The sequence below is a fragment of the Gossypium hirsutum genome, chromosome D01, assembly GCF_007990345.1.
Source record: "Gossypium hirsutum isolate 1008001.06 chromosome D01, Gossypium_hirsutum_v2.1, whole genome shotgun sequence".
Taxonomy (NCBI): domain Eukaryota; kingdom Viridiplantae; phylum Streptophyta; class Magnoliopsida; order Malvales; family Malvaceae; genus Gossypium; species Gossypium hirsutum.
In genome coordinates this window covers 29597030-29669118 of record NC_053437.1, presented here as the reverse complement: position 1 = coordinate 29669118, position 72089 = coordinate 29597030, and the positions used below count along the sequence as shown (strand labels likewise).

Sequence of the window (72089 nt, the reverse complement as noted above, 5' to 3'; positions counted from 1 at the left end):
ATCCAATGAGATGCCGTACGTAGAGACTAATGATGAGTCACTAGAATGCTCATTTTGATCTTTGGAGTTTGTAAACGCGGCATTTGTTCCTGAAGGAAACAAAATTTTGGTGCCTAAATTATCCAAAACTACAAAGATGGGTTTGTAGTTGTTGGTAGGAAAAGGAGTTTTACCTGGAAAAGGGCTGGGGAGATATCTTCAAGGGAGAATTGAGGTGCCAGTACTGAAAGGAAAGCAAGATCACTTTGGCTTAGGATACAAGCCAGATAGAGGATAAAGAAAGAAGGAGCTAGAGAAAAGGCAAGAAAGAAGAAGGGCGAGTTTAAGCGGGGAGGAAACCAAATGGGAGCCAATGATAATTCCACACGTATCTAAAACCTTTGTATTTGGAGGAGTTATTCATGCTGAGAGAAAGATGCCGGTTGAGGAAAGCATTGAAGAGACATTGGGAAATATTCACATCAATGCCATTCATGAGCATGAGAATGAAGAGATGAGCTGGTTAGATATTCGTCCTTATGAGCCTGGGAGTGTTCTAGACAATTGGACTGCGGAAGAAATACCTAAAGTCTTTAGAACTGTCTCAAAGTAATATTCAAAACAAACTTGTTGTTTTAGCCTAGAAATAACAAGAATTCTTTTGTGAAATAGGCTTATGTTTAAATATCATTATTTTAATAAAAACATCTTTGCAATCGTTTCGAGCAAATATTCTTTCATTCATTCCATACAAGTAAATATATTCTTTCATTTATAATCATTGCACAAGTAATTGTACATAAATTCATACATTCTTTTGTAACCATATTAGGTCTCTGTATATCAACGACGTGAATGACGCCGCTATAAACTCAGAGTGTCCTTTTGAACGAAACATGTGTTTAAAGGGATCGCACGACTTTGAAGGTGATGAAGATTGTGGTTTATCTCTGGACTTGTTAAGGATGGTAGAACAAGAGGAAAAACAAATCCTACCTCACAAAGAATCAGTAGAAGTTGTGAGCTTGGAAGAAGGAAAAGAGGTGAAAATTGGAACTGAGATTTCTGCAAAGACAAGACGAGACCTCATTGAATTACTCTGAGAGTTCAAAGACGTCTTCGCATGGTCATACCAGGACATGCCTGGACTGAGCACTGACATCGTGGTACATCACCTACCTATAAGGGAGGATTGTAAGCCAGTTCAACAGAAGCTCAGAAGAATGGGGCCTGATATTGTGCTTAAAATAAAAGAGGAGGTCAAGAAGCAGTTTGATGTTGGATTTTTACAGGAGGTCAAATATTCTGAATGGGTAGCTAACATTATTCCAGTTCCCCAAAAAGATGGAAAAGTACGAATGTGCGTGGATTATAGAGATCTGAACAAAGCAAGCCCAAAAGACAATTTCCCACTGCCGCATATCGATACTTTGGTTGACAATACAGCGGGATATTCATTATTTTCCTTCATGGATGGTTTCTTAGGATACAATCAAATAAAGATGCACCTTGAAGATATGGGAAAGACTACATTTATTACTTTGTGGGGAACATTTTGCTACAAAGTAATACCATTCGGATTAAAGAATGCGGGAGCAACATATCAAAGAGCCATGGTAGCCTTGTTCCAAGACATGATGCATAAAGAGATTGAGGTATATGTTGATGATATGATTGCCAAATCTAGAATAGAGGATAAGCATGTGCAGGTCCTGAAAAAATTATTCTTAAGACTAAGGAAGTTTCTGCTCAAGCTCAATCCAACAAAATGCACTTTTGGGACCAGGTCAGGAAAGTTATTGGGCTTCATAGTCAGTGAAAGAGGAATCGAGATTGACCTAGACAAAGTCAAGGTAATACGAGATTTACCACCACCACGTACTCAGAAAGAAGTTCGAGGTTTCTTAGGAAGACTAAATTATATTGCTCGGTTTATTTCACAGTTGACCGAGAAATGTGATCCCATATTTCGCCTTTTGAAGAAACATAATCTAGGGGTTTGGAACGAAGAATGCCAGGGAGCTTTTGAAAAGATAAAGTTGTACCTATCCAATACTCCAGTTCTGTCACCACATAGCCCAGATAGACCATTGATTTTGTATTTAACGGTGTTTAAAAACTCTATAAGATGTTTGCTGGGTCAACATGATGCGATTGGAAAGAAGGAAAATGTGATTTTCTATCTCAGCAAGAAATTCACTAATTGTGAGATGAGATATTCGCCTATCGAAAAAGTATGTTGCGCCCTGATTTGGACGACCAGGAGGTTGAGGCAATACTTACTCTATCATACGACTTGGCTAATTTCAAAATTAGACCCTTTGAAGTATATGATGGAGTCAACAACATTGAATGGAAGAATGGCTAGATGGCAAATCTTGCTCTCTGAGTTTGATATCGTATATGTAAGTCAGAAGGCCATCAAGGGGAGCGCGATAGCAAATTTCTTGGCTAGCAGAGCTTTAAAAGATTATGAGCCTCTAGACTTCGATTTCCCGAATGAAGATTTAATGTATGTGGCAAATGCTGAAGAGGATCCCCAAGAAAATCATCCTTGGAGATTAAACTTTGACGGAGCATCAAATGCACTAGGCAATGGGATTGGGGCAGTTCTGGTGTCTCTGAATGGAGATTATCATCCTTTCACTAGTAAATTAGACTTTGATTGCACTAATAACATGGTTGAGTATGAAGCTTGCATCATGGGTATACGGGCAGCCATAGAGCGGAAAATCAAGACATTAGAAGTGTACGGAGACTCAGCATTGGTAATATACCAAATAAGAGGGGACTGGGAGACAAGAGACCCTAAGTTGATCCGCTATCAGAGATTGGTTCTGGAATTGATCGAAGAGTTTGACAACATTACCTTTTGTTATCTCCTACGGAAAGAAAATCAGATGGCTGATGCTCTTGCTACTTTAGCTTCCATGATTAAAGTAAATCAGTTGGAGGACATGAAGCCCATTCAAATTAGTATTTATGAGATCCTGGCCCACTGTTACAACATTGAAGAAATAGAGAATGATAATCGTCCCTGGTACCAAGAAATATTACTATATATGAAGAATCGCGAATATCCTGATCAGGCAACGGAGAATGATAAGAGGACATTGAGGAGATTAGCTATTGACTATGTCCTAGATAGAGAAATCCTATACAAAAGGGAAATGATCGAGTATTGTTGAGATGCGTGGACGCTGTAGAGGCTAAGGAAATTTTAGAAGAAGTCCATGAGGGTGTTTGTGGTACTCATGCTAATGGATTTACAATGGCTAGACAGATCATGAGATTTGGATATTATTGGGCCACCATGGAAAAAGATTGCATCAATCATGCCAAGAAATGCGATAAATGTCAAATTTACGGGGATAAAATGCACGCGCCTCCTTCACCTCTTCAGGTTATGACTTCTCCATGGCCTTTCTCCATGTGGGGTATGGACGTCATTGGACCAATATCACCGAAGGCTTCTAATGGACATCGTTTCATTTTTGTGGTTATTGACTATTTCACTAAGTGGGTAGAAGCAGCCTCAAATGCTAATGTCACGAAGTCAGTAGTCAGTAAGTTTTTGAAGAAAAAGATCATATGTCGATATGGAATGCCTGAAAGAATCATATCTGACAATGTGCTGAATCTGAATAACAGTACAATAGCAGAGGTCTGCAGTCAGTTCAACATTAGACACCATAATTCGTCACCGTATCGTCCAAAAATGAATGGTGCAGTAGAGGCGGCAAACAAAAATATTAAGAAGATTGTGGCGAAGATGGCTGAAACTTACAAAGATTGGCATGAGAAGTTACCATTCGCTCTTTTGGCTTACCGAACATCTGTTAGGACTTCTACTAGGGCAACACATTTTTCTTTGGTTTATGGAATGGAGGCAGTTTTACCGATTAAGGTTAAAATTCCTTCTCTCTGGGTATTGGCTGAGCTAAAGTTGGATGAGGTCGAATGGATCCAATCTCGGTATGATCAGTTGAACCTGATTGAAGAGAAAAGACTAATAGCTATTCGTCATGGTCAAATGTATCAGAAGCGAATGATACGAGCTTATAATAAGAAGGTTTGTCCCAGAGAATTTCATGAGGGAGATTTGGTTTTGAAAAAGATCCTCCCTTTACGAAAAGATTTCAGAGGGAAATGGATGCCAAACTGGGAAGGACCTTATGTTGTGAAAAATGCTTTTTTTGGAGGCGCTTTGATTTTGAGTGAAATGGATGGCAAAAATCTTCAGAATCTTGTAAATTCAGATTCGGTCAAGAAATATTTCACTTGAAGGAAGGAAGGAGTCAAAGTGAAAACCCACGAAGGGCGCTCTGATTTCCTAAAAAAAATGGAGAGGCCAAGGTGAAAACCTGAAAAGGGCGCCTTGAGACCAAAGGGGGTTTGAGTTGAAAGCCCAAAAAGGGCGGCTCAAACACTGTCAGATTGGGGTATATGGTGATCCTGCTACACTTATGTCAACAAGGAAAGGAGAGACGACGTTTTGGGGGCATCGACAAAGTGCTGTAAATTCCCTAAACACATGTTAAATTCAGGATGGTTCTTGGTTTGTACAAAGAAGTTCAAGTGGTGATATCCAAGGCACCTAGTCTTCATATAACTTGTACCGAGTTTTTTTTCTTGTAAATACTTCATTCTTCGATGTTCTTGAATACTTTTTTCTTTTCAGGACACTTACTATCAATAAATTCCTGAATTAATTCATCTCTTACTCAGTATTTTTGATCTTTGCGCAAGCATGTCGCATTAGAATAATGATTAATGGACTAATAAACTTTCACAAAAGAAGTTTTGTATATTACTCTGGGAATTTCTAAATAATTTAGTAACTTGAAAAAGGACTATTGTTTAGAACACCCCAAGTTCAAAAGTTAAAGAGCCTAAGAAGGAAAAAGTCTAAATTAAGACTGTTTTTTTTCGATTTGGTTGTCTAAATAGCGAATGAGACAGCAATAAGTCTTGATGGGGTAGGAAGAAGTCCCCTATGGAAAGAAAGCTCCTTATTTGGGCATGAGCATTTGGTAGGACACCTTGAGAGTGGTGTAAACAAATTTCATAACCTGTATCCTTGAATTACGATAGAAGAAGATTGAGAAGAGTCAAAATTTTCCTACTCTTAAGTCACGGTGGAAGGAATATAGTGCAAATTCTGCGTCCTAGAGGGTTGAGCTTTGAAGTGCACAATGGGAGGCAATTTGATTAAGTGTTTCGTCGGATATATCAGCCAAGCAAAAAGGCGTCAGTCCAGTCAGCGAACAAAAGCCTTAAATATCCATGACATGTTTTTCAGGTCATCCTTCAAGAACAAATCCGTGGCCAATAATCTCATCTCCCTGAAGTTGCAGTGGAGCAGATTAAGTAAGCAAGTCTTATCCTCCTGAAGTTGCAGCGAGGCAGACTGAAGATGGCAAATCTTATCTCCCTGAAGTTGCAGTGGAGCAGGTTAAATCCAATAATCCTATTTCCCTGAAGTTGTAGTGGAGTGGATTAAAATCTTGGATCTTATCTCTCTGAAGTTGCAGAGGGCAGATCCCATCTAGTCTTAACTCCCTGAAGTTGCAGTGGAGCAGACTAAGTAAGCAGGTCTTATCCTCCTGAAGTTGCAGTGAGGCAGACTGAAGATGACAAACCTTATCTCCCCGAAGTTGCAGTGGAGCAGGTTAAAGCCAATAATCCTATTTCCCTGAAGTTTCAGGGGAGCGGATTAAAATCTTGGATCTTATCTCTCTGAAGTTGTAGAGAGCAGATCGCATCTAGTCTTATCTCCCTGAAGTTGCAGTGGAGCAGACTAAGTAAACAAGTCTTATCCTCCTGAAGTTGCAGTGAGGCTACTTGAAGAAGAAGAGTACCAAAAGCCAGCATGACCGGGAAAATTTGGCATTTTTTCTTTGCTCCGTTCCTATTACACGACAACATGCAAAGAGGGGCAGCTATAACACCCAATTATTGCCCGGTCCAGTAAACACCAAAAATAATAATAATAATAATAATAATAATAATAAAGTTCAACAGTCCATTTACATAGCCCAATATAAATTACAAACCCAGAATACAGGGCTCGAATTACAAAACCGGCCTATATGGCCCAAACTGAAATAAATAGAGGCCCAAAATTAACCCCCAGGCCCAAAGCAATTTCAAAAACCCTAGGGTTCTAGGGTAAACTTCGGCCGCCGCAACCGTGCCCTCGAATCTCCGCGCGATCTTCATACCTGCGCATCAAGAAGAGAAATAGCAGTATATGGAAAGAAAAAGATTGCGAATCAAAGAAAATGGATTAGATTTATTTATGATATTGTAATTTTGGCTATAAAAAAAAGCCATGGAACCACTGTAAGGAGGAGAAAAGAATCAATAAAAAAAACCATTGATTTCACAACAAAGAGATAGTTAAAGTTCAATACTGAAAGAGTAGAAATCAGTCCAAGGTTGTCATTTACCTTATTTTATTTTAGTTAATTTATAGTTATTATTCTTATATATTTTTATTTATATGCGGATGATATAAAAGTAAAAAGGAAAGAAATCACCTATTTTTTGGTTTCTGAAACGCCGCGGGAAGGCAGAGGTCCGTCTCCAGTGACAGACGGCTAGAATTCGAAAGGTTTCTAGGGCATTTTTAGGTTTTTTAGTCGATTTTAGACATTTTGAGCCCGGATATGGGTTTAGGGGTGTTGAAAGGACCAGATTTGGGGTTTTTTCTATTTTCGGCCACCGCAGACGGCGGTGCCGGCGCCAGAGATCGGCGGTCGGCGTGGTGGCCGATGACCGGCCGATGACTGAACTGGAGGCCGGATATCGGGGAAGGGGAGAGCTTTTCAGAGTTTTTTTGTTTTTTTTAGAAAACGGTTTTAAAATGAATTTTGAAGGATAATTTGGTTTAAATAGCCTCTTCAAAACGACGGCGTTTTAAACCTGGGTTGACCCGAATCCGACCCGACCCGGCTTAGGATCCACGTGTTTTTGAACGGAGGGGTAAATTGCGCTTTTAGCCCATCCGCCTTTTAATGTTTTTACAATTAAGTTTTTTTTTATTTTCTTAATTTACCCTTTAATTTATTACTATTTTCAATTTTGTCCAAATGTGAATGGCGTCGTTTTAGAGGAGAAGGGAAAATTACCCTTCCAACCCCTTTATGTAATTCGTGCGTTCAATTTATTCCTCTAGACTTTATTTATTTGCGGATTTACCCCAGTTTCTTTTACTTGCAATCCAATTTAGTCCCTTTTTTATATTTTTTTCTTAAAATCAATTAAATTTGATAATGTAATTGTTTTTTTATAATTTTCATATGTAATTATTATTATTTTATATATATGTATATTTATTATTATGTACGTATTTATGCCCTTTTTAAAAAAAACTAATATTTTTCGCATATTTATATATATAGATTTGTTTTATTTATTTAATTAATTTTGATATTATTTTAATTATTTCAAACCTATATATTGTTATGTGTACATGTATACATCTTTTTTGTTTATTTCATTCATTTGTTTATTAATTTATGTTTGCATATTTTTGTTATTATCTTGCCCATTTATTTGATATTTTGCATGTTATTATCTTATTTATTTCTTCATTTATTTATATTATTTCTCTGCCATTGTAATATTTATTATTGCATTGTATATTTAATGTAGCATCACATTTTTTTACTCGATTTCAAACTTTTCAAAATTGAGATAATGCTTGTATTTAGGATTTTCAAGGAAATTGAGCCCTAACGTATTGGGTTCCGGTTTTATTCGTTAAATCTAACAATCGAGCATTTCTCTTTAATCAAAAAATAAGAACTCATTATTGGGAATTCAACACGTTGTGTCCTAACGTATTGGATGTGACGCATTGATTTCTCGAAATGAAGATTTTTTTAAAAAATAATAAAAGAAATATTCTGAGTTTGAGATTTTGGAGGAATTGTGCCCTAACGTATTGGGCCGCAATTTCTTAAATCTTGAATAAATGGATATTCTTTTAGATTTTTATTACACGAGTATTCTGGCCTAATTCATTTTGAGGAAATTAGAATGTCGTGCCCTAACGCATTGGGTGTGGCATTTTCTTTCTTTGAAATGATAAGGGTCTTAATACGTAACGTTTTTAAGTTTTTGCTAAAGATTATATTTTTCAAATTTTCGACATTAAAACATTAATTAATTAACTAGGTACCAATTTTTTGGGCGCTATGAGGGTGCTAATCCTTCCTTATATGTAACCGACACCCGAACCCGTTTTTCTAAAATTCGTAGACCAAAGTCGTTTTTAGGTGACCCAATCACACCTTAATAAAAGATTGGTGGCGACTCCAAATTTTCATCGACAACAAATTTTTGTTTTTTTCCAAAAAATAAAAATGGTTTCGACAATGTTAATAAAAAATACTAATAGAATCATTAACTGAAAAAAAATTTTATTGATAAATGTTGGGTGTAGTGATAAAATATACTACACAATTAAGGAGATAATTTAGATTCAAACTCTGAAGATAATACTATTAGAAGAGAACCATAAATATTGAAAAATTTTCTATCCAAAATGAAAAAAAGATTTCATTTTTTTACTGGTCGTGTTTGGGAATTGGCTGATAGCTGATTGCAGTGGTTGGTTTGACCAATTGACAAATAAGAACATGACACATTTTATTGTTAAATATTTATTTGTTTATAATACTTTAGTATTTATCAGGTAAAATTATTGAAACAAAATACTATTACCAAGAAATTAAAACATTTATTATGGAAATTAATTAGTGAATATTTTTAAAATTTTAAATAAAAAAAATCTTGAGTTAAGATTTGCAAATATGAAGTTGTGGAAATTGATAAATATTATTAGTTATAATGAACTAATTATTTCGTTGAAATGGGACCAATAGGTTAATTTTACTTGTACTCCCGTGGACCATGACAAACAACAATGAAATTGAATTGGTGATAATCTTTATTTAATTCATAATAAATTTGTTCTTTTATTAAGATTCAATGTGATTCGATGGTACTTGTCAAAACTAGTTTTTTATGCTATATGCTTTTGTGTGTGTGTGTGAATATACGTTGTTAGTTGTGATATGAGGTATAGTTGGAATGTATAATACTTTTTTAATATTCAAAGGTAGACATTAACATGCTCTAAAATTGAAACAAAAATATTTTTTCAGTATTTTCAATAGTTTAATCTTTTGAATGTTTAAAAATATGTATTAGCAATTTTAAACAGTATATATATATATAATTAATAGTTTTTTTTCTTCAAAGTTTATTATTATTTAATCCCATGTAGTCTTGTTCTTTTTGTTTCTTTTTTCATCATATCATAAAATTATCAATGCCTTTCATAAGAATTTTGTATAGTTTTAATATCCGTTAATAATTTTTTTTTGTTTATAACATTTTTTGGGTATAACTGTGTTTATAATATTTATTGTCATAAATAATAGTTTTCATTTAAATTATGAGTTTATAATAGTTTAGAGTTTAATATGTAAAATTTTAATGTGTCAAGTAAAGACGTTATCTACTAAGTCATCATTTTAAATATGACATTTCTAAAACCCTTGTAATATATATATATATGTATATATACTAGTTTTCTATCCCGTGCAATGTATGGGATGCTCGTGTATTTTATAAAAAATTTTATTACTTAAATAACAATATTAATTAAAATTATTGATGAAATAATATTTGAGAGATATAAATAACTTAAAAATATATATTTAAATTTTTAAAAGATAATATATTTGTAATATTATGAATATGATTTATGCTTTAATTATGAAGAAGAAAATTTGAAATATAAAACCGGTATAATATGTATATATAATTAATGATTATATATGTAAGTTTAGAAATAAAGTTTAGAATAAATATTATTTTTTATTTTAATTTTAGGAATAAAGATTTAGATCATTTTAAATTTTTAAAAAATATGTATAATACTTTTAAAATTTAGAAATAAAGTTTTCAATATTTTTTATTTTTAAAATTTTAGAAATAATATGTATCTAATACTTTTTAATTTTAGTAATAAAGTTTCATTTTTTTCAAATATTTAAATTTTTTAATTTTAAGTAATTTTAAGAATTAAAATATATCTTTTTAATTTTAAAAATAATTTATTTTAGAAAGTAGCTTGTTATTATTGACGAAATTAATGCAAGTAACATATAACCAAAGAGGTGGAGAAGCCAGGCTTACCCGTATTAAAATCTCTACCCTCACGATCTATAATTGACTCAGAATCTGAATATTTGCATGAAACAAGGTCACAGTCGCGAACAAGCAAGTCAAATTCTGAATCAAAGTTACTGGGTTTATTCAATGCTTCATCCACCATAGAACAATTTGATTAACAACTGTATCTAAACGGAAAGCGCCTCCTGCATCGTCATAGCTTCAACCAACCAAGGGTCTAACAACTCATCTTTCTAATACTTTTTAAGTTTAGAAATAATTTAAAATACAAATTTGAATTATGAAAAAATAAAAAATAGTTCATCAAATTTTGTTTGTGGTATGGATAGTGTTGTAGTTAGAAGTGAAATATTGAAAGCTTCTTACATAAGATAAATTAAATTACATAACAGTTTTAAAAAAAAAAACACAATTTTAAAAGTAAAGTAATTTGACTATTATTAAATTTATTTTATATTAAACACAATTTAATGCAATATAGTATATAAGATATATAAACCTACATTTTAAATATAGAGAAATAATCATTTAATAACTATGATTATGAAATAAATTTAATAATAATCAAATTAATTATTTTTATGATAAATAATATTTATTAATCAAGTTTCGCTTGCATTTATTATAAGCGAAAATTGTAATTTTATTTTCACATCTATTCAATATAAATTAATATATAAATAATTCAAGCTTATAAGTTATTGTTAGAAATATACTACTGTAATATAAAACCGTTAGTGCCAACAAGAAACTAAACCAAGGCCTAAGGTAATGATCCATTTAACGCGCAACAGACATAGACTCGAACTTGGTTTCATCTCAATCGTTGGTGTAGTCTTGTCTATGCTCATTCCTCCACTGAACACTTGAACTCAATGCCACAACACATAATCATAAAGTTACAACCTTGAGGAACCCTTAATGGTATGATCCTTTGTCGAATGAATATTACCATGTCTTTGATACTAAAAAAATCCTTTGGATGTGACACCAGCCGCACTCTTACGACATTTCATTGGATGCATCCCTCTAGACATGGTTTATGCCAGCCATCCCATAAGTTTTCAACATAGGAAATTCAAACACATTGGCCATCCTCAACTTAAGCCCTCTCGACCCCTCCATGGCCACCCCATTGGATGTGGCCATCTTGGCCAATTGCAACACATATGGCACCACTGAATTAGGTCGATCTCAATCTCAATCTCGGACATTAATGCTCATTCACGTAAACTCATAGGTTGCTTGAACAAGACATCCCCCATTAGTTCTCTTGTTCAAGCTCTCCGACTCGATAATCCTTCAGTCTAATTTGGTTAAAAACCCGATGACGCTTAGACTAGCTCCATAAATCTCATGTATTAGTATCTTATCATGGAAAAGGGCATTGTAAACCCTATCCCAAACACAATGATCCAACAATCCGCTCGTGGTCCTCCGACCAACTCAAACTCAAGCCCCTTAGCTCAATTCTCAACTTGGAATGGCTAAGCCAAAGTTAAACCACCCGAGATCCGACTCATCAAAGCTAAACATGTGTTCCATCACCTTAAAGCCCCCCATAGGTTACAAGCTAGTGTTACCAGGCTTGGTTTAATCTCGCTAGGCCTTCCAAGCCCATCTTGATCGCAATGGCCCACTAGCCAACATAGATGGAGCTTGCAATCGCTCCAATGCTACTTAAGCACACTCTTGCACTACTCAAGTGCCTTCAAACTGATTGCCTCAAGTGTACTCTAACTCGTTGTTTGTAGGAGCCTTCATTCGTTCCAGTAGCGGAAATAAAATCAATTCTCATGTTTAAACAGTAGTATAATTTGCTTCTAAATTATTAGAAATATACTACTACAAAACAAAATCATTAGCGTTGACAAGAAACCAAACTGAGTGTAAATAAAAAAAAGCAATCACCGTGTCTTAGAAGAATCACTGCCTTAGAAGTAAATTCACCTTGCCCTGTGTAATTGTCTAATGGATGTTGCCCTCCAAGATTAACACATTACTTCAATATTCGTACACCCGAATAAAGAAGGTGGAATACAATTGGCATTGCCCTTCTCGAAATGAAAGGAAATCGAAAAGCAAAAATAGTTGGTCGAAAATTTGATCGAAAAATTAAGTAGAAGAAAACCGGTAAAACCATAGTAGGTTCAATTCTCAAGAAAGTTTGGAGGGGTCATAGACGATCCCACTTAAAACCCAATCTCCTAGATAGAATTTCTCTCTCATGTAATTTCTCAGAACACCAGAATTTAGATAACAAGATGATGCAAGAAGCTATTTTTCTTTTGTTGTGTTTTGCGAAAAATGAGGAGAATGACCTCCTATTTATACAGTTTTTTGAAGGACAAAATGGTAAAATAATAGTGTCAGTTTCTAAAAATAGTAGAGATTTTTCCTCATCTACCACAGTCAAAGGACTTTTCGTAACTGAAAATATTCTAAAAATATTCTTTTACAATACCAACAATTATTATAGAAAAAATTTATGTAAATCTAATAGATTGTGTAAGGTTTGAATATAAAATATGTAGCTTTTAAAAAAGTATTAAATATTAAATATTAATTTTAGAATTGGCATGTATAAAGCAATATTTATTATAATTAAAATCCTATAAATTAGAAATGAGAAATTTTTGAATTGTTAATCTTATCAATTTTTTGTACTCTAACTTTATAACATATATATATTTTAAATAATCACAAAATTTTAAAATTATTAATTAATTTAAATTTTCAATAACCCATGTGGCATTTAAATAGATTGTTGAACTCACCTTTGGGTCTTAGACCTTATAATATATAATATGATATGATATGATGAGAGTAGATAGTAGCACATTCAAGTTGTAAGTGATAAATGAGGTTAAGTAGAATTTAAACAAAAACTCATATTAATTTTAATAAAATATTCATATTTTATTCTATAAAATATTTATTACTAAATATTTATAAATTGCAGTACATATTTATTTTTAAAATGTTAATATAGTTTTTTTTATAAAATATTAAAATTACTATTTAAATTTTAAAATTGATGTTAATGTTAAAATTTATTATTGAAATGAAATTATAAAACTAAATAATTTTATTAAAATAATAAATTTTATTAATAATTTATTATATGACTAAATATAAATATGTATGTTTAATAAAATTAAAAATTATAATATTTGAAATCAATACTTGAACATTTCTAAAAATTAAAATTAAAATTCTACTATTTATATAATAATATTTGACTTTATTTAAGTTAATTTTTTATATAAAAATCAAATTACTTATAACTTTTTTTTTTTTAAATAACTTATGCTTTTCATAAAAGAAAATCAATTTCCCTAAAAGACTTATTTTTGGCTAACCAAATTACTTTCCATAAAAAAATATAAAAAAATTTATGTGAGTCATTTTGGTGAAACAAAAACACCCTTAATCCGAATAATAAACGAGTTAGTATTCTAAAACATATTTGAGAATTTGTAGATATTGATTTGTTGTTATTCTTATTTATATTTTACTTTCTTATTATTTGGTATGTTGACAATGAAGTTTTTTTAACTTGAGATATTGTCTTTTCATTATTAATACATGTTTTTTTCATGCTTTGGGGGGGGGGCGGGGCGGGGGGGGAAGGTTAATATATTTAAAGAATAGCCCTCAAACTACACCACATTTTACAAACTCTTATATTTATTTTATAGTTAAATAAATCCCTAACCTATATATTTTTTGTCCATTAAAGCCCTTAATTTTAAGTAAAGTAATTTTTTGTATTTTTTTTCTTTTATTTTTACTTATATAATAATTTTATTAGTTGCAAAAATTTAATCTAAATTTCTTACTAAGCATGGAATTAAAATTCTTTTATTCAACCAAAATTAAAAAGAAAATTGTGTAATCTGTATAATGAGATTCAAGTTTGGTGGGTGTCAATGGTGATTAATCCTAGTACTTACAATTATTCATCAATTAGACGAATGGTGTTGGTGCTGTTTTTATAAAGAGTTTTAACCTTCGGAAAAGAAAAAAGAGAGTTTCCCCATATATATGAAATATAAAAACTAATTAGCAAAATAAATGAGGTTATAGATTAATTAGTAAAACAGCTCAAGTCGGCACCTACAGCACCCAATTTCAGCTGCCGTTTTCTATATATATTTTTTGAGCTCAAATGAAAAATGGGCAAATATCATAAATAGTCCCCATATCTTATCCAACTTAGTTTCAATTGGTTTTTTTTTTTCAGTTTCAATACAATATTAATAGGTTTCAAGCCAAAAATTTGATGAAAACTACAAGTAAATATGGCATTTATTTATTAATTAATTTTTTAAAGAATCTATCTTGAAAATTTGATAAAATTATGAGAAATCATCTCTGATATAATTTCAGTTTTAGTCCAAAGCATAGGAACAAGTTGTTCTTACACTCAACTAAAAGAAAGGAATAATATCGCAAATGGACCCTTATAATTTTATTACAATTTCAAGATAATTTTTTAAAAAGAAGAAATTAATAAAATTAATGTCATATTTACTTGTAGTTCCCGGCAAATTCTTGGCTTGAAACCTATCAATCTTGGCTTGAAACTAACTAAAATTAGTTATTATGGAAGTTTGATAAAATATGGAGACTATTTATGATATTTGATCATTTTTCATTTCAGCCCAAAAAAAATATAGAAGTTGAAGTTGGGTTCTCACTTCTCAGGTGCCGACTCCAACTATTTCACTAATTAATCTACAATCCCATCTATTTTACTAATTAATCTTTTTATTTCATATATATTGAAAACAAAGCCCTTAAAATTTTCTAGTCAATTTTATTTCTTTTACTCAATGCTATGCATTTTTAGTCAATGTTATTTGAGTATTTTAATTTAGTCAATGCTAAGATTTCAAGATAGTACATATAGGCGTTTTAATCCCATGCTTAAATTTAGGGTTGATGTTATTTTTTCTCTTTATTTTTAGTAGATTAAAAGAGTTTTAGTTTCACCCTTCAATAAAAGAAATTTTAGTTTTACCGTTTTTAAGATGTATAACAAAACTATTTAGTAACATATTTAGATTAAAATCTTTATAGCTAATAATGTAATACCTCATGCTCGATCCAATCGCTGAGTCCGAGTAATGGAATGCCACATTTGTTACTAGAGTAACTACAAACAATTACAGTTCAATCTAACAATCCATACATGTCGTTAAAACTAATATGCATTCATGACAAGAATAGGGTAATCCCCTTACAATCTTATTGATAGACCTCAAGAGTATACATAATATTTATACAGTAGTAGTCACATAGGAATGGGAAAGATATATAATAATGTACAACATATTTAGATATTCATAAAAGATAATATCCCATAATAATATCCTAACTCCCCCTCAAGTTGGACCATGCAAATCATAAATGTCCAACTTGCTGAAAAGGTATTCAAATTGTGGTTTACTAAGCGCCTTTGTAAAAATGTCAGTAATTGAACGGAGGTCGAAACATAAGAAGGTGCAATCAACCCATCCTAGATTGCATCGTTAAGAAAGTGATAATTCAATTTAATATGTTTAGTACGCTCGCGAAATATATGATTTTGTGCAATATGCAACGCAGATTGGCTATCACAAAATAAAGGAATAGCTTTAGGATGATGAACACCTAAGCACAATAGCAAGACCTTCATCCACTTGAGCTCACAAGTGACGGAAGCCATAGACCTATACTAAGCCTCTGTGGAAGACCGAGGCACAGTATGCTGTTTTTTAGTTTTCCAGGAAATAGGAGATTGTCCCAGAAACACAAGTTAGCCAGTAAGCAAACGCCAACAGACAAGCAACACAATTTGAATCACACCACCCCTTTAAGGACAAATTACTATCAGATCTCAATAGAATCCCTTGGCTAGGAGAACCTTTCAAGTACCAGACAACACGCAGAGTCGCATCCTAATGCTCATGCCTCGGCTCATGCATAAATTGAGATAAGATATGAATCGAGTATGCTAAATCAGGTCTAGTCGCTGCCAAATAAATCAAACAACCTATTAACCGTATGTATGACTCAAGATCAGTCAAAACTACCCCTATAACATGCGTCAATCTAAGATTTTGCTCTATTGGCGATCCTACGGGTTTTACTCCTAAAAGACCCGTTTCCAAAATAATATCAAGTGAGCATTTCCTTTGACAAAGAAATATACCCAAAGAACTACAACTTACCTCTACCCCAAAAAGTATTTCAAAACACCAAGATCCTTTATATGGAAGCAATAACAGAGATACCCTTTAAAAGTTTTCAAAGTAACGGAATCATTCCCAAAAATAAGCAAATCATCAACATAAAATAGGACATTAATGCGTACAGATCCCTTAGTGTATGTAAAGAGAGAATAATTAGAATATGATTGAAGAAATTCATACCCTTTGAGTGCAGTAACGAGATTAGGAAACCAACATCGATGAGCCTGTTTTAACCCATACAAAGACTTACATAAACAACAAACCATTCTAGGCTTATCAGGGGAAAAACTTAGAGGAAGCTTCATGTAAACCTCCTCATTAATATCACCATGCATAAAGGTATTATGTACATCCATCTAATGTAACTCTCAATTTTTCGAAGCTGCAATTGCTAAGAAATCACAAATAGTCACCATTTTCGCCACAGGAGCAAAAGTTTCATTATAGTCAATACATTCTACCTAGTGATTACAAAAAATAACAAGACGAGCTCTAAGTCTCTCAATACTTTTATTGGAGCTATATTTAATCTTGTACACCTACTTACTACCCAGAGCTTTCTTTCTAGGAGGAAGTGTCTCCATAGACCAAGTGATATTATCCTCTATAGTACGAATCTCATTTTGCATAACATTACGCCATCCTACATCCTTCATAGCCTCTTTAAGAGCTTGTGACTCGACCCTTGCAGTAATAGCTATAAGAAAATTTTGGTGTTTCAAAGTAAATTTGTCACAATCAACATAATGCACTATAGGAAATGGAGTATTTGAGGAAGACTCTGAAGCAGGTGAGGCAGGAGATGGACTTTTCTTTGTGGCAGTATGAGTGACAAAATTATGAAGCCTCACTAAGGGAAAATTTTCTCTATGCCCTCGTTTCAATTCAGGCATATCATTACCCAAAGCTCTTTGTACCATCCTGCCATTGGAGGAAGAAGAAGACACCACAAGTATCAAATAATCTGCAAGTGATAGACTCACAGGCTATGAAGTGACAAGCAGAGGAACTGTCACAACGGCGCACTTTTGACTCACCAAAATATGTATAAAAATAGAGTTTGTACTCCCACATGGCAGATCAACATGGTCGGGCTAAATGGTTGAAGCATTTCCATCCAAATACGGAAAAATATCCTAAAATAGTTTCACATCACGGGACACAAAAAACTTCTTAGAATCCATATCATATAAATACCAACCCTTTTTGCCAAAAGGATGCCCAACAAAAACACACTTTCAACTCCGACTAGCAAACTTATCACCCTTAGAACGTTGATTATGAGCAAAACATAAGCAATCAAACACACGAAGATCATCAAACAAATGAGGTCTACCAAACAACATTCATAGAGGTTTTACCATCGAAGAGGTGAAGGAGTTCAATTGATAAGATGGGAAGCAGCCAAAACACACTCCCCCTAAAAAAATATAAGTAGATTTCTTTGGAAACGCGAAGCATGAGCCACGTTTAAAATATGTTGATGTTTCCTCTCCACTCTCTAATTTTTTTGAAGAGTACCAACACAAGATGTTTGAAAAATAATGCCATTTGTAAGAAAATAATCCTGGAGACAATTAAATTTCATCCCATTATCACTTCTAACAAACTTTATCTGTTGAGAGAAAATTGACGATCAATCATAGCAACAGATGATATAAAAATCTTGAAAACCTCTTTATTAGCCAATAGATATACTCAAACAGTACGGGAGAAATCATCAACCAATGTCAAAAAATAATGAGATCCACCAGATAGAGTGTCATAAAAACCTCATAAATCAAAATGAATTAACTCAAAAATACGAGTGGCTTTCTGTTCACTAATTGGAAAGCTAGTTCTAGTTTGTTTAGCACAATGACAATTTTTGCATGCCTTATTTAAATGATGTCTAGAGTTACTAACATAGGGAAGTAACTTCACTACATTCTCGAAAGTGTGACCCAATCTTCTATGCCAAAGTTCCAAAGAGGATGAAGCTTCAATCAAAATCGCTTTGACCATCAATACCTTCTAGAAGTAGTAAAGTCTATCCAATAAGCTCATTTGAATGAGGGTCCTAAATAGCACATATGTTAGTAGAAATTTGGACGAAATAGTTCATATCATCATTCAACTGTGAAACCGAAATTAAATTGCAGTTTAATTTAGGAATGTAAAGAACATGTTTTAAGTGAATTTTGCTTTTCAATTTAACCATTCCTTCTTAGATAGCCACCACTGTTTGGCCATCAGGGCATCCTATAGAATATGCTACAACTTCTTTAACATTCATCAAACACATAAGATCACCCGTAATATTATTTGAACACCCGTATCAATAATCAAATTATTCTTAGACTTACCATTCAACCGATTTGTAGTGGATTGTGTATTACCAAACACCGCGAGAAGAGACTGACATTGCTCAATAGTAAAACTAGGAAGTGTCACCCCCTGACGGTGGTGATGGTGGTGGTGGAGAAGTAAAATCACCACCAGCCGTTGAGAACAATGAAAAAGCTTTTTATGTTGAACACCAAGCTCAGATACCATGATAAGAATAGGGTAATCCCCTTTCAATCTTATTGATAAACCTCAAGAGTATACATAATATTTATACAGCAGTAGTCACATAGGAATAGAAAAGATATATAATATATTCCTAAATATACGCTTAAAAGATATACAATATATTTAGATATTCCTAAAAGATAAAATATCTCATAATAATATCCTAACAATTCATAACATGTTTTACAATCATATTCGGGTCTATACGAGCTTATAAAAGCTCATTTGAAAACCTGGTGTTGAATAAAGACTAAAATGTAAACTTTTCAAACTTTATCGGATTGGTGTCGCAACTTCTATGGTGCAGGGTCTTGACTTTGAAAACAGTAGGTTGATGTCATGGCGTTAAAGGCTAGTGTCACAACATCCAAAAGATGGAATTAAATGAAATGGAAGAGTTTTGAGCATAAGCATACGAGAATGCTAAGTTGTACAAGGAAAAGACCAAGCATTGGCACGATAAAAGAATCATGTCTTTGCAATTTGAACCAGGACAACATGTGTTGTTATTTAACTCTAGGCTCAAATTATTCTTTGGTAAATTAAAATCTTGCTGGTCAGGTCCTTTTGAAGTAGTCTAAGTGAATCCTCATGGAGCTGTTAATATCAAAGACTTGAAAACAGGGTCACATTTAAAGTTAATGGGCAACGCTTAAAGCACTACTGGGGTGCCCATGTGGATCGAGACAAGCACTGCATTAACCTCCTAGATGTTTGAGCTAACAATTTATTTTATTTTTTCTCTTTAATTGCTTTATTTTAATTTTATTTCTAGTACTTATTTAATATTGTTTCCATTTCTGTTCTTATTTTTTATTATGATTTTCAGAGACAGATTAAAGAATGTGAACTGAGCAGTGTGACAATAAGAGGAGTTTTCCGTAGTATTTCAACAAACTGGGTAAATGGATAATGTGGAGTTGACTGGGCAAATGAGTCCATAGAAAGGAAGTTAAACTTTTTGTTTTGGGATTAGGGAACTTCACATTTTCCCCTCTGAAATCCTCTTAATTTCCTTCTTCCTTCCTCCACATCATGCAACTTCCCTAGCACATTTCATTTTTGCTGAACTGTTATCACTATATCCCTTTATTTCCCACTCTCCAACTACTCACGTCTCTTAAGTTTCTCCTAAAGTTTTCATTTTTATTACTCTTTTCAATCTCCATTATCTTTTCTTCCATTATATTTTCCAAGATTTCTTTCATTCTTATTTAATGGCTCACGTTAAAACTGCCTCCAAAACTGCTGAACCATCAAGGGCTAGTGCTACTCAGCCAAAGACGTTCTTTAATAGTGTTGTAGCCACGAGATACAATAGCAACATTGCGAAGTGCCCTTTCTGTTTTGAAAAAGGTTCTTGTTTAAAGATGAATCATACATGGGATACGATGAATCAGTGTCCTCCATAGTAGAAAAGCATGGGTGGAATATTTTTTTCTTACACCCCAAGGATGTTTTAGGGAAAATTGTTCAGGAATTTTATGCCCATTTCAATTCTCCAGATTCACCTTTTATCGACGTAAGGGGTACTTCTGTTCCTTTTGATAAATACCATATAAATGTACAGTTTGGTCTTGTAGGTATACAAGACGAACACACGACGTTTGTTGAAAGTATCACTGCTGAGGGGTTAACACAAGTATTAGAGGATTTATGTATCGAAGGAACACGATGGACTATTTCCAATCAGGAGTGTTATATCGTCGAGAGGGCTTTATTAAAGCCTATTGGGAAAATATGGTATCATTTTTTGAGGAGCCGACTTATTCCGTCTACGTACAATACAAATGTTTCAAAAGAAAGAATACTTTTGTTGCACTCCATTATAAAAGGGAAAAGAATTAATGTCGGTAGGATCATTTTTCAGGAAGTTCATTGGTGTGCTGAGAAGAACGCTAGTAGCTTAAAGTTCCCTTCACTTATTACTTATCTATGTCGAACCGCCCAAGTCCCTCTCAATGATAATGAGGATATCACCACTAACAAAGTATATATTCGATATAAATAAACACAAATGTAAATGATTTATATAAGTATGCTTAGAGCAAGAGTGACTTGAATAGGTAAAAAATGAACAGAGTAAACTAAGAGATATTTTCTATGGCCAGAACATACATAGAACTTTGAAAATCTTATTTTTAGGAAGCAATTTTTTGCTCTACCTTTGTTAAATTAAGCCTTTGAAACTCGAACAGGTTTTTATCGAAAGAATATGGCTAAGAATTGATGTATATATTGGTCTTCAAATAGATTGACAGTACCAAATGGGTACATGCACTGACAATACTACTGCATACATGCATTTATGCATATTTTGCTTGAGGACAAGTAATAACTCAGGTTTAGGGGTGTGATAACCCTTGAAAGGAGTTATATTTCATGTCTTTAGACCTATCTAATTGTTTGTACTTTGGTACATTTAGTGGCCTTTTAGGACATTTTATTAGTATTTTATCATTGCATTAGGAGCTTGGATTGTGTTTACATGTTAGATACCTTTAGTTGTGTGTGGAAAGGTTGTCTTTGGTGGTTTGGTAAGTTCAGGATGTGCAGAAAGAAATAAAGGAGTGAAGGTTTGTCAGGAGAAAGGTTGGACAGTTTGCCAACACGAATGCAGTAACAATTTCAGGATGATGACCGAGTCAACACTCAACGCATATCAATCTTATCCCAACTCTACTTGTACCAAAAAATCTACCAAAAAAATAGGAGAAGATATCGTGAGCTATTGGAGTTACCCTAAGAAGAAGAGCTTATAAAAAAAGCCGAAGGAGGAAGCCCTAAGGGTGGATATCCCAAGGTAACAATAGAGGGTAGCGACTGAGTAGAGACGAAAAGAGGAAACTGAAGGCAGTCCCTCTCAGCCACCACGGGACAATGTGTTGCTAGATTGCGGATAGGTTTGGTAACAACCATCTTCCTAAGTTTTTCCATTATTTCTTAATTTGTTTTTTCCAGAATTAATCTGATTGAAACAATGTTGGGTATTATTTTGAACTTGAATTTTAATTGCCAACCCATAAGCTAAATCTCATAGGGTTGGGATTACATTAAATTTTATTTCCTTTAATGGTTGAAGTATATATTTAATTTAATCTATTATTTCATTCAATTATTTTTATTTCCCAATTGTATGCGTACATTCTCTAGACATAATTGAGTGTGCAGTATGCCCATAAACTAAACTTAATTCTGAAAAGGTTGGAATAGTTGGATCGTAGTTGAATGATACAAGTAGGTATTCAACCGCATACTTGCAACAGGCTTTAGACATAGAGTAGCGTTTGTATAGAATAAAGACAAAATAGTACAACGTACTGAGCTAAGGCCTATAGACATAGGGCAGGTAACTTGAGATATTAATCTCGAAAGAAGCATGTCACTTTAGGTCTCTTCTAAGTACTAGATTGAGTACAATATTGCCAAGGCATTATTGGAAGTAAGGGTAGATTCTTAGTAATCCCAACCTTCCAAATCAACACCGTAGACTTTCTAGCCTTTGCCATAGTGTCTTTGTCATAGCATTCATAGTTATTTATTTATTCACTTGCATTTTATTCAAGTAATTATTCTTGTAATTGTCATTGCATTTTTACTCTTGTCTTAGCATTTTCCAGTATTAGTCAGTATACATTTCGCACACATCATTACTACTTTAATTTACCCCTCCATACTTATCTTGGTTTTGCCATAGCATTAATCGTAATTCTTTATAATAACTTGACCACGTTTGTACCTAATCCAATCCCAGTGGAGACAATTTCACTTATTACTTTATTACTTGATCCGATGTGTATACTTGCACAATTCACATATCATATTTACTCGCGACAATGGTGTCATGATAATGGAAGTAGATTCCTTTAACGCTTACCTTAGATGATTCTACTTGCCACACTATACCACACCAATGGTCTAATGACCCCAATACGCAATACAATTCAACATATAAAGATATTCAATTACACACTTCCATTCTTTAAAAGTTTTAAACCACATATATACATGCTATAAACAATTCATATGTCACCCTACTTATAACATACACAATTTAAAACGCTAAGTTGACCATTTATAGCCTTAAAACGATTCAACCCTAGGTGCATGCCTTTATTTAAACATAAAGAACGATATAAACATTTATGAGTTAGGAGTTGTAGTTTGGATGATGGATCAATCTTTGAGACTTAGAGATCTTCTAATGCTTGTGCACAGAATAAACAAAATCGTACACTGAACGATAAAACTCAATAGTACTTCCATGATTCAAGTCAATAGCATTAACATTAATATGGACTAATTCAATTCAATATACGATCTTACCATAAATGCTTTCTAATACATTCCACAACCACTTTTTATACATTTCCATTCCTACCTACTTCATACTATTATCTATTTGCATATACAAATATATAGATATCTAACAATTTGATGCTAAATTTCATTTTACCATTTAAATCACTCTCGAGCCAATTAGCTTGTTCATAGTCAAATTACCCCCTAGGGTTCGTTCTTAACTGGTTTACATGGTCTTTCACATGTCATTTTTCTACATTTCATATATATACCAAATTCAATCACATCATAATCAATTCATGTTTTATAAACCCTATTAAATAGACACAAACTCAAGATAGATACACAAATCTATTACTTTGTAATCCCAGGTTGCTTGAAAATGACTACTAGAACATGTACATACTACCACTTCGGGTCTTGACAATGATGGCTTTCACTATTTTTTTATTAGGTCATCCCGGGTTACCTAACAATGATGGCTTCTAATCATTTTATTTGACCTTATGGCATGCGAACTATATTCAACTCTACTCGAAAATTAATAGGGTAACCAATGTTTAAATTACATATTATAAACCAATTCAATATCATATTTCCATATCAGCAATTTATATCACGTATTACATGTCATTTAACAATTCATATCATACTCATTTCTACTATGCTCAAACCAATTCACAATCTCAACATTTAATATCATCACATATTTCAATTCAAGGTAAGAAACAGTCTTACTATAACACCTCAATTTTGGCAGGTACAAGGTTTGGTGTATAGTCTTAAGGTAGTATGATTGGTGCAGTAGGCTTCGGCCAAGTGCATCTTTCGGTGTGTAGAGTGAGCATATACAATTATGTGATTAAATTAATAAAGGTTCCTTGTCAGATGGCTATATTAGTTGGAATAAGACCAGCTTTCAAGTAAAATGGTATTGAGAGTATGAGTTCACATTAGTGATGTAGTGCACCCAATAACTGTGGTACTGTGCAAGTTAAGTTGCAAGATAAGTTGGTTAGGAACCAATTGAATGTGAACCACGATAGTTAAAAGATAAAGGGATACTAAATTAGGTTTCTTGGAAGTTGTAAACTTTTTTAGAAGATAATTCAGTAAGGATGTGGCATTTGTCAAGTTCTAATAAGGACCAAGATTATAATAATAGATACTAAAGTTTGGGAAATAGGAGTTCTCTTCTTTTTCTTAAAAAATATTATTATCTGAGGCTTGAGGAACCGAAGGCATTTCTTTAAGCTAAAGTTGAGATCACAGATTTTATTAGTGATTACTCCATGTTAAGGAAAGTTCTATGACTCTGCATGTTATGCTATGAAAGAGTAGGATTGTAAGAGTGCATGAAGAGTAAGATGAAGAAGTAAGACATGTTCTGGGGTTCATCTGGGTATGAAATGACGGTAATGTAACATCCCAAACCTGGCCTAGACCTTATGGCCGAATCTGGGAGTGTTACGAGAAGGGTTTTGAAATTGTTTTTATTTCGACAAAAACCTTATAAAGTTACTTGTTATAAAGTCCCCAAACTTTACAAAGTATATTCATTTACTTTTTTATTACTGAAACTGTCATGAGTTTATTCATTCGCCAAAACATAGTTGGCAGCGAAAATCTTTAAAAGTCATTTATTTTAGAAACTCAGTTCGTGTTTCCAGAAAAACCTTTGTTATATAAAACCACTATTTTCGTAAATCGTCTCGAAGAACAACGCAGGATAGAAACAATCAAAACCAAAACCAACAGTTAAAAGCATATTGTCCAGAGAGTCCCAAAAATTATAAACTCTCAAATAAATCCAAAATTTTAAAAATACTGAAATCTCATAGGTAGTTTTAACTAGTGGTCACCGCTGAGCCTTCGTCGCACTGACCTGCCTACGACCGAGGGTTACCTGTACAGAACAGATAAACAGCTGTGAGTTTTCATAAACTCAGTGTGTAACACAACAGAGATAGACATGCAAATGTACACAGTATTCTTATATGCAGAATAGATACAAATACAGACCTAAGTCTTTATTAGATATAGATATCAGAATTAGATAATCCAGACAGATATACAGAATCCTACCCCCATCCTCTACGCACCATCTCCGTCCATCCCATCACACCATGTGGGGTTAAAAACACCTACCCATCCTTACGCACCATATAGTTTCGAAGCAGCACATAATAGATAATATGCAGTCAAGCTGCCAGAATATAGGCGAAAGGTCGCCGTACAAATCACTTCATCTGTATATATAAATCCTACCCCAAATACAAATACAACATGCAGATAACAGATAACAGATACAAAATCACATGATTAACATGCTCGTATACAGATATTATACTTACTTATGCCGAACGGTCAGACATACATATCGGTTTCCAACTCAGATCAGACTATCAGATTAACAGATCACATACAATGAGTTTAGTTAGCCCTTACCGACCCTACGATAGGCCCACAGTCGATCGAAATGACCCATGGGACCCTAAGAAAAATTTCAGAATTTTAGGCCCATACACTTAAATTGGCCTTGCCCGTGTGGCCCACACTACCTGGCCCAAATCCCACACACCCAATTCAGCTTAGCTCGTGTGGCCCATACGGCTACACAATCGCCGTCACATGGCCATGTCGTGTCTCCCACACGGCCACACCCTCGACAGTCACACGGCCGGCCACACGCCCATGTGACGTCGACAAACAAAATTTTTGGCTTTTGTCGAACCTCATTTTCTCGTGTTTTAGGTACACACCTAGTACGATTTTTATGCGAAAGCAATCACGAGCCCTTTAAAATATAAAAACCAATACATCAAACAATGATTTAACAACCAAAAATACAGATTCACGATAGAAATTCAACAATGCCCAAGAACTCACTGCCAACAATAAACCCCTCTAACGCGTACTAAGCAGTTGAAGTGTAATTTTCTGCCTCACAACCTTCACCTAAACATAGATTTCATCGATTAATCACCAATTAATGGCTACCATTTAACACCGCTAACATCTCAAAAACCAAATGGTAACGACAAACGAAATTCTACTTACCAAGCCGATTAAAGAACCTGACAATTCTAATAGCATGATTGGGCGACAAGTTCACTAACAGAATCGAAGAAGAACAAAGAAAAGATTTACAGAGAAAGGGAAAATGTCAAAAAGGGAAAAGAACGGAAAAGACAACGTCAGGAAATTGAAGAAACTAATGTTAGAGGAAACTTGGGAAGAGAGAGAAAAATAATTAAAAATTAAAAATTAAAATCAAATAGAATCCACAATCCCTCAATTTTAGGCATAATCTCTTACTAACCCATTCCCAACTATCCACTCTCCTATCCACTTACACAGACTTCCAAACTCATCCAAACTCTTTCAGATAACCGAGACAAAAAATTAACATTCACACTCGTACGAGGATTCGAACACAAAACCTCTAACAAGCTAACTCCTTACCACTCGAACCAGTAGGCTCATTCTGATGTAAGTTTACAAACAATATAAGATAAGCCTACTCATCAGGAATAAGGCTAGGATAAAAAATAACAGAAATTACCAAAAGTGAAACTTGAACCCAAGACCTCAAACACACAATCAAAACACTTAGCCACTGAAACAGATACATATTTATGTCAGGATTTGCAGAATCAGGAATAAATTATTCAAGACGTTACAGGTAAGGTTATTCGAATGAGCTGTAATGGTGTTCTTCTATTTTATAAGCAGTGGTTGCTATAATATCTTGATGAATGTTGGATTTGGAGTTCAAACTGCTATCCGTGGTTGTCAGGTGAGTCCTTAAGTTGACTGTTGTAGGTATACTATTCATATGAGATAATTTTGTGGAAATTGATTGAACTATGAAAACAAAACTAGAAAAGTATAGTAAGAATGTTTGTTGGGAATGACATGTATGGTTCGTATGGAGTCTGTCGAGCTTAAGTATGTAATAAGTATCCTGATGTTGTAGCATAGTTGTATGAGTACATTTGGTAAATGTGCAAAGATATGTGAATTAGTTTGGGTGTATGTTAATGCATAGAAGCATTGAGTCTCAAACAATGTCAGAACATGAAGAGTCTGTCAAGTGAGTCTGTATCATTCACAATAGTGGAGTTTAAAAGGGTCCGTCGAGACTAAAAATAAGATCTCTTATATGAATCTTGAAGGAAAAGCCCATGGTCATGGCACTTTTCGAAAGGAATTAAAGGACAGTGATTACCTAATGGGGTTCTCTGCATGTCCCAGGATAATGATGGGAAAACCTCACCTAACATAAGTTTAGGCAAATTCATATCATAAACACATAAGGAAATTAAACCCTTTGTGGTGAAATATGAAAGAAAATCCTTTGTGGTGAATTATGAAAGGAACTTTTTTGTGGCGCAATATGAATAGAACGTCTCTATGGCAAATTATGAAGGGATAGCATTTGTGGCGAACCCTACAATGATAGTATTTATGGCAATAATTCAAGAGATAAGCCCTTCTAACATACTCTGAAGGAACAATTTACATGGCAAACTTTAAAGCAGTGCCCTTGTGGTGTATCATAGCAGGGCTCTCAATGGCGCACCCTAAAGGAATGATTTCTTGTGGCAGATTCTGTATTAAATTGTTTTGGCACATTTACTATGGCTTGTATGTGATTAGAAAGATAAAAAAAGGCACAATGTCTTTATAAGCTACGATAAAATGTTATGCAAGACCATGATTTGACTGTGAATAATGAAGTGATGAGATGTAGAAGAGGTGATGAGTACACATAAAAGACGCGTATTATGAATTAGGATTTTTCTAATTGTATATCTGTAACACCCTATACCCAACCCGGTCGTCAAGCCCAAATATTAGGATGTCACACCACCATCACACATCACATGCATCACTATAGTCTCATTATTAAGCAAACATCTTCCATTTTATCTTTCATAATAATTATAAGTCACACATATTCCCGACATCATTAAAACATGCTCAGCATTCATCAAACAAACTTAAAATGAGATTTAAACATGCTTTTAAACCACTTAGCAAAAATTCTGAATAAATTACATAGGTATCGATACTGAATCAAAGGTATCGATAATTCTCGAAGATGGTATCGATACCACCTAGAAAATCGGTACCAAATTGGTATTCTGTTTCTCGCCTAAAATCAAAACACAAGAAATTATCGGTACATTTCAAAAAGCATCGATTTTATTAATCTGAGTATTAATACTCATGACATGGTATCGATACCAAATTAAGTTACTGACTTCCTGCACATTCAAAATATCAAGGAGGTATCATTTTTAAAACCCGAATATCGATACCTCTATTCCAAAAAACAAAAAACATAGCATATTAAGGCATTTAGTCCATTCAAACTTGTATCAAATCAATGTGCATCTATTACTTTATCAACATTCGTCAAAACAACTATAATGACAGTTCAAAACATCGTAAATATGTCCGAACAATCAATCAATATACCAAGCTTGATATCCATAAATCCTAAGAGCAATAAATTCATGTAAACATCTAAAACATCATGATAATATTTATGCAACAATTCTACCACATTGCCTTTTTCCCACAATTCCAAAATAATAACTACTAAGCACATACTCAAATGCTAAACTATTTGGATCAGTCCCTTGGAAAATATTCCACACCGCTCACACCGTAATGCTAAATATCTATAAAGGTTTAAAAAGGAGTGGGTGAGCTTAAACAAGATCAGTGAATGTCGGAGTAACCATAATGTATACACGATATCAAAGGTTAAACAAGAGCATGCTATAACACATTCACAACCATATTCTAACCTAGTCACAATAACATATTCACGCTTCATTAAATCATAAAACTAGTATATACTCTTACGTATAACTACACTCAACTTATATACAAATAATTCATTTTACAATAATTCGTCAAGTTTGACAACGTATACATGATTTAATAACTCATAAATCTAGCTTATATATTCACATGCATTCACAAGTTAAATGAAAATGACCCAGACTATAATTACATACACAATTTACCATGAGAACATACTAATATTTTCATGAAACTTAAATCAACTCCTTTAACATATTATTCACATGTTTATGCATCTGTCTCACACTGTATTATCACAATATATAAGATCACATTTAAACAATAATTTGGCACTTGCGGCTATGAAACATAAAAGTGGGCTCTATCACCACACATTAGATACACGGATCTCAAACATACCAATTGACTCATAAAGTCAAACATATCCCAAAAAAGTGAAGCATAAAGCTAACACTCTCCAACACACCAAACATGTCCCGTTGAATGGAGCTTAGCTCACATTCCTAGGGACTCAATGCCCAAAAACACAATACATATAGGTGAGTACTCACAATCTTATGACATGCCAACTATATCCAACAGTTTTAAGAGATCACAAGGCCAAAATATCCACAATTGCACATTTTTAATTACTAATTTAATGCACATCATCTTTGTTCATATTCATCAATTTACATCACAACTTGTACACAATTCATGCTTATCGGATTCACATTTAATTACACTTTAAGTGCCACAATAATGCTCATTGAGCCGTCACATATCCGACCACATATGTGTGCATTAAAATCAGTAGATCATATATCACATACAAGTATTCTCACATTTTACCTGTCATAATAATACCACATTCCATAATTCAACACATATATACTTACCGAAATTTCGTTCGCTTTCGCTACATATTTCCATTATTAGCATATCTTTATCGTTGTCATTTGGCATGTATACCATGCCCAAAACACAACACAATTCACAATAGTCATCATACATGTCTCATATCACAATATTGTATCATAATAATCAATCTACAATTATTCACATAATCCCATAATTTTCCAAAATAAGGCAAGCGAAATAGAAAGCTTACATTCAGAACTTAGGATAGGGGTTTAGGTTATTCCTAAGCTTCCAATTAACACTTTGAATCGTGTCTACAAGTAGCAATTCCAAACATTCATTGATCACGCTTTCGCTTAATTGTCGAAAGATTAAACTAGCTTTTCCTTTCCTTTATCTTTACTCGTTGAAGGTCTTAACGATTTCAAAGCTTCAACAACACAACATAATCAACAATCAGCCAAAGGCTCACTTCAAACAATTAAAACACAAGTCTAAGGTAAATTCTCATGTAATCAAAACCTTCGACATAGTAAACTTGAATTTCAATTATCTCAGTCTATAGTTAATCTTTTTGTCTAAATCTTATTCCGTTCATCTATTTATTCCCCTATGACAGACTCTCAACCTTTAAACTACACAAAACTACCCAATTCATGGTATCAAAATTTTTCGACATGTTATAGCAATTTTCACGAAAATTCATTAAATCTTTAACAAAACTTTAAATTAAATTTAGAAACATTCTAATCACATCAAAATTAATTGAAAAACACATTGAAACCACGTTTTAACCCAAAATCTCAAAACCCGCCATTAACGACCTAATTTTTTGCTTTTATTTAAAACATGCGATTTAACGACTAAAAACTCAATTTAAAGGATCAAATAATATCAAAATAATAATAAGTAATTGAATCATTACCTAATTTGACAAAAAATTGAACATTTGATTGAAAACTTAAAAAACCTAAAAATTCAACAATGGAGAAATCTATGGTGTTCTTGGATGTTTTTCTTCAAATATTATGAAAATTCATGGCTTGGGGAATGATAGAAATCTATGGAATTAAGTTTGGGATTCAAAATTGAATGAGAGGAGCTTTGGAATACAATGGACAACAAAACAAAAATATTGAGAAGAGACTAACGTGGGTTTTATAAAGATGAAAGGGAAATAGGGTGAAAATTAAAATATGATTTAATTGCCTTTTAAAAAACTCATAATTTAAACCCTTTTACAAATCAGACTTTATTTCAAAATTGAAAACCTTTTGAACATTACTTTCAAAAATTGATTGGATTTTCTAAATACCATAAATGAAAACATCTCTGATTACCATGCTTATGAAATTTCCGAGCTCGTTAGAGCTAAAATCCTTGAAATGCCCTTAAAACTCATAGACCCAATTTTGAGGTGTTACAATATCTAAAGAAAGTCACCTGCTATCTGTATATGTGATCAAACATGAATTATGGTGAAACAATGGCTTAAAGTTATGTATACAAAGAGTAACAGTGTTTCGGTCATATGGACCTTTATAAAGGAAATGGGTAAAAACTTATGAATGATTAGATTGAAAGAGGTAAGTGGCGTATCGAAGATGTTGATGGGTAAGTAATAAGTTTAGAGTAAGGCATGGTATCCATAGAGAATGAAAAATGAAATTCTGAGAAAAGTATCCGTCAAAATCAAGTTGAAAGACCAAAATGTTAAGAAAGTTATAATGATTCTTAAGTAACAATGTACAAGCATTATATTGGTAAAAGACGTTTTATCACTAAGTTCTTATGAGCTTATATGAGTTTATATTTTTTTTTGTTTCAGGCTGATTATGAGTATGCACCAAGAGGAATGATGCTAGGATTACACCAAAGGAAATGGCGTATCGCGGTATTATGCATACAGAACGAGCTCGGCGACGCATCCAAAGGCTGATTTGTTTGAGAATTTCACATTTTGGGGTGTTTGTAATAGATTAGTATTTCTAATTAAATAACGTTTTAATTTGATCACCTTGTGTCATAATTGTATTTACTTCTTGATAGAAGTTTTGTAATAAAGTTGCAGTTTATTGAAATTTGTATAAGTAGTTTAGGTTTTGTCTACTTAAGCATGGTAACACCCAAGATTCAGATCCGGTTAAACGGATCAAGTTTGTGGTGTTACACTTACCTTAATAGTTAATATGCAACAAATATGTATGTGTATGTTTATAAATAGAATAATCTTGAATCATAAAAGTACAAACCGAAGCTTTCATCACTTGTTTCAACTTTCATTTTCCCCTTCTCTCGCGATGACTCGGCATCGTCTTTAGCTACGTTTGATAATTCGATATAGAAACAACATCAATTTACATCCAATTAACATTCAAATGCATAGTTAGACATATTTTTCATTTTATTCAATTGAGTCCATATATCTAGGATACTTGTATTTTTCAATATCTAAAATTGGATAAAAATTTGATTTCACATTCTTTCATTATGGACCTTATACTTCCTATCTATGATAGAATTTCATAACAGGTTTTAATTTATTCAATTTATCCCCTAATGTTACAAAGTTATCTAGCAAGCTTAATTAACTTTACAATTTAGTCCTTATCATGATCTAAGCTTATTAACTTTCCAAATTCAAGCTTAATTTATCAATTTCTCTGTAATGACAACTTGCTAAAAACTTAGCAATTGAACATATTAATACACGGGCTAGTTAAATCAAACTCCCATTATCATAAATCTAAAAAAATTAAAAGAAAAATACGTAATTACCTTAATAAAATTGATGGTTGAATGTATGGTTGTAAAAATGGAGTTTCCTTCTTTTATTTTTAAGGTGGACGATGGAAGAAGATGGTCATTCCATCTTTCATCCACTTATTTAATATTTATACTAAGTTTAATACTTAATTATTCTTAATTAAATTAATTAATCTAATATTTACTTAATTTAATCATTATTAATATATTTAATGGAAATCATCATCACTACCCACTAACAATATGAAAACAATGGTTTGTTAACTATTTAGGCCATTGGATAATTGCAATCTAAGTTCTCAAACATTTTTTAAATCAAAACTCAATAGCGATTAGTCTTTTACAATTTAGTCTCTGAGCTTTAACTAACTATTTTCTCGGTTAAATTACTTAATTGACCTTTAATATATTTTTATACTAACTTCATTAATCTTTATATTTTATTCTTACAGATTTAGTTTACAAAAATGAGGTTTCAGAACTACATTTTTCGACACCACTGAAAATCGAAATGTTACAAATAAAATCATGATATATGTAAAAATAAAAGATAAAAAATTATTTTAATTAAAAATAGGGTAAACTATGCAAATGGCCACCCATCTTTCAAAAGTCTTCATTTTAGGCACTCGAAAAAAATGTTGCAATTTAAGCACCCACGTTATATAGTTTGATCATTTTGATCACTCTAGTTAAAATTGTAAATGTAAATCTGACATGGAATTATTTTTAAAATTTTGATTTTCCACATAATTTAAGTAAAAAAAATTATCATTTTAGTCCCAATATTTTAATATAAATAAGGTTTAATCATTTCCTTAAAAAAGGTTTAACCCTAAAAATTGAAGAAATGAAAAGGGATTATCCCCAATTTTTAAGGTTAAACCCTATTCAATATCATCTCTTAAGCTCTAATTTCATGAAAGAATCCATTAAAGAATATGAACAAGCATTCATGTACTAATAACACATATAAAAAGTTAAAAAAGAGAAATATTAAAGGCCATGATTTACCTGTTTCAAGCTCTTCTTTTTGTTTGCCTTAAAAACCTAGAAAAATCTAAAAAGACAAAAAACTAAAAATTTCTCTCTAGTTTTTTCTCATAAAACTCAAACAATAGAGAATTTCCTTATTTTCTGCAAAATAAAAATCATTTTAACAAACAAAAAATTCCACTTTGCAACAAAGAAAAACTGCAAATAAGCTATTAAACTACAAGAAAAAGCGAAAACCAAAAAAATAAAATAAATAAAATTTACCACTTAGAGAATTTTTCTAGAATTATGGGATTATAGCTTAAAATCCTCAAAACCTTCACCTTTTATAGCAAAAAAAATCAACAAAACCACGTAAATAAGGGCCCATCGATGCAATTATTTTGTTCAATAAATTGTTGAAGTACTAGGTGGATATCAAAGGCAAAAACTCAAGTGCCTAAGTAAACTTAGACTTAATAGATCAGAAGACATTGCAACATAAGGGATGAAATGAAAAACTTGAGAAGTTAACAACATCTCCATAAGAATCACCACGAAGCAAACATCTATTCGAACTGCTAATATTATTTACCTCAAAACTGAAGAAAAGAAGAAAGAGGAGGCAGTTGTTTTTTAAGATTAAACCTTTTTTAAGGAAAAGACTAAACCTTATTTACATTAAAAGATTAGGGACTAAAATGATAATTTTTTATTTATTTAAATGATGTGGAAAATCAAAATTTTAAAAATAATTCCATGTTGGGTGACCATTTGTTTAGTTTACCCTTAAAATTAAGGGCTTTAATGAGTAAAAGTAACAGATTAGAAACTTATTTAACTAAAAAAATAAGTTGAAGGACTCGTTTAAACATAGTGTAATAGCTTAAAAAGCTTCTTCTTTTTTTATATATTAACCAAAATGAAAAGAAAGGACTTTTATGCCAATTTCCAACTAGTAAGATACTATAATTTAGGCTCCGTTTGTTTCACAGAAAATGGCTTTCGGAAAATGACTTACTTTTCTGAAAAAGCTAATATTTTCTGGTATTTGGATGAATCTGTGTAAAATATTTTCTTTTGTTTGGCAGGTTCTTTAAAAATATTTCATAAAAGTTGTTCTCAATTAAACAAACATACATTTGATTTTTTTTCATTGTTTAATTGAGTTTATTTTATATCTATAATTTTATATTTTACATTGTTTTTACATATATTAAAAATATTTTGTTAAATTTAGGTTCATTGCAATGATCATTTTTTATTTACATGACTACCAACTGAGTATTTTTTTTATTTAAAAATGTGACATTAACAAAATTGACAAAAAAATTAACAATGTCAGCAGTTGGACTTGATTTTCAAATCTAGAAAATAGAGGGACTAAATTCTTAAAAATAAAAGTACAGAAACTAAATTGCAAATTTGTGAAAAGTATATAGACTTATGACATCTTTTAACATTTATACTACAAAACATTTATTATTAATATATTTATAGTTGTAATAAATATTAGTATTAAAATATTAATATTGATATTTTCAATAATATGTGAATAATATTATTTAAAAATATTATTTTTAAAATTTACTATTAAAATAAAATTTAAATATTAAATAATTTATTAAAAATAATAAATTATGTTAATTATATGAATAATTTATTATATGAATAAATATAAATAATAAAATATGTATGTTTAATAATATTAAAAAATATAATACTTTATATTAATATTTTAATATTTTTAAAAATAAAAATAAAATTTATTATCAATATAATAATATTAAACTTGATTTAAGTTAAATTTTATATAAAAGTAAAATTATCTATTGAGGAGCTCTTTCCCGGAAAATGACTTACGCTTTTCAAAAGGGTAAGTCATTTTACAAGGAAAAAGGCTTATTTTCCGTTGACCAAGCTATTTTCTGTGAAACAAACACAGAAAATATTTTCCGTAAAACCTTTTACATGTAAACAAACAGACCCTTAAACAATTTATGAATTAATTAACATGCACAAATTAACTATACTACTATAATTTTTGTTTCCTAAAAAAACAAATCAATTAAGACTAAAATTCTTTACTGAGTTTGATGCTACTCAATTAGGAATTTATATAAAAATCAAATTATAAAACAAAAGTAGTATATTCAAAAGTTTATATTAGACTAGTGATTTGTGTGTGTGTGTTTTTTTTTAGAAAATAAAAATCTACAAGTTCGATTAATCGATCATCATTCATTAATTTCATTTACGGAGCGAGTGTTCATAAACTTGTGAACTTCAAAACTTTTCAGTGTTAAAATATAAATTTGTATTTAAAATAAGGGTTAATTCTACCAAATGTTGATAAACCATGATCCAAATTTTGAATTAACCCTCAAACTTTAAAATGTTTTAACTCCAATTTGACACTGAGTATACTTAAACCAAACTGATTTAAAAAAATGGTAACAATATTCACTATAGAATCAACTCGTAAGACATTGTTCAAGTTATGGGGCACCCTTTTGAAAACTTGTAACTTGTATCGACGACCCAATTTGTTTCTTGATTGATTTGCCATAATTTGATATGTGAAATTAAGTTCTTTTTTATACTTAAAAAACTTGTAATCAAGCATTTCTAGGTCTTATTTTAATTATTTTCAATTTCTGTTTGATTTACTTTTGGTTAAGCATATTAGGTTTTTCAATGTGTTTATTGGCCAATTAGGCAAAATCTTGCGTAATGAGTTATAACAATTTATTAACGACTTGGACAAATGGCAAAGGCACAATGGGACTGCCTAGAATGTCGCAACACTATATTGGTGAATTCGCGACATCGAAGTTGAATAATCACCTGGGAGGAATTTCAAGCGACAACCCTACAAGTGGACTGTGGCCAAAGTCGCAACACCAAAGAGGTACAGTCACGACATCATAATGGTAAAGTTGCGACATTGATGGCAATTGCCAGAGTTGAAAGTTTACCATAACGTTACGGCAAAGTCATGACACCGATAGCAATGTCGCGACACTCAAGTCACCTTATAGATATTTGAGTGGACTATTAGAAAATTTGCGACACCAAACTTATGGTATTGCGACATTGAGGCTCAATGGACTTAAAATTTGAAAGGGTGTTTCAGTCTGCACAACTTAAAAGAATGTGTAAACTCAAGGCAAAGTTATTTAATTTAGGTTAAAACTTAAAAGTAGTATACTACTTTAAAAACATGTTTTGGGGGGATTTTGATTACCTTTTTGGTTGCTAAGTAGTTTTAGTTTTTAGGTTAGATGTAATACATCTAACCCGCATCCGTCGCCGAAATAGGGTTTCAAAGCATTACAGATCAAACAGACATAATTTCGAAACATTTCATATTATATAATATTCAAGTCAAAACCATTCAGACTCATACTTATTGTCCCTTATTTGAGCCCTCGAAGCCCAAAATTTGTGATAGAAACAAGTCGAGACTAATTCGAAAACTCAAAGAATTTTTCGCAAAATATTAAAAATTTTCAAAACTGCAGGGTTCACACAGCCATGTGGTCAGGCCGTGTGACTCACACGACATGCCCGTGTCTCAGGCCATGTGGGTATTCGAAATAGGGACATGCGGCTATGTCCCATCCCGTGTCTATACCCGTGTAATTCTCTAACTTGGGTCACACGGGCCAAGCCACATGCCTATGTGCCAGATCGTGTGCCCTTTCGAAATGGCCTCACATACCCGTGTGCTAGCCGTGTGTTTTACACAGTCCAGTCACACGCCCGTGTGTTTGGCCGTGTGGACTCAAAATAAACCTTAAACAACAAGTTTACCATTCCCTGCAAGCTTGTACAATAAGCAACTCAAAAATAATTTATTTAACCAATTCAAAACACAATTGAACACATCCAAATCATATCAAAACAATCATCCTAGATTTCTAACCAATGTACCTTCATAGGTACCACAATTATACCAACAAAACATATCAATATAACATCATTCAAATCTAATTTGTAAACATACCAAATTTAATCTATTTTGTCTATTTCATATTCATTTAAACATTAACTTAAACATGCCATAATATAACCTCAAACATAAACAAATATTTATATATATATAACCAACCAATATTAACTTATAATCTTATTTACAATCAATCCACAAAATGACTAATAATTAGACACATTAGGTACATGCCGACACAAAAAGGATAAACATCACCACGTTTGAGTTCAGGACCGTTGTTCGATGCTGAATCGGCGATCAAAATTAAGTTCCTAACCTATACGCGAAAAACAAAACCGTATGCTGAGTAAAAACTCAGTGGTATTTCTATAATCTAAATATCAAAAAAAATATAAAATCACAAACATAAAATCTAAATATTACAACAACCATATCACATTTCATTTGTTTCACAATATCTCAATTCTCATATTTGCTATATAAATAGTTTTTCACAATATAATACACATATCATTTAGACAATAATTTTGTTCATTTCATATCCAATTCATGAATACACAATTCATGTGTCTCAATCCAAATTTTAATTCACTGTCTCATTTTCATTTCCATTTCACATACAATATCATCTAACATCAATCATAATACAGTTTCAATTAATTACCCCTATTAACACGACTCGGACTCAGACGAATACATGGATTCAACCATACAATCCAGTTTGGCACCCACTGCCTCATCGGATAATTCGAAGTAATAATTTGACACCCAATGTCTCATCGGCTAAACCGAAGTAAATTGACACACAATGCCTCATCGAATATATCCGAAGTAATAATTTGACACCTAGTGTCTCATCGACTCAAAGTTGAAGAAATCTCTGAACTCTTCCAATCCTATGGCATGCCATCTATATCCAACTCAGCTCGATACAGTTAATAGGGTTTAATTTCACATTTCAGATATAATAAATATCCAATATTGATTTTTCATATAATCACATAATTACACTTATTCATTTCAATTCAAAAATCAATCCATTCAATATATATATCTACTAATTCAATTCATTCAATCAATTATCAAAGTATCAATTACTCACCTCAACATTTACCATATACATTAAATAAAAATTACAACAATTAATAACTAGCTTCGGATTATAGCAATACAGACCAGAAATTTTGAGCTATTCCTCGTTGACTTTATCTTTTCCCTTTTTATTCGAAGGTTCCGGTACGACGTTAGCTACGGAATTAAAACAATTAAAAATCATCAATACAACACAATTCAATTTCATATTGAATATTTCAATTTTTACTCAAATATTGCCAAATTTCAAATTTAGCCCCTAAACCGAGACTAACTTTTATTTTTCACATTTAATTCTTTATTTTCATGCAAATTTCACTTTTGACTAAATTCAACTCCCTATTTTCACATGAATTCCTAAATTTTAATTTTTTTCATAATTTAGTCCCTATTACACAAATTTTACTTTTTGTTCTACAATTTAATCCTTTTTCATTTCTAATTTAAAAATCTATCAATTTAGGCCCTTATACTAAAATTATTCAACATTAACAAAATCTAAAAAATCAATAATTTCTAAAATTTTGACATGGGTCGGGTAGTATTTAATATCGGGATTCCAAAAACATAAAAATTACAAGAAAAATGGACTAAATTAACTAACCAATTGAGCTTGAAACTTTAAAATCCCTAACTTTTCCCTTTCTCCTTTTCTTTCCTTTTTCTTTCTTTTTTTTTTGTCCTTTCTGCTTCGTTTCTATCTTGTTTCTTTTACTATTTCTTTTTCTTTTATTTCTTTGTTTTATATTATAATATAATATATAATATATATACTTAAACATTCAGTTTTAATATTATATAATATTATAATATATTTTTACTTTAAATTTTATAATAATATACTTATGCCGCCTCATTTATGAGCAATGGCATAATTACTTCTTTAGTCCTTTTAGTTTTTCTTTAATCTATAATTGAACTTTCACCCTTTATACAATTTAGTCCTTTTACCTAATTACTCTTAATTCATGCAAATTCACCTAACCAAAACCTAATTAACCACACAACTAACTTCATAAATATTTCTAATAAATATTTACGAGTCTAATTTATGGAAACAGAGTCTCGAAATACATTTTTTGACACCCGTGACTATCGGGTCGTTACATTAGAGATTTCTCAACAATCGTTACGGTAGTTTTTATTTTTAAAATAAATTTCCGCACTTTCAATTTTCTTTCGTTCTTTTAGATGATTTTGGTATTATAAGTAGAATTCATTGTAGTTCGTTCTTCATCAAGAGTAATCAACTAAATCATTCAATAAAGATTTCTGCTTTCATTCCACTGTAATCTACACAATCAGAATTTCGTCGATCAAGCATTGAACATTTCTAAACCCTCAATTTTTAATTGTTTAAATGGATTGTGAATTGAATGGGTATTATAGAATTACGATGGGCCAGAACTAAAATTGTCTCGGAAATTGATTAATTGACTTGGGAGTAATCAATCTAGGGTTTAGGGTTTAAGCTAAATAATAAGACTAAATTGAATAAAATCAAAACCTAAAATTGACAATTTTAGGTGAAAATCTAGATAAGGGAGATCGAAAGGAGACCTTATTAGAAAGAAATTCAATTGCCTCATTAAGTTTCAATTAAATCGAAAGACAAATTAGACTAAATTGTAAATTGGTGGAATTATAGTCCGATAGGTATTAGTTAGACCAATTAAGAGATTGTTTGTCTTGTTTGATAGACCAATAAAGATTAACCAATTCTCGATTGTTTGTCTTGTTTGATTGGTTTGTAACTTTTGACATTATTGTAATTAGGTCGTTTTTTGCTTAGTACTCCATTATTACTTTATTACTTGTTGTAATATAGTTGATAGATAAGTAGTATTTTAGACTTCTTTATTGCATGTTTTTCGCTGCTCAATTCGATTTTAGCTCATACCTCATTTGGGTTCGATCCTTGGAGTACTCTGAAGGTATTCCATTGCATATATTTAGAAATATTACAATTTGACATGTATACTTGCAGTACACTACATTTTCGTACCTATTAGTAAAATTTATCTTCCTCAGTGCACGCACACCAAGGAGCAATCATCGATGAACATGGTGATCAAAGACTTATCATTGTTGATTACATAAACTCTTGATGGATTGTACCAACTCAATAGAAGAGGCACCTTCTCCATGTTTACTAGCTAGGTTGACCTTGCCATCTCATTTAACCTTTACCAATTTACAATTGATCATGTTCATTTCACCTATGCAAGGTCGCTACTAATGTGCACCTTGACCCGAATGAAAGCTACCAGAATTTTATTCACCCAAGCTCTACCTTAGACAATAATAGTAGTTAAGTTAATTCTACCACCTCCAAAATCAACCAAATTCCTTGCATTCTAAATTCTTCAAACGATAACTTCCAACAAGACACTCCAATTTAACTATCGAAAAAAGACACCCATAACATTAGCCATTTTGTCATCTACCCAACCAATTAAGGACATAGAAAAAAATCTAAGCCAAGTAACCCATAGTGCTAGTTGCTTCCACACCTTCAAAGCAATTGTGCAGTCCTATAAGCAATACAACACCGTTTTCTCATGACTTTCGCATATGGGACATATGGTATCATCAGTCATTCCTATACATAATCTTTCCATATTAGTGAGTAGTCTCCCTTTTCACACTAACCACAAATATTGTTTAATACACTACAGTCCTTTAGACCACCAGATCAACTTCCAATTACGCTCATCTAGAACCCATATATTTTAACAAGATGTTGGTATGTTCTTGAAACAGAACACTACCCCGAACTAGACCAACCTGTGGATTCAGAGGTCAAACATTATCAATTGAATTGTTTCTTCATGCATGAGAACATTTGCAAACTTAAGCCAATCCTAAAGACCCTCGAAGCTCACCATATCACTAACCAGAGCATTCTCGTTAATACCATCCAATGCATGGCAATAGTTGCACAAAAAACCTAGTTTTACCACCAAAACATTTGACCAAAATCGCGTTAAAGGATTGTTCTCTAACACCCAAAAAGGTTCTGCTTGAACCTCATCCCAAACTTTCATAAAAAATTTTCATACAAATGAGCATGATATGTTACTAATGCTAATGGGACACCCATCCTACACTTTATATTTATCTCGCAAGACTTGCACCTAGAAAACCTCCCTATTCAACATGAGATTGAAGCTCAACTTAATTAAAAAGAAAGAATTATGCAATCTCAGATGATGAATACCCAAGCCACCATACTTAGGAGGTTGGCAGTAATCAGCCCAGTTAACTAAGGTAGTCTTCCTTTCACCATTAGAAGCTTCCCAAATAAAATTCTTTGTCAACTTCTCAATCTCCTTACATATCTGAACAAATAGGAGAGAAGTCTGCATGAAATAATTAGGTATCACAAGTAGCATCGACTTTGCTAGCGTCGCTTCACTCGCCATTGAAAGCAACTTAGCATCCACTCATTAAACTTCCTCCTGAATTTATCAAGAATAAACTAAAAAGTGGAGTTAGTGACTTGTTTGTGAAATAACAAGATTCTCAAATAACTATCTAAATCATCAACCTCTTTAAAACCTAGTCGATGAACAATAGAATTAGCCACTTGCGTAGATGCATTAAGGGAGAAAAATATTTGGGTCTTTAAAACCTAATGAGACTGAAAGTACTATGCATGAAACCCATTAGGTATTGTTGTAAATGAACCGTTCTTGAACGAACAAACCTTTGTTCTTTGTTCATGTTCGTTTGTTTATTTTTAAGCTTGTTTGTATTCGGTTCGTGTTCATTAAGAATTTCACAATTTTTGTTTGTGTTAGTTTATTTAAAATTATGTGTGTTTATATTTTATTTTATTTAATATTCACGGACATGTTCATGTTGTTAAAAACATGTTCATGAACATATAATTGAACATGTTCTCGAACAATGTTCATGAATAATAAACAAATATACAAACAATAAATAAACATATATAAAATAGTCAAATATAAATATTAATAATTATATTATAAATAAAAAATATACAAACCAAAATTATTTTATTAATATATACTAATGGAACAATAAAAGAGCTTTAAACGAACATAAATGAGGTTGTTAATGAACATAAATGAACTGAACAAGCTTTCTTTGTGTTTAATTTGTTTAATAAACAAGCCTCAAAGTCTTGTTCATGTTCATTTATTTACCTTAATAAACGAACAAAAATCGAACTGTTCATCAAATGCTTTATTCATTTACAACCCTATCGTGAGGGCTAGGTGCTTTCAACCTTTCCATCTCAAATAACCTGCTTGATTTCATCATTCTGCACCTCCTTACATAAAAAGTTCAAAACAACCCCATCGACTTAGGAAACTATCCTTGTATATAAACTTCCCTTGTACCATTCCTTTTAATGATATATATATATAAAAGAACTTGATCGTTGTAGCTTTCAAAATGTCATCATTAGAACAACACACCCCATCCTCGAGTTGAAGAATCTCAATACGGTTCTTCTTTCTACGGGCCATTATTAAAAAAATCATGTGCACTTATCATATAGACAATTTACATTTGACGTGTTAAAAGAAAACCAACGCTACAAGTTTTTGTAGGACTTTTTATCTTTTTTTTCATACAATAAATACAAGAGATGATTGTTAAAACTGAATTTTATTAGCTTATTGAACCGGAAATCAATGGTCCAATCAGTTCAATCATTACCATAAAACTAGAGGAATATTGAATCAACATAAAATTAATTGAACTAATAAAAATCGCTTGAATTGAGAAAAAATTAGTTTTAAAAAAATGTTTGGACCATATTTAATTTAGTTTTTATAATTTATAAAATGAATTTTATTATTTATTTGCAATTATTAATTTTCCATTATTCATATATATTTTTTTATAATTTTATAATGGTTGAACTAACAATTCAACCAGTTGAATAGGAACTAATAGTCTAATCAATTTGACCGCTAATTCAATTTTTATAATATTAAATACAAAATTTTCATATGGTAAATGCATGTGTTATTAAACATGTTTCATGTCAAACCTGAATTAAAAATTAAGCCATAAATTATAATTTAGGAATGATTAAAATATGCAGGTAGTCCATGTACTTTGATAAAATTTAAAAATTAATCTTTGTACTTTAAAATTTAAAAAGTTCAATCATCTTACTTTTTCAATTTAAAAATCCTAGTCCAATCATTATCATTGTTGGTAGTTTTTGTAAAAATTTGACAACTTAACATATTTACTTTTTGTCAATCATATGCCATTTCACATAAGAGCAACCTAATCAACATGTCAAATTGTTTAATTTAATGAAAAATACTTAAGATTTTAATGATTAAACTGTAGTTTTTAAATTGAAAAAATATTTGGACTTAATTTTTAATTTTTTAAATAGAGAGATTAAATCTTAAAATTTTTTAAAGTATAGGGACTGAAATTTATCCATTGGGAATATGTGTGTAAATTAAGGATAAAATAATAATCATAATTGGGCAGTAAAAGAAAAACGAAATTGAAATGGACACGTGGCTAATGCTAATGGACCAATCATCCCCCCAGCAGCACGGTAGTAGAGATAGACAAACCATATCACAAATAGATTTGTTGCTGTGTGTGGCCATCCAGTTTGGCCCAAACTAGGGTAAAAAATAAGAGAGAGTTTGTATAAAAATATAGATATGAAAAATAGATTTGTAAAGTCTATTTTTTAAACAGGTTGGATCTTAGGTAAATTTTTTGTCTTGGCCCGGCCCGAATTTGAAAAAAAATGTTACTATTTTTTTACTGTTTTACCCTTTTTTTATTTTTGCTATAATTTTATTATTATATTATTGTATTTTATTGTCATTATTTGAATATTATATAATTCTTGTTTTATCATTAATTTTGCTATTATTGTAGAGGTATTTGTTTGCTAAGTTGCACTTATATTATTGTCATTTAAGTATTTTTTTAATTTGTTGAGAAACATTTATTTTAATATTTTTAGTGTATTTAATGTATTATATTTTTTAAATTTATTTTTATATAAAAAATAATATAAAAAATTAATACAGGCGAGTCGGGCTCGGGTTTTAATATTTTTATTTGAGCCGAGCTTGGGCAAAATTTTAAACCCATTTTTCAGGTAGGGTAAAGTCGGGTTCGAACCTAAAAAATAGACCTAATTTTTTTACTTGGCTTAACTCAAACTCAGTCCGGTTCATGGACAACTCTAATCACAAATCAAATCACCAAATATGTCCTTTTGGGGCTAAATTTTTCTCTTTTTTATTTTTGATCCATTCATTTCGCTTAAGCCAACTAATTAGACCCTTTTGCATATTTAACCATATTTGTAATCAACTCTTCACACCTCACAATTTTATATTTTATACTTGGAAGAGTATCTCAACCCAAATCCCAAAATAGATTGAAGGTGATCATGTGTCGGGTCGGGATAGATTGAAGTTTAATTTTTAAAAAATTTGAAACTCAAAGTCAAAACTTAAATCACTTGAAAAGCAAGTTTTACTATTTAAAAATAAAAAAAAATAATTTTATTTAAATTTAATTATAACATATATAAATATTAATATAAAATTATTCTTATATATTTATCAATTATAAATAGTAAAATAGGTGGAGCCGACTAGACTGATTATATTTAAATTTGTAATTTTATTTAATAATATACCAATATGCACATCATAATATTTGCATAAATAATTTCGTTAAGTATATAATCATTTAAAGTTAGTTATTATATTAAATGATAATGATTTAATTATTCTTTATAGTTAAATCATTTCTTTACAACAATTGGAAGTATTATTTTATGCGAATGACATAATAAAATTGAAAGGAATGTATTAGGGCTAAATTTCAATTTTGAACATAATAAAAGGGTAAGATTATAATTTAACAAAAATCAAAATGATGAGTTTAAGCAAGCCAAAGTACTGAAATCCAAAATTAGCTGTTTTTGCTGGGTATGAATTATGCAAAATATGCTCCGAGTTTGTATATTTTTGGATACAAATTGGCTCCCATCAATATATTTCCTCAATTTAATTTAATTTTATGTCCCATTCTTTCCTTTTTCTGAAAAAAAAAATCGTTTCCCCATATTATAATTAGACATAAGTAGCATGAAATAATATTTTTACAAAATAATTCATAAAAACTTAATCATTAAATAATACTCTAACATAAGCATTTCTTTTGTTGTAAATTATGATTAATTAGACGCTCAAAACGATAGTTTCATTAAAAAATAAGTAATGTTATTTTTATTATAATTATTTGACATTATAATAATATATGACATAAACTTAAAATAAAAAATAACGTGTCTGTATAATCTTAATTTGCAACTTTATGTAAAATGTATTATATTAAAAATTTAAATTTAAATTATTAAATAAAGTATGTATTTCAATGAATTCTTAATTGATGAAGTATAATTCGTGGTTTTTAATAGAGCTTATAATGGCAAATAGATTTGGGTCTCGTGATTATGAGGCTTTGATACAAAGTGAAAATGCATGAATATTTCTATGTTTATATAATTTAACTAAAATATAAGTTGTTAATGTTGTTCCAATAGGGTCGGAAGCGTGTAAATTATTGTACTAAAAAATCACACAAAGTTCAATTCCCAGGGAAGAGAGGTGGATCACATGGATCTCTTAAATACCAAGTCTTTCCTTAGACAGAATATCCCTTCTATAGTAATTTAATAGCACAATTAAATACTACTATTATACCCTCAAATATTGAAAGAAAAATAGGACAAGAAAGAACACAAGAGATTTAACGAGGTTCGGTAAATTATACCTACGTCCTCGGGCACTAACACCAGATGATAACTTTACTATCTCCAAAATATTACAAACAAATAGAATTCCTTAAGAATTCTCAAATGGGAGAAGAGAGAAAACTAAGAGAGAAAGATTGGTTGGGATGGTTGAAATGAAAAATGAAAAGGCCTATTTATAGTTGAAGTTCAGGGACTAACTTGCAAATGGCCTAAAAAATTAGGGACCAAAATTGCAATTATCCCATTCAACTTTTCAACATTCGGTGCAACTTGCTCAACCTTTTTAACAAGTTGCTTCCTACCTTTGTTGACTTTTCAACAATCTCCACCTTGAAGATTTGATTAGGATAATCACATCTTCACATACTTCCTTCAACTCCCCAAATTCGATAAAGCTATCTTTTGTAGTGCCTCCAAATGCGCTCTCGAGCGCCATACACCTAAAGGTGCTCAAATTCTCAGGATGTTAATCAAGTTCAAACAATGATTAAACTTGATTGTTGTTACCACCTTGGTCATCATATCTGCGGGATTATCTGTTGTCGGAATCTTCTCAAGTAGAATTTTTTCTTTTTCAAAGACTTCCCGCACAAAGTGATATCTTACGTCGATATGCTTGGTTCTTGAATGATAGACTTGATTTTTCGCTAAATGAATAGCGCTCTGACTGTCACAATATAGACTAATGTGACTTTGAACAACTCCCAAGTCTTTCAATAATCCATTAAGCCAAATAGCCTCCTTAACAGCTTCTGTAACTGCCATATATTCTGCCTCTGTAGTAGACACAGCTACTGTAGACTGTAAGGTAGACTTCCAACTCACTGGGGCTTTCGCAAGAGTAAACAGATACCCCGTAGTTGAACGACGTTTATCTAAATCACCAGCAAAGTCGGAATCAACATATCCAACTACAAACTGACCAAGTGCTTCATCCTGTTCAAAAATTAAACCAACATCTACGGTTTTTCGAAGATACCGTAGAATCCATTTCACAGCTTGCCAATGTCCTTTTCCAGGATCATGCATATACCTGCTCACAACTCCAACAGCTTGTGAAATGTCAGGCCTCGTACACACCATCGCATACATCAAACTCCCAACTGCATTAGCATATGGGACTTTTGCCATATATTCTCTTTCATCTTCAGTCTTCGGAGATAATTGAGCACTAAGTTTCAAATGAGAAGCAAGTGGGGTACTTACATGTTTTGTGTTTTCATTTACACCAAAACATTGTAATACCTTTTTCAGATATTGCTTCTGATTTAAACAGAGCTTGCCTCTCGGTCTATCTCTACTTATCTCCATGCCGAGAATCTTCTTGGCCTCACCTAGATCTTTCATCTCGAACTCTTGATTCAACTGAGCCTTCAGCTTATCTATCTCATTTTGGCTCTTCGAAGCGATTAACATATCATCAACATACAAGAGTAGATAAATGAAAGATCCGTCATGCAGCTTCTGCAAATATACACAATTGTCATATTTGCTTCTTGTGTACTTCTGCCTTCTCATAAAGCTATCAAATCGCTTGTACCACTGCCTCGGGGATTGCTTCAATCCATATAGCGATTTGTTCAGCTTACAAACCCAATTTCTACCACCAGCATCTGTGTATCCTTCGGGCTGAGTCATATAGATCTCCTCTTCTAACTCACCATGCAAGAAAGCTGTCTTAACATCAAGTTGAGCTAGCTCCAAATTCAACTGTGCTACCAAGGCCAACAAAATTCTAATGGAGGAATGCTTCACAACAGGGAAAAATACATCATTGTAGTCAATTCCCTCCTTCTGAGCGTAGCCTTTAGCTACCAATCTTGCATTGTAGCGAATATCCTTCTTGCTAGGAGATCCATCTTTCTTTGCGAATACCCACTTGCATCCGATTGCCCTTTTACCTTTCGGTAATTGCGCCAACTCCCAAGTATTGTTCTTCAGGAGAGACTGCATTTCTTCATCCATGGCGCTTTTCCATTTATCACTTTCTAAGCTTTGCATTGCTTCTTGATAAGTGATAGGAATATCATCAACAACGGGAAGGGCGTAGGCCACCATATCAGTAAATCGAGCAGGTTTACGAATTTCTCTCCGTGGCCTTGCAACTGCAACTGGTTCTGGTGTACTTAGTGGTTCTTGGGTCAGAACCTCTTCAACCTCTAATTCCTCCATTGTGGCTGGAGAATTAGACTTATTAACTGGGCAAATCCCCATCTGCTCAAACTCCACCTGTTTTGGAGTACACTCCACCTGCTGTGGAGTATTGCTCGTCTGAATATCTTTATCTGCTACCTTTTTCAATGTGGCAGATTCATCAAAGGTAACATCTCTACTACAGATCATTTTCTTTGTGCTTAAGCACCAAAGACGAAATCCCTTCACTCCAGAAGTGATTCCCATAAAGAGAGCTTTCTTTGCCCTCGGATCTAACTTTGACTCCTTCACATGGTAATATGCAGTGGATCCAAACACATGTAAGGAATCATAATCTGTAGCCGGTTTTCCAGACCATACCTCCATAGGAGTTTTTCTTTCTAATGCAGATGATGGCAAACGATTAACAAGATGGCCAGCGTATGTCACAGCCTCAGCCCAAAATTGCTTGCCCAACCCAGTATTGGACAACATACATCGAACTTTCTCCAGCAATGTTCGATTCATACGCTCTGCCACTCCATTCTGTTGTGGTGTATCCCTAATTGTGAAGTGTCGAACAATACCATACTCTTGGCACACATCGAAGAACGGATCACTTTTATATTCCCCTCCATTGTCCGTCCTAAGCCGCTTGATTTTCTTGCCAGTCTGGTTTTCGATCATAGTTTTCCATTTAAGAAAAACTCCAAGCACTTCATCTTTAGTTTTCATAGTATACACCCAAACTCTTCTGGAAAAGTCATCAACAAAAGTAACAAAGTAGTGTTTTCCTCCCAACGAAGGTGTTTTGGAAGGCCCCCACACATCTGAGTGAATATATTCCAAAATACCTTTTGTATTATGGTTAGCAGTGCCGAATTTCACTCTCTTTTGCTTTCCCAGAACACAGTGCTCACAAAATTTTAATTTGCAAGCCTTTGCACCTTTCAACAATCCTTGCTTTGCCAGAATTTGCAAGGATTTTTCGCTGGCATGTCCCAACTTCATATGCCACAACTGCATTGAGTCCAAGTCTTTGTTACCGGAAGCTGCAGCGACTGCTCCAATAACTGTACTACCTTGGTAGTAATACAAGTTATTTTTCCTGATGCCCTTCAATATCACAAGTGCGCCAGATGTCAGTTTCAAAATCCCATCTCTCATAGTAACAACTGAACCATTGGATTCCAAGGCTCCCAATGAGATGAGATTTTTCTTCAAACTGGGCACGTACCGAACATCAGTCAGAACTCTGGTTGATCCATCTTGATTCTTTAATTGGATTGAACCTATCCCAACAGTTTTACAGGCATTGTCATTGCTCATATAAACAACTCCTCCATTTAGTTCTACTAAATCAGAGAACCACTCCCTGTTAGGGGACATATGATAGGTACAACCCGAATCCAATATCCACTCATCTGAATGGAACGACGATGATGATGCAACCAGTGATAGTTCAGAGTCACTAGTATCATGCTTAGCAACACAAGCATCTACAGCAGCTTTTCCCTTATTCTTCAGCTTTGGACAATTTTTCTTCCAGTGGCCTTTCTCATGACAAAAAGCACATTCATCTTTCCCGAGTCTGGACTTTGACTTTGATCTCCCCTTTAGAGTTTTCTTCCGAGTGTATGAACGACCTCGGACTACTAAAGCTTCTGTATCTCTGATTGAGTTTTTCTGTTTGTCCTTCTTTCTCTGTTCATAACTGTATAAGGCTGCACAGACTTCGCTCAAAGATATATCACTCCTGCCATGAAGTAGAGTAGTTTCTAGGAACTCAAACTCCTCAGGAAGTGACCCCAACAGCATCAAAGCCAAATCTTCATCTTTGAATGTCTCATCCATATTCAGCAAATCAGTGACTAACTGATTAAATTTGGTGATGTGATCATTCATTGTGGTACTTGGGACGTATGTGAAGCGAAACAGTCTTTTCTTCAAGTGGAGCTTATTTTGACTGTTTTTCTTCAAAAATTTTTCTTCAAGTGCCACCCACAACTTATTTGCAGAAGTCTCCTTTGAAAAAGCATACCTCTGCTCTCGAGAAAGGCATGATCGAATTGTGCCACATTCCAACCGATTGATCGCCTTCCAATCTTTCTCCTGTACATCATCTGGTTTCTCTTCATCAATGGCAATGTCTAGACCTTGCTGAAAAAGGGCATCTAGAACCTCACTTTGCCACATACCGAAATGGCCCGTGCCATCAAAGATCTCCACGGCCAATCTTGCATTTGCAATTGTCGGTCTTGTCCACATGGACGATGTTGAAGCTCCTACACCGACCGTTTTCTCCATAATCTTTCAATATATACCTAAGGAAATCTTTTCTGATGTGGAAGATCAGTTTAAACTGCAACCACAGAGCATACTACGATTAACCTTCGGCTCTTGATACCACTTGTTGTTCCAATAGGGTCGGAAGCGTGTAAATTATTGTACTAAAAAATCACACAAAGTTCAATTCCCAGGGAAAAGAGGTGGATCACATGGATCTCTTAAATACCAAGTCTTTCCTTAGACAGAATATCCCTTCTATAGTAATTTAATAGCACAATTAAATACTACTATTTTACCCTCAAATATTGAAAGAAAAATAGGACAAGAAAGAACACAAGAGATTTAACGAGGTTCGGTAAATTATACCTACGTCCTCGGGCACTAACACCAGATGATAACTTTACTATCTCCAAAATATTACAAACAAATAGAATTCCTTAAGAATTCTCAAATGGGAGAAGAGAGAAAACTAAGAGAGAAAGATTGGTTGGGATGGTTGAAATGAAAAATGAAAAGGCCTATTTATAGTTGAAGTTCAGGGACTAACTTGCAAATGGCCTAAAAAATTAGAGACCAAAATTGCAATTATCCCATTCAAATTTTCAACATTCGGTGCAACTTGCTCAACCTTTTTAACAAGTTGCTTCCTACCTTTGTTGACTTTTCAACAGTTAATTGTTATGAAATAATAATAAATTGATAAAAATTTTGAAAATATATTTGTTGCATATGATTTTCCATAACAATGAGCGCCTGAGTTTGATAAGCTTAAATGTATATTGCCCTAGAGTAAAGTTAAGAAGAAAAAGGAAGAGTAAAGTTGAAGAAAGCAAAGTGTACAAGGTTCCAAAATTGTTGGGTTGCCTGATAAAGAGGTAATCTACAAGAAACAGACAAACAGACGAGTTGGACATCAACGGTTCTGTCTGTATGCGGCACACATCCACCACCCTATTTATTGCGTTACAACTTCATTCTTTTTCCATCTCGCACCCAAATCTTAAGTATTTATTTATGACTCTACAAATTAGGTTAGGGATTAATAAGTATGTATAGTAATTTTTTAATGTTGTTTGTGTAATAAAAAAATATTACTAATGTAATAGATACTAATATTTTATTTACATATCTTTAAATTATTCCATACATCATCTTAGAAAATTAAAAATTTCTACAAACGAGTTAAGAGTGTGACAAATATATTATAAAATGTAGTATAAAAAATAAATGTATAAATAATGCAACACTTAGTTATGTATATGTTTAATTTAATTAATAAATTTTAAAAAAATACAAAAGAATTATCACTTTGAGATTTTAAAAATGAAGGAAAAATTTCAACAAGAAAATGTACAAGTGTTGGGACACGTGTAATACAAAGGATGGGCGTGATGGGTGGTAGCTAGTTCCACCCTACATCTCCCGTCGTTTATTAATAAAAACTCCAAGCCAACTAATTATAATTGGATTTTGTGGGTCTATTTGTAAAATTTTAACAAAACGAAGGGTGTTTCGGTAACTTCACTCTCCCCCTCCTTTAATTGCACCTTATAAGTACTGCACTGGTACTGAAAGCTGTTACAGTTCAAAAGGCAAAAAACTTTTTTTGTTTTTTCAAAGTAAGTACATTTTATATTTTGGCTCTTTCTGGTTTTGTTCCTCAGAGAAAAAAATAGTGTACGGATAATGAAAAATCTCGGAGTTTTCTTATCAAAGAAGTTGATTCATTTGCCAAAAAATAGTTAAATTTGAAATCATTTTATTATCTTTTTACGTTATTATACGGAGTTGATAGTTACCAGTTCATAAGGGCAACCCTTCTTAACCATACAGTTCACTCATTTTTTAACAGTTTATTATTTTAAATTTTGATTTTGGTTAATCTTATGTAGATACAGTTGTTTCCTAAATGGAGAAATCCAGTAATTCAACAACTTTAGGTCGAACAAAATCGGATCAGCTGTTGGAGACGCTGGCGGCGGTTTTCAAATCGCCGACGTCGCAGAGTGATCTAGCGCCGGGAACGTCGGATAGCGGTGGAACTTTGTCACGGAAATCGAGCAGGCGGTTGGTAGTGGGGGCATCGCCGGCGCGGAGCAGTGGCGGCGGTAGTAGAAACGCACACATTAGGAAGGCGAGGAGCGCTCAGATGAAGTTGGACTTGGAAGAACTGAGCAGTGGGGCGGCGCTCAGCCGTGCTTCTAGCGCTAGCTTGGGCTTTTCTTTCTCTTTCACTGGCTTCACCGTTCCGCCGGATGAGATCGCCGGTTCAAAACTCTTCAGCGATGACGATATACGTAAGTTCTTTTATTATCTCCACCTTTACATGCAAAATGTTAATTAACTAATTTAATTTAATTTCCTTCTTTTTATTAAACTGTATACAATATACATGCAATAATGCTTTCATTTCATGAAGCAAATTGTTTTATTTTTGGCCACAAAAAGCATAAAAAATAGTATTAAAAAAATAAAGTATTACTGGCCACAAAAGTTCGATGGATAAAGAGTTATGATTGGTTTTTATTGCCTTGAAAATAGTCAGGCCAAATAAAGGTCACCACTCACCACCTTTTTATGCAATTAGTCACTTCAAATTCTGGTGACAGTTGTAAAAAGACTTAAAAATACTAATTTCTTTAATTTTTCTAAATTGCCTCTTGAAAATACAAAGAGAAGAAATTGAACTGTCCAAATCCTACTTAGCCCTACAAATTGTGATTATTAGGATAAATTTAGATATTAATCATTAAATCACCCACCAAATCATGTTATCACCTAGATTATATTTAAGTTTTTATCAAGTTACAATCGTAAAGTTATCATCTATCTATTTATCTGTGTCATCTATTAATTGGTTTTAACTCAATCGTAAAATTATCAAAAATTTTTTATATTTGTAAGGTAATAAATATTATTTTATAGGTTAATTATATCTTTTCATAAAATATTTGCCTAGGATGAAATTTGAACAATGAAATTATAATTTTTTAATATTAATTTTACTATTTTAATCAAAGTTATATTTAATTATTATATAAATTTTTTGTATATAGTTTTCATCTAAATTATGAATATAGATTTGTTAAAATGGATAATAACCTTTGATTGCAGCTGAAGATATTGAAGCTGGAATCTGCAGGCCAAAATTTCAAGCAGAGCCTACATTGCCAATTTATTTGAAGGTAACAGTTTTTTTAACATGCAGGCTTTACTAGGATCCCCTTATATTCAATCTGTGTTTGTTAATGGTGCATGGACAGGCTACTGTAGCAGAATTACTTTAATACTTGGATTCAGGTTTGAGTGTTGGATACGGGTATGTATCCGACACGGGTATGTTTAATTTTTCTTTAAATTTTCTATATAGAAAAACGTTAAAACGTCATATGTTCATGTTCAGATATGCATCCACAAAACATAGCTAGCGCGGTCAAGTTCAATGGCATTTATATGCAAAAGGGTCAAATTCTAGTTTCATCCCCGTTTGTTTCAAGGAAAATTATTTACGGAATATGTTTTTTTTTTGCATTTTTCTCTGTTTGTTTTATAAAAAAAGATTTAGTTAACGGAAAATAATTTCCAGGCCAACGAAGAAAAAGTCATTTTTCTTGTAAAATGATTTGCCCTTTTGAAAATCATAAGTCAATTTCTGAAAAATAGCTCTTCTCTTTATATAAAAATTAACTTAAATCAATCTTAATATTATTATATTGATAATAATTTTTATTTATATTTTTAAAACATTTAAATTTATTAAAATATTAATATAAAGTATTATAATTTTCAATATTATTAAACATGCATATTTAATTATTTATATTTAATCATATAATAAAATTTTAATATAATTCATTATTTTAATAAATAATTTAATATATCAATTTTATTTTAATAATAAATTTTAAAAATAATAATTTTAAATAATATTCTTCAAATATTATTGAAAATATTCAATATTAATGTTTTAATAAAAAATATTTATTAATAATAAATATTTTGTAGTATAAAGGTTAAAATATTTCATAAATTCATGTACTCTTCACAAATTTGGAATTTAGTCACTGTGCTTTTATTTTCAAGAATTTTATCCTTCTATTTTTCAGATTCGAAAATTAAGTCCAATTGTTAATATCATTAAATTTTTTTTGTCCATTTTGTTGATATCGCATTGTTAAATAAAAAAAATACTCACTTAGTGGTCATGTAACTAAGAAAAGATGTTCTAATGAACTTGAATTTAACAAAATATTTTTAATATATGTAAAAATACTGTAAAATATAAATTTATAGATATAAAATAAACTCAATAAAACAATGAAAAGATAAGAAAATTTCAAATGTATATTTGTTTTTATTGAAAATAGTTTTTATGAAATTTTTAAAAAATCTATCAACCAATAAAAAATATTTTACACAAATTTTTTCGAACACCAAAAAAATTAACTTTTTTAGAAAAATAAATCCTTTTGGTTAAAATAAATGAAACTTAAATTTAAAGAATTAGCCACTCTATTTTTAATATGACATTATCTTATCCTTTTATTGTTATAATTACGAAAATTATTTGATAGGTAAGATTAATTACTAGAAGACGAAATGATAACCCATAATATTATATGAATATTGCGAAGTAGAGTGAATGAAGGCGTTTTTTTTGATTGATGTGAAACCTGTGCAGTTCAGAGAAGTGAGTTACAAGGTGGTAATAAAAGGAATGACGAGCAGTGAAGAGAGGGATATATTGAATGGAATATCAGGTGATGTGAGCCCTGGTGAAGTTGTAGCACTTATGGGACCTTCTGGAAGTGGGAAGACCACACTTCTTAATATACTCGGCGGCCGTTTAACTCATTCCGCCGTCGCCGGTTCCGTTACGTATAATGACCAGCCTTACTCCAAGTTTCTTAAAAGCAGGTAATCTTGCTTTGAAATTTTCAACTTCCGTCTTGATGCTACCTGACACCTGTATCACTAAGGAATTTATTAGCTTAGTAATTTTAAGAAATTTCTTTTGCAGTCTGCTTAGTGCTATTAGTTTCGTTATTGTAGGGACCAAGTTATTTATTAACAATGTCTTGAGTACACTAATGGTAGTCTAAGTACTTACAACACCAGTTTGTCAAGCAAGTCACCCTTTTATATATATATATATTGAAGGGCAAAAAAGAACTGATGTTGCAATAAAGTGCAAATCGCAACATCAAAATCATATCATTAATATAAAAAGAAGTCAAATTTAAAATTTTTTATTAAAATTTCCAAAATAAAAAATAAAACATAATATATTTATATAATTAATAAAAATCTGAAATTTTTAATTTAGGGATTTTTCTTTGCATTATTTTTCTTTTTCTCTTTTATTATGACTTGAAATTGAAGATGTGGTTTTGATATGGTGTTTTATATATGTATCACGCTTTTATTAACAGTTTATTGCCACGTTAGTTTTTTCTTAATAGAAAAAATGTTGGGTTGAGTTCAAGGGATAGTGGATTTACATTAAATATAAATTTTATTACGTATTAACTTATAATTTTATAATTTTTAGAAGAATTAAATAAAAGTTATTGCATTTTGAGGAGGGGTGAAAGCATAATTTTTCTTATGTTAATTTATAATTTGAGGTTCTAGATGACTTGTTTGATGATACCTAATTTATATATTAAAAACCTTAGTCAAACATGAGTATTCAAATGGAGTGTTGGTATGGTAATATAGAGATTGTAGGTTGAAAGTGCGTTTAATCACGTGATAAAGATTTAAAGTTTAGAAATTGTATAAAAAAACTATAGTTGAATACATTAATTTAAAAAAAAAATCATCCAAAAAAAACGATTCGAATATGGAATAATATTAGTGGTATGTGAATACGGCAGGATCGGATTCGTGACACAGGATGATGTGTTGTTTCCTCACCTTACCGTGAAAGAAACATTGACATATGCAGCTCTCCTTCGACTGCCCTTGACCTTAACCAAACAACAGAAGGAAAAGCGAGCCTTAGATGTCATTTACGAGCTTGGCTTGGACAGGTACCCTACTTTCTCTCACAACAATATTGCTTTTCAATCTCAAACTATGTCCTCTAAAGCAATGGTGATTCATACACAGATGCCAAGACACAATGATCGGCGGCTCGTTCGTCCGTGGCGTGTCGGGCGGGGAGAGGAAAAGAGTTTGTATTGGCAATGAGATCATAATCAAGCCTTCTCTTCTCTTCCTCGATGAACCAACATCTGGTTTGGATTCCACAACAGCTTTAAGGACTGTTGAAACATTACAAGACATAGCTGAGGTTAGTTAAAGGGCTTACTACAAGTAATTGACAAACCGGACATGTTATTTTGTAATTTGTTTTTCCACTCATTTTGCAGGCTGGGAAGACAGTGTTAACAACAATCCACCAGCCATCAAGTAGACTCTTCCACAAATTTGATAAGTTGATTGTTTTAGGGAAAGGCAATTTACTCTACTTCGGCAAAGCTTCCGAAGCCACCGATTATTTCTCGTCTATTGGATGTTCCCCTCTCATTGCCATGAATCCAGCTGAGTTTTTGCTTGACCTTGCTAATGGCAACTTAAATGATATCTCCGTCCCACCGGAGCTTGAAGACAGAGTTCAAATGGAGAATTCCGAAACTGAAACACGAAATGGAAAGCCACCACCGCAAGTCGTTCATGAGGTACTTCAACTAAACTTCCTTTTCCACAGCCAATTTCGACACAAATCATAAACTTAACATGCCAGCCTAATGATACTTCCATTTTGAATGCAGTATCTAGTGGAAGCCTACGAGTTGAGGTTTTCGGAAAACGAGAACAAACTTATGGATCCTCTTCATTTAGACGAAGAACCAAAGCTCAAAGTATTGTCTTCGAAGCGACAATGGGGAGCGAGCTGGTGGCAACAATACTGCATATTGTTCATCAGAGGGATCAAAGAACGAAGGCATGATTATTTCAGTTGGTTGAGGATCACACAAGTTCTTTCCACAGCCATAATCTTGGGATTACTGTGGTGGCAATCAGATAGTAAAACCAGTCGAGGCCGTCAAGATCAGGTATATATATATTCATCATTTGTTTCACTATTAACATACTGATACAAGCTCTATATCTTGTTTAACCATGGAACCTTGCAGGCAGGGTTGTTGTTTTTCATCGCAGTTTTCTGGGGTTTCTTCCCTGTTTTCACAGCAATCTTCACATTTCCTCAAGAAAGAGCAATGCTGAGTAAAGAAAGAGCGGCTGATATGTATAGATTGAGTGCTTACTTTTTAGCTCGAACTACAAGTGACCTTCCACTTGATCTTATATTACCAGTGCTTTTCATTTTAGTGGTCTATTTCATGGCTGGTCTCAGACTGAGTGCCGGCCCGTTTTTCCTCAGTATGCTTACGGTTTTTCTCTGCATCGTGGCGGCTCAGGTTTGCCCCCCATTTCCAACTAAAACCATAAATGTGAAGAGCTACTGTAAAATCAACGACGGAAGATGGCTTGTTTTTTGCAGGGTCTTGGATTAGCGATTGGAGCCACTCTAATGGACTTAAAGAGAGCTACTACTTTGGCTTCGGTTACTGTCATGACCTTTATGCTGGCGGGTGGCTTTTTTGTTGAGGTAAGCTAACAAATCTTATGAATAATAAATTGGGTCAAGGTGGGGACCAGCAGTAATAAAGTACTGATGCATGAATATACATTTGAAAATTGCAGAGAGTTCCGGTGTTCATATCCTGGATCAGGTATTTGTCATTTAACTATCATACTTATAAGCTACTTCTAAAGGTACAATACCAAGACATGGTGCCGCCATTAAAAGGGATTCAAACAGACAATGGGTCGAGGGAAGTTGGGGCTTTGGTAGCCATGATTTTTGGCTACCGTCTGTTGGCCTACTTGTCTTTGCGGAGGATGAAACTCCATTCTTGAGCTTAATGCCTCAAATCCAATTCTGATTTTGGTTCTTCTAATGTGCTAAAATTTGAGATTTAATTGTTGTATTTTAATTTGGTAATTTGATCTCCTTCCTTACTTTTATAATGTTCTTGGTCAGTTCAAAATGCTGACCTCTAAATTTTTCTTTAAAGATACCTTTATAAATTCTTTTATAAAAAGAAAATCTGCTTAACATTTTAATTTGACCAACCAAATTCTGCTTAATATTACAAAGGTAAGAGGACCACAAGCTGCTAAATCAAAATTTCAAATTCTAGCATAATACAGGAGCAAAACTATAATTTAACCATATAACTTTCAAGGACCAAATCATCTTTGGAATTTGTTAATTAGTGTATTGATTCTCTCTCTCTTTATAATCAAGCTTATAACAACAAAATATACACTTAAAAGGCGGCATTCAACAAGTTGGGGAATTGAAATCTTAACATCCGCACTTTGGGTAATTACAGCCAAATCTTTAAGAGAGATATTACCTTAAGCCAATGTCCTTAACCAACCGAGTAATCCAAGAAGAGCAGCGTCCAATATTGGAGACTTCTTCTCAAGCCCTTAAAAGACATATAAATAAATAAAAGCAATATGTCAACCCGAATGACCAAAAAACCACAGCCAAAGCACTCGGCATGAAATAATATCTTAAAAGTCCTCCAATTATAAGTATCCTTTTGTCGGACCAAGCTCGATATTTACCTAATATTAAAAATTTCACTTCCTATTCAAATTCGCAATAAATGCTGATTCCATCCTAGTCTAGGGAAAAGACATCTTACCAATATCAGCAGCAACCCGATGAGCACACATTACGCCTGAAAAAGCAACTGCTATAACGCCTTGTCCCGGAAAGCAGCTATCACCGACACAATAAAGACCACTAATACCCTGCAAATCATTATCATAGGGACACCATCAAAACTAATAACTAATTCAAAAAAAATCAAGTGCAGGTCACCATAGGACTCACCGTTGTATTAAACGGCATCCCTAATAAGCCCTTGGGAATTTGACGAGGCATCGGTCCATAAGTACCCATGTCACGAGCCAAGTACCGTCTGTGTGTCTTTGGGGTCCCTACCTACAGTCATATTCGAAACATTTCATAACCAGAGAATCAAAAGGTTAAAGACCGTATGGATGCAGCCTATACCTCCTTAAAAACAATTGATGATTTCAGTCCCGGGAATAGTTTCTTCTCCAACCTTCCGATGATTTCATCAGCAATTAGCTCCTTTTTCGCCTCATAGTCCTTCGGTGGAAGTCCCTAGTACAGTCAAATACTAATATTTATAACGATTCAATGAGACAAAAATATTATATAGAAAAAAATCCATAACTTAAACATAGATGGGGCCGGGATAATGGATGGGGAAGAGCTCAAAGTGGGAAAACTAATATATATGGCCTGAGCTTACTTCCCAATCTTCTAAAGGAGAAGTAGTAAATATGTGAAGAATATGACGCCCTTTTGGAGCCAATGATGAATCGAGAACGGTTGGAATGCTTAAGAAGATGCTCCCATATGGTTCCTCTAATCTCGTCCAGTCATCCTTGAAGTATAGAAGAACAAATATGCAATGAACTATTAGTTAACGGGTAAGAAAATCCGTACTCATCAATTGTGTGTCCAAGAGAGTTGATCCGAAAGAAGCCAATTAGAAAGGAAAATACCTCGAGCACAAAATGATGACAATCAGTATCAGGAGGCAGAACGTCAGCCTTAACACCCATGTGAATGGAAAGAAATGATGGAGCCTTAACATAAACTTTCTGAAAATTTTCTTCTTCTTTTGGAAGGTTTTCTGCTTTTAACAGCTTCCCTATGAGACAACGGATTACCAACAAGTCGGTCATTCAATAATTGAGCTGAAGAAATCAGTAAACGAAACATAACTAACTCTTTCCGAAAACTAACCAAATGTATCCCATCGAGTAGCATTTGATATTATGGTTTGGGCAAAGAACTCCCTTCCATCCGAAATTTTCACTCCCACCTACAGAAGTCAATCCAAAATGCAGTTCCATAAGCAATAAATAACATCTACAACATGCAGAACCATCAATCATGCAACTTTAGGCATCAGTTTACCAATGGTATTTCAAATCTAATAACAGACTTACAGCTTTCCCTTGGTCAATTATAATGTTAGTCACATTTGCCTTGTAAAGTATTTCACTACCCTGATCGATCAGGCCTTCGGCCAAAGACTTTGCTATTCCACCAACACCACCAACAGGGTAATTAATTCCACCGAAATGCCTGTCACATAGAACCTGGAACAATCTATGGATAAGAGACAAGATTATAAGACAGACAAGACAAAAGTTGCTGAAAGGTAATCATACAGCTTACCATGCCTGCATTGATCATTGGTGTCCGCAAAGCATTAACCGTACTCACTATGAAACACTGCAGAAATACTTTAATATTAGTAAAGAAACCGTTTCCACCTCTTCATTTAGGACTATTGAGATTAATATTGTCACACCTCAGCATCAATGAAAGACAACAAATCGGGATCCTTCACGTACTTTCGAGCAATATCTCCAGCGTTTTGGGGCAAATAATAAGCTGTCGACATCGGAAGGATATCATATCTATTGCCATGCAACTATTTGAGTTATGTATAAAATTTCATATCAAGTATTAAATATTCAGCAGTCATTACCAAGTGTCAAACATTCAAGAGGCTTCTGAAAGAACTGTCCGAAAAGGTAGATTGGTTCCTCGAGGGACTTCAATTGCAACGAGTTCAAGGCATTGAAGATCTAACCACATATGCATACAAGTACTAAAAGTGAATAATAAACTAAAACATAACTATAGAAACTACAGTAAGTAGCAGTCACCTCAATTGAGACAAACCTTCCAACACTCGCCATAAAATTTAAGGATCCCTTCCTTCTCATGTGGAAATTTACTCATAAGTTCATTGATAAATTCACTGTATTCTCTATGTACTTGAACGGAAAGGTTATTTGGTAGATGGAAATGAACTGTAGTTGGATCAGGAATCACCTCCATCTCACGCCCGACCGCAGCCAATGCTTGAGTTATCAAATTCAGATTCCCCTGCCAATAATCGAACCACACATCAACCAAGAAAAACTCAACATTGAAGATTTACTAATAGCTTGGTATACTTCAGCTCTTGGATAAAATAATAACCATGGCAATTTTTTACTGCTAAGACATATGCCAAAGAAAGGACCAAAAGACACCAAGTTTTCATAATTCTTCTATATCGCTGAGAATATTCAAAGACATACATCACATTGGTCTATTCGTTTTCAACAAATCATCAATCTACACTCAAAAGCCATCAAACAGTTCCATAATCCACTTAACACCTACTGGAACAAGGGGGAATTTGGATACTCCAAATACATGAAAAACTTAGAAAACAACTTGAACAAACACAAACCTGAATCTGAATCCAAGTAATGTAGATTAACAAAGACACTGCTAAGAACTAGTTACTGATTTCTTCACCACTAAGACATACGCCAAAGAAAAGGTCCAAAGACTCCAATATTTCATAATTGTTTAAAACATATATCACATTGCCCTATTCATATACAAAAGCCAGCAAACAATTCCACAATCCAAATGCATGAAAAACTTAAAACATACACAAATGAGTAACATAGGTTAAACAAAAAGAGTGATAAGAAAGAAACATACCTTATCACTGAATCCAAACATGACAGAAGATCCTACATCGAAAGTATATCCATCTCTCTGGTAATACCCAGAACTCCCTCCTGGAATCACATACTTCTCCAGTACCAAAACCTTGGCTCCTTTAACAGCCAACTGTGTAGCTGCAACAAGCCCTCCTATCCCTGACCCTATAACTATTGCATCATATTTACTCCCCGTATTGACTCCTTTCTTTCCCTCTATCTCCACCGCACTGTCTACACTCAACAGGGATTTCAATTTCATAGGAATGCATTTTCTCCTTTGACTGACCTGAAAGTTGCTGAATTTGACACCACTAATCTTGTTACCTTTCAATTGTGAGTTTTTCAATGGATTCCAGGACGAAAAATCCGACTTCCCTTCTGTAGGGAACAGAACGGTTTGATAACAACCTAAACTCATGTTTCTAGAACGAAATAAAGCGTTTAAAAAGGTAAAAAATGATGGAAGTTTACCACCTTTCCACCATTAGAATGAGCAAAAGGTTGAAAATTGAACTCTTGAAGGTATCAAAATACAGAGTTTTGGGATTTTGGGAAATGGGTATTGAGAATTTTGAACTCAGTGTTTCCCTGATTCATGAAATTTTCAGAAACTGCGAGTCGTAACTCTCTATTTAAAGGAAATAAAGGGTTTAAAAAGCACAAAAATGATGAATGTTTACCACCTTTTCCACCATTAAAATGACCAAAAGGTTGAGGATTGAGCTTTGGAAGGTATCAAAGTACTAAATTTTTTGGGACTCTGAGAATTGGGTATTGAGATTTTCAACAGGGTTGGTCTCCGATTAACGAACTGATTAACGAAATTTTCAGAAAACTGTGAGTTGTGGTAAGTGAAGAGACGATGAATCCCAAGTCCGGTGTAGGAAAGGAACAATTTTTTTATGCAACTTATTTTCATGTTATTGCACACATATGTGGCTTCCACAAAACAGAGTGTGATGCCAAATTTTGATCCTTTTTGCTAACTTGTAGGAATCAGACAAAAGCCGGTTTTAGTCGTGTAATAACTAAAGGCTTTAATAGAAAAATGTCTCTAAACTATACCTTTGAATCCTAAGTTACATAAAAAAAATTGGAGTTTGTGGTTAATTGATTGATTAGATTTAAGTTTGAATACGTATAATTATTAAAATGTGTGAATGCATGCTTTATTATAAACATGATTTGTATTATATACATATGATATACGATATGTTAAAATAGGAAAAATTGAAAGGATAGGTAAGTTGGGCATATTTTGTTATCTTTACAATTGAGTCTTGATTTTTATGTTATGCAATTGAAGTCCTAAATACTATAAAATGACTTAAAAATTTGCATGATTAAGTCTTATTTGGATAATTTCATAATTTTACTCTTGATTTTACAAAAAAAAAAAGTTTTACTAAAAGTACGATTTAATCCTTGAACTTTGCTTTAAAAATTAAATGAATTTTACTTATCAATTCTAGAATTTTCTTTCAATTATTGCCCTTAGTAAACTATTTTATACTGTACATATGATTTAATTGTTGAATTACGAATATTACTTATGTCGTATGTTAAATAAAAAATGAATATTAGGCTCGATGGTTTCCATGTATCTAAGTCATTTTATTAGAGTTTACTAAGGGTGAAATGAATTAAAATATTAATATTGAGACTTGACTATGAGTATTAATTGTTATATATAAACTAAAATGAAACGTGCTAAGAACTATAAATTAAATAAGTTAATAAAAAAATTAAGTAAATATGTAAGCTAATAAAAAATATGTCATTTGAGCCCAAAATAAATATATACAATTAAGTGACTAAAATAAATAAGAAATAAGGTTCAAGCCTAATGGTTAACTGTTAGTTTCAACAACCTAAGATAAAAGCCACACTAAAATAAATATTGTCGGGGGTAAAAATTGAATAAAAAGTAGACTTAGGCTTAATGGTAGGCACATTAAAACTTTTCTTAGAGGTCTTAGGCTTAAGTCTCTCTTTCCTTTTTTATTTATTTCATAATTTCTCCAAAACCATCCCAAAACATATCTATATGATTAAGAGTCACAATTAAATAAGAAATGGATAGTAGCTTAATGGTTAAGCGTTAGTTTCCCCTTATGAATAGAGTTCAAGCCTCCACTCCCTTTTCCCCTTTTGTTTTAATTTCAAATTTTAGCAAAATCTTGAGAAATTACAGATGACGCCCCTATGAATTTAATAAATTCTTTCCTAATTAGAATTCACAACTTGCTCATTCTCAAAATTCCAATAGAATTAGAATTCCACCGTATTTTTCTTTTCTTTTTCTAATTAGATATTCAATTTCCCCCTTTTCAAATCGTAATAGAATTTGCTCTTCATTTTTCTATTTGTTCTCTTTTTATTTCCTTCCATTTCTTTACACCATATTTTCATCCTAAATACTATTTTGCTACCCCGAATCAAATCATTCCCCTTTCAATCGTTTTCTATCAGAGTTTAGATTTGTCATTAATAAACATCCGTTATCTTTGCCAAGAATCGGTAAGTACATATCGTTTTTGATGTTTAGATCCTGACTTTTCATAGAGTTTTTATCCGATGTTAATCGTTCAATTTTGTTGAACTGCTCTATTTGATAAATTATTTTGATATGGCAAACCAAAATATCTTTATATAAAAAATTGTTTTTGAACAAAGAATTCAAAGTATAAATAATATTTCAAAACTTTCAAACAGCTTAGAAAATGCTTTAAACACTTAGAATAATTTTGACAAAGTTTTGAAAACGAATTTAAACTCTTAAACTTAATTAAAACTGTTTCAAATCAATTGTAAAATTGCTCCCTTTAAGCAATATCGATATTTTCCAAAATGTATCTGTACTTACAATTTTTACTCGATACCTTATTTTTTATCGATACCAAAACTACTCTTTGTTTTGAATCAAAAATTAAACACAAGCATTAAGTATCGACACCTTTAAAATTTTATCGATATCTATTGAATTTTATCGATACCAAAATTTTATATGGATACCAATTTTGTATTATATTTTTCATGATCTTTCAAAAATTTTATATCGATAACAATTTATATCGAAGCCATTTCGAGGTAAAAAAATTATTTTTCATTACGAAAATTGTTGAATTTTTATTAAAATGTTGGTTAGAAATTGTGTTTTTTGGGTTGATTTGGAATGTATATTTGTGTTTGCATACAGGAGGTTGCCTAAATTTAACCACTCTTAAAATTTTTCTTTAAACCTTTTGCCTACAAAGTGTTCGATAAAATTCTCCAACCAAAATTTTTAGTGCTAATAGGGTCTCTCTTGTCTAGTTAGTTAGAATGTCTATTAGGAAACATCCTCGTTCCAGTCCTTCATCTTTATCTAGTGGTCAACCCAATTCCTTCGATGATTGTTTGAGATAACAATGATACTTACCATTTTACTTAATACTTTTTAAAACGAAAAGTTAATGTTTTTCGCACTCTTGATATTTAATTTTTAGCCAAAATCAATTTTTTGTTTCTTCAAACTTTAATCGAATGACAATGGATCAGCTTTTTTAAAATTTGTTCACCAACTCATGTTAATCTTGTTCAAGCATTTTATTCAAATGCTAGACTTGAACATGATGAATCTAGTGAGACTGTGGTTGCTGTAAATTATTTTCTTATGAACACCCCTATTCATTTCACTTTAGAAAATTTTGGTGAATTTTTAAAACGGCCTTGAACGTTCAACACTCGTTTGCATCCGAGCTAAATGTTTATGATCGCATTTTGCATTTTATAATTACATGGATATTACATCCTATTTCAAAACATGTCATTCTTTGATCTACCGACTATTGGTGGATTGATTCTTTTCATAGTAATCGGTGTCCAGATCTAGTGTTAATCTTAATTAATGACATTACCAAACGTATTGGCTAGAGGCTCGAAAGTAAGCTCTCTTTGCCTTTTGGCACATTTTTGTCATACATTTTTAAATGCCTCAACATCCATACAAATGTCGATCCTCCTTTGGCTGTCAAATACAAACCTATTAGCTTTTCTACCCTTCATAGAGTTGGTTTTAAAATGGATCCTATTACCAAAAATTGGGTTAAAGATGTTCATCATGTCCCACAAGAAGATGATGATGAAGGACTTGAAGATGACCACGATGGCATTCCTTTAGTCTAGCAAGACCCTCCACCAAGCTCTTCCTCCGCTCAACTATTTGCTCCGCCTCTCTCCGAAGACATGTCTGCCACCATCCTTGGTGCCATTACTTCCTTAACTGAAGAGTTTAAAGGAGTTTAAAGGTTTTCGCACTCGACCATATGATGCATTTGAGCATGTTAATAACAATCTTAATAGTCTAGGATGGAGGAAAATATTGCACTTTTAAAGTCTCATTTCCGTCCTCCTTTTCCTCCTCATCAAGACGACTAGGATGCATATATTTCATTTTCTAATGTATTTCACTAATTTTCATTGCACATTTTCCTATCTCTATGTTAGACTTTACTGTTTATTTTGGTATCTTATTTGTAAATACTTTATTTTGGCACATTAATGTTAGTTCTTTTTTTTTCAAATTATTTACTCTTTTATTAAACTAACAAATTCTCTTTATTTAGCTTTATTTGTTGATTTTTGATATAACAAAAAAGGGGAGAAGAGAAGAGAAAGGTAAATTTTTGGTATTTGGTTGATTTTCTTTATGACTAATCTTTTAATGCCAATAACAAGAGACCACTTTTGTTTTTCAAATCATTGTTTCCAAATTTCCCAAAAATCAAATCATTGATTCAATTTGAACTTTAAAAAGGGCAGTAACAAATTCAAAAACAAGTTTCCAAAATGTTTTGTTATATAAAAAGTAGGGGATTGTTGAATTGCTTTATTTGATAAATTATTTTGATATAACAAACAAAAGTATATTTAAATAAAAAATTATTTTTGAACAAAGAATTCAAAGCATAAATAATTTTTCAAAACTTTCAGACATCTTAGAAAATACTTTGAACACTTAGAATAAGTTTGACAAAGTTTTGAAAACAAATTTAAACTCTTAAAATTAATTAAATTTGTTTCAAATCAATTGTAAAACTACTACCTACAAGCAATATCGATATTTTCCAAAATGTATCAATACTTGTACAATTTTTAATCAATACCTTATTTTTTATTGATACAAAAAATGTTATCTATTTTGAATAAAAAATTGAACACAAACATTAAGTATCGATACCTATTGAATTTTATTGATACCAAAATTTTATATCGATACAAATTTTGCATTATGTTTTTCATGATCTTTCAAAAATGACAAAAAGTATCGATAGCCATAAAAATATATCGATACCTTTTACCAGGTATTGATAAATCATTTTTGGTATCGCGATAACTAACTTTAACGGTCACTGACATTAAATGCTACTAGTATCGATACTCGCACAAAAAATATGAATACTTTTTTATTGCAGATGAATTTAATGATATGATATTTTCATCCCAACAGCTTTATTATTTTCTCAACAACCACAATGGTTGGAAATGAATTAAAGGGTATAAATACCAACTTTTAAAGGTCCTACAACAATTAGAAAGAATACTCAAACTTAAAGATCGATCAAAACAATCTTTGTGCCATATATTTCCGTACTTTTCTTTAGTACACTTGTGAGTTTTATTTCCATTCTTTTGCTCAAGTATTTTTCATTGTAATTGAGCTTAATTTTGCAAACGCTCAGTTTTTGTAAGGATTGTTTGCTAATTTGTATCTCTTTAAGAGGGTTAGTATCTTAAGATTTGAGTAGAAATCTTAAGGGACTTGTAAGGTTAAACATTATCCTCAAAGGTTGATCAAATTAGTAAATTTGGAAAAATCCTTAGTTGCGGAAAGCTAAGTTAATGGAGCAGGCAATTGGACACGAACCACACTAAATTCTTGTGTTTCCTTTCTATCTTTTCTCTCTAGCTTTCAAATTTTTTTTAAAAAGTCAGTTCACCCCTCTTGGAAATTTCGGTTTGATCATTTGAGCTAACAAATTCAATTACTCAATCTTTTTCAGTTCTTGCCGAATCTTTTGACAATCTTGACAAATCTTGAAATCAATCGTTAACTTGTGTATAAATATTGTTTGAAGGACCTATTTTAGGTGCATCGGATCAGATTTGATGTAACACCCTAATTTTTAGGGTTAGAAGTTTTGAGATTTATAGGTAGGGTCAGTGGTTAGATCGGACAATTGGGTTTGTTGTTGTGTTTTAATGTCATAATGGGCCTATTGGTCTGGTGGTTGGTAGTGTGTTAGTGTGCCTTTGAGTCTCTGGTTCGAGTCCTCAATAGTGTTTTGAGGGACTATTTTTTTATTTTGTTTTTTTATTTAAAAGTAGAAACATTTATTAGTTTCAATTTTATTTTATTTGGAAAGAAGTCAAGTTCTTTTCTTCCTGTTCCATACATTTTCTTCTTTTCTTCTTCTCTCATATTCTCTTTAGCACGTTCTTTTTTTTCTTGTCTCTGTCAATTGGAACTCTGTTCCTTTGATTCTACTCTATTTCTTTTGTGTTGTTGTGCAATTCCGTTGACAGGGGTTCCAGAATCAGTGGATTTGAGGCGTCGATTATTTTGGGCATTTTAATTGTGAATTCAGGTGTGTGTTCGAAAACCTTTTTGTTCTTTTAATGAATTGTTGCTTCAGTTCTGCGATATTTGACAATTTCGGTGTGTTTCTGCAATTGTTTGATATTGGTGTTGTTTTGTTTTAAGTTGATGGTGTATCATAAAAAAATCTATAATTTCTGGTATACTTTTGGGTTTAGGTAATTGGGGGGTCGGTTTGGTGGTGAATTACGTGTTTTTCAGGTTGTTCTGGTGTGGTTTTGTGACCACACGGGTGGCCACACGGGTGTGTCACACGATCGTCTGAAGTTGGGAATTAGGGTTTTCGATGATTTTTGGTGCCATACAGCCTAGCCACATGGGCATGTTTCCTCACACGGGTGTGTGAGATCACCACGTAGCCGTGTCTCCCCTGCTCTTAATTTTTAGCACTTTTGGACAGTGAGTTACATGGGCTGTTTACATGGGCGTGTGTGGCCTTCACATGGGCGTGTGTAGCCTCCACATGGGAGTGTAGACCCTCATATGGCCTAGGCATTTTCCACACGGCCGTGTGGCCTTATGTCGCCAACTTTTGTACTGTTTCTGTTTTTGACTTGTTTGTGATCCTGTGTGTTCTGACCCTCGGTTAGGCCTTAGTAAGGGTGGTTAGGACTTTTTTTTGGCTAAGACATATCTGTTATAATCAATCGTTGCATTAGTTAAGTGACTCGTTAATATGATGTTGCTTAATCTTTGAATATTATGATATAAAATTCTGAATTTGGTCGATTGAACGTGCGTACTTCCGATTCTATTTATCTGGTGTGTGATTGTTTGGAAATTGTATACATCGATTCTGTAATTGACTGACTGTTTACGAGCTTCTGTGTCTGTGTGACTGATAATGTATGGTGTGCATTTTTGCATTTGCATTATGATTTCAGGTTTGGGATATGAAGATAAGGAAGTTTGATCTGATTTGACAGTTTTAACTGGAAAACCTCTGTATAGCGGTTTACTACATAGTACGATACTTCTGACAGCTCAACTGCATATTGATATTTATGTGGCTTAGTTCCACATATTTTGTGTGTAGGATTGGATGGGCCTTTCGAGGTCCTATGGGGTGTGCATGGTTGGTTGGGCTTCTTAAAGATTATTTGTGGTGTGATTGGGGGACGGAGAGGTGTTTGGCTAGATGGGTGGGTTTTTAATACTTGTGCATTCACACGTATCTGTTTGTATGCCTTAACATTTGTGACTGATCTTGCGTGTATTGAGGTGTTAGCATAGTGACACTTTGGAACGCTATGTTTGTGATGATAAGTGTTTTGGTGTCGACCCGTTGATGGGTTTTTTAGTTGATTTTTCATGTCTAATATGGTGTGCTCGAATTGTTACGTACGGTGGGGACGTTGGTTCCATGTTTACCTTTTGGTTCTGTATATCTCTGTAAGTACGCTTCACTATTGAACTGCTATTCGACATCATGTTCTATGATTCTGTTGTTAGTTTGGTTTCGGACTCACACTGAGCTCGTGTAGCTCACCTCTTCAGTTTCTCTTTTTTAGGTACTCGCATAATCTGAAGCTAGACTCAGCATATCGGAGGTCTTGGACAGTCGCGTTTAAAAGCAAGTTAATAAGTTTTCTTTCAATTCCTGTTTTGATAAACTATTTTGAACTGTGGTTTAAATTTAATTTCAAACTTTATAAATTTTAACCTTGGACTAATTTTGTAAAGTACCACTTTGACTAAACTTAAAAAACTACAGAATTATAACTCTAAACGTTTTTTTTTTGTAATCTGAAGTTTTCTGTTTAACCCGAAAATAATTGAACGATTTAGCTAGAATCAAGCTATTCCATATTGAAATAAGACTTCAGCAAATTGTTTAGTAAAATTACTTCTAGATCACTTCAGTGATCAATGTAACCTCTGAAATCCGGTCCAAACTTCTAGGCCGAGTGTAGGGGCATTACATTTGATCGTGAAAAACGTCGATCGAACTCCCGGTGAAAGGTATGTGTTCTTTTACAAGTGAATTAGGGCAAACCGTACCTAGAATTAGGGCCACATGATCCGCCACACGGGTATGTGGACCATACCACCCCTCACATGACCATGCACCTCCAGAAGCTTAGGATAGTTCAAATCTCACACTGCCTAAAACACTCCACAGGGCCTGCCATATAGCCGTGTATCTCTTATAGGTTAATTTTGAAAAATTCCACACAGCCATAGTCTGTTACACGATTTGGACACACAATCGTGTAACCCTTCCACACGACCTATAGCACCCTATATGGCCGTATGGCTAGGCTGTGTATCCCCTATTTTACAGTTTGCCCAGGAATTTATATTGTGCGCAGTTTAGTCCTTGGATACACCTAGAACTATTTTTAGTGTTTTATTTGATTCAATTAAGTCCCTGATTAACTGAATTAATATTATATATATGCATGAAATGTGAATAAATATATATGTCTATTGTATCTGTATTTATGATAGTACGTACCGCATGCCTTATGATACTGTTAATTGAATCCATGAGAAGTATATGTTTTGCTATTGAATTGATTAGTTAAAAGCATACCTATTACTGCCATATCTATCTATTATAAGCATATTATTCTCTACCGTTTAATCTGTTATAAGCATGTCATATTGCATTGCATGGGGCGAGATGCTTTGAAAGGAGGAAGTTCTAACAAATTACTAATCTGTAACTCTGGTGGTTTATCCAAAAATTATTTGGCAGCTATTATTTGCAACCCTATGGTGTATTCACAACCATCTGGCAGTGTATAAATCTGAAAACAGGTGGTTCATCCACCCACTTTTGGCAGTTCTTATCTTCGAATATGTTGTGTACTCACAACCATCTAG

At 32.6% G+C, this 72089-nt stretch overlaps 3 protein-coding genes across 4 annotated transcripts; 2 read left to right on the top strand and 1 right to left on the bottom strand.

Moving 5' to 3' along the window:
- Window positions 1–2339: 2339 nt before the first annotated feature.
- LOC121213575 (uncharacterized) lies at window positions 2340–3167 on the top strand. The gene is made up of 2 exons (XM_041086366.1): window positions 2340–2813; window positions 2928–3167. Exons 1-2 carry the CDS (start codon window positions 2340–2342, stop codon window positions 3165–3167), a joined length of 714 nt encoding a protein of 237 aa, XP_040942300.1.
- Window positions 3168–52493: 49326 nt separating this feature from the next.
- On the top strand, window positions 52494–58991 carry LOC107922265 (ABC transporter G family member 22). Of its 2 annotated transcripts, none has more exons than XM_041086558.1 (11): window positions 52494–52593; window positions 52867–53271; window positions 54089–54159; window positions 55656–55891; window positions 56854–57009; window positions 57089–57272; window positions 57352–57660; window positions 57754–58038; window positions 58120–58404; window positions 58488–58595; window positions 58691–58991. In XM_041086558.1, the coding sequence occupies exons 2-11, from the start codon at window positions 52884–52886 to the stop codon at window positions 58904–58906; spliced, it is 2238 nt and encodes a 745-aa protein (XP_040942492.1). In that variant the 5' UTR covers window positions 52494–52593; window positions 52867–52883; the 3' UTR covers window positions 58907–58991. The 2 variants fall into 2 exon arrangements, with proteins under 2 accessions (XP_040942492.1, XP_040942493.1); XM_041086559.1 differs by having other exon boundaries at window positions 52555–52593; window positions 52873–53271.
- On the bottom strand, window positions 58689–63624 carry LOC107922266 (prolycopene isomerase, chloroplastic). Its single transcript, XM_016852205.2, has 13 exons — window positions 62616–63624; window positions 61797–62003; window positions 61600–61699; window positions 61420–61502; window positions 61284–61340; window positions 61052–61204; window positions 60846–60924; window positions 60602–60750; window positions 60346–60480; window positions 60081–60194; window positions 59898–60008; window positions 59707–59815; window positions 58689–59484 (listed from the first exon to the last, which is right to left on the bottom strand). Exons 1-13 carry the CDS (start codon window positions 63036–63038, stop codon window positions 59411–59413), a joined length of 1794 nt encoding a protein of 597 aa, XP_016707694.1. The 5' UTR covers window positions 63039–63624; the 3' UTR covers window positions 58689–59410.
- Between the last annotated feature and the right edge of the window lie 8465 nt (window positions 63625–72089).

Coding starts and splice junctions, on each gene's coding strand:
- LOC121213575 (XM_041086366.1), top strand. CDS start 2,340: ATGGCTAGATGGCAAATCTTGCTCTCTGAGTTTGATATCGTATATGTA. Junction 2,814..2,927: donor TGATCCGCTATCAGAGATTG/GTTCTGGAATTG, acceptor AAAGTAAATCAG/TTGGAGGACATGAAGCCCAT.
- LOC107922265 (XM_041086558.1), top strand. CDS start 52,884: ATGGAGAAATCCAGTAATTCAACAACTTTAGGTCGAACAAAATCGGAT. Junction 55,892..56,853: donor TCCAAGTTTCTTAAAAGCAG/GTAATCTTGCTT, acceptor TGAATACGGCAG/GATCGGATTCGTGACACAGG. Junction 57,273..57,351: donor CATTACAAGACATAGCTGAG/GTTAGTTAAAGG, acceptor CTCATTTTGCAG/GCTGGGAAGACAGTGTTAAC.
- LOC107922266 (XM_016852205.2), bottom strand. CDS start 63,038: ATGAGTTTAGGTTGTTATCAAACCGTTCTGTTCCCTACAGAAGGGAAG. Junction 60,925..61,051: donor TAATTGACCAAGGGAAAGCT/GTAAGTCTGTTA, acceptor TGACTTCTGTAG/GTGGGAGTGAAAATTTCGGA. Junction 60,195..60,345: donor CTCCTTTAGAAGATTGGGAA/GTAAGCTCAGGC, acceptor TGACTGTACTAG/GGACTTCCACCGAAGGACTA.